This window comes from Hoplias malabaricus, chromosome 2 (assembly GCF_029633855.1).
Source record: "Hoplias malabaricus isolate fHopMal1 chromosome 2, fHopMal1.hap1, whole genome shotgun sequence".
Lineage (NCBI taxonomy): Eukaryota > Metazoa > Chordata > Actinopteri > Characiformes > Erythrinidae > Hoplias > Hoplias malabaricus.
The window spans coordinates 76,350,174-76,411,121 of record NC_089801.1 but is presented as its reverse complement, the minus strand read 5'-3'; the positions used below and the strand labels follow the sequence as shown (position 1 = coordinate 76,411,121).

Here is a 60,948-nt window from a genome sequence, read left to right as displayed (position 1 = left end):
TTTGCCACTCAATGCTGTCACGTAAAGCCTGCTTCAGCAAACACCTGTCTTTGTGCAAGGAGAAGCACCCCGCAGTAACCAACATACTAACTCTAACAGCTTCTTCCATTCCAAGTCCAACCACTTCCACTGACACAACTCAAATAACTGCCACCTCCATCCCAGGTCCAACAACTTCCACCAGCCCAGTTCAAACAATTAACCCCTCCAGTGCAACACCAGCAGCTTTCACCAGCCTAACTCCAACAAGAACCATCATCGTCACTCAAACAACCATCACCCCATCCTGGCTCCAAAAACGTCCACCAAGCCAGGTCCAACGACCACCACCATTGGAACGCAAGCCATCATCACGGCCATTCTGGCTCCAACACCTTCCTCAGATCCAGCTCCAACAATGACCACCACCATTGTCCCAGCACTGAGAGCTCTCAATGTGACGACAACAACAACAACAACAACAGGACAAGTGAAAAGGGTCAGTGAAAAGCTATCCCAAAAAAAGATCTACAGCCCAATTCCCAGAGTTGGTACATCATATGGAAATAATTTAATCCCTGTTTTAATTGTTTTAATATTAGCAACACATTCCAAATAAATTTGGGAGGGTAAAAGACAAAACATATAGAAATTAGGTTCATTGCCAATAGGTCAGTGACAAGATTGGGTTTAAAACAGTGTCTCAGAGAGACTTTCAGAAGTAAAGATGGGGAGGGGTTCACCACCCTGTGAAAGACTTCATTGGCAAACAGTGAAATAATTAAAGAATAATATTTCATCGTGTATGGCACAGAATATCATAAAAATGTCAGAGAATCTGGCAAACCGTCTATAAACAAGAGACAAAGACCAAAACCAGTATTACCTTGCTGTGGTCCTCGGGTCCTCAGATGGCACTGAAATAAAAACAGACAGGTTTCTGTACTGGAAATTACTGCATGGGCTCGGAAACACTTCCCCAAACCTCTGTCTGTGAACACAGTTTGTCGCTGCATGCACAAATGCAAAATAAGAAATATGTAAGCAGGTTACAGAAACACTGCCACTTTCTGTGAGAGCACAGTTGATTCTGAACCACACATAAAATTGTTTTGTTTTTGTTTTTTTCCACAAAGGCCTTATTAATTTCAGCAAGTCTAAGCCAGTCCAGCTTCTGAATGGATTAAATAACATGGCACCATGGTCAAATAGTCCCGGAGCTAAACTAGTCCAGACCTGTCACCCACTGAAAAACTGGTGTATTATGAAGCAAAAAAAAAACAAAAACACTGAGACCCCAAGCTGTTAAGCAGCTGAAATTATAAAACAAGCGAGAATCAGAAAATGGTTCACTTTCTAAACTGCAGCGGATGCTCTCTGTTCCCAAACGTTTACAGGATGTTGTTAAGAGGAGAGATGTAACATTGGTAAACAGTGCCTCAGCTTTTTTGGATCGTGTTGTTAGATTCAAATAAAAAAGTGGCCATATATTTTTTTTTCAAAATAAACAAACATTTGCTGTAATATTTTAAGTTAAATACAGAGTTTAAATGATTTACACACGGTTAGTTTTTATCTACACTTTTCACAATGCCCCAACATTCTGTAAACAGTGCTGGATATAGATACAATAACATGCCGTTAAACATGATGTTTGGGGATGAAATAAGCCTTTAAACCTATTATTATTTTGACAGAAAGTAGTTTTGGTCATCCCCGTCGCTAGGGGGAGAGTGTCACGAACATGGTGGGTTCTAGAAATGCTGTCTCGAGCTGGTGGTTCAGGTCCAGATAGTGGCGCTAATGCTCCATTTTGTGAATCGAATCCCGCTTTATTTTCAGGGAAGGAAGAGCGGAGAAAACAAAAGCGAATGCCGTTGAGGGAAAAAAAAATGAGTTTTGACCGCAGTTTTTCGTTGTGTTGTAGTTCTTTGCGACTCACAGAACAAAAGGCGTTTGTTCACCAGCGAGAGATAAACGAAATATGATCGTTTCTGGCGTATGTGTAAAAATAAGCCGGTAGTAAGAACCGGGTTGAGAAGTGATAGTTAGCATTAGCTTTTGAGCTTCCTGGATTTGCGGTTTTGCCCGAAAATGGACGTAAGTATAAACAACAAAGCCAAGCGTCGCGTTTTTTTTCTCATTTTGACCTCCTAAATGTCCCTGCGTTCATTCTGGAACTAAAATGAACAAACTCGGATGGAATTGAATTTTGTACATAACGTTAGTCGCGTCCAAACGGCCAAGAACCCGTTAATGATATAAATATTATGGAAAATAATAAAGGCTACAAAATAAATATAACGTTAACGCAAAGTCAAACCCGTCTGTTGAGCCTAATGTAGTCAAAGTAGCTTTAAAACAAGTTATATTCCCACTAAAGGACGCCCAAAATCACGAAAACATCGACGAATCTAACTGAAGTTTAACCGTAAACAAGCCACACGAGCTTAAGGTCATTAATTTCAGCTGTGGATTAATTGTTATTAAGAGTAATGGAGGATAACCCAGTGTCTTTGAAATGAGATTGAATGCTGTTATGTTTGACTAGAAACTTTGAATTTGTTGCCTTTTCCTCCCCATTATAAAATAATTAAAATGTTTAGGGTTAATAGTTCAGCCAGGTATTAACACTCCCCTAAAATGCATATAATTAACAGACCCAGTAAACATTTAGCCGTTGATTCAACGTTTAAATAACGTAATGACTGCCGTCTAATCAACGTTGTCTTAAGGTTGAAAATGAAAGTTGAAAAGACGTCTGTCAGACGTATTTTGGACGTCCATTGACGTTATTAATTGGTCCTGAAATAAATGACTTGTATAAAACGCGTTTTGGACGTCCACTGACGTTATCGATTGGTCATCACTTAACTAACTTATTAAGATGGATTTTGGACGTCCATTGACGTTTAAAATGTGTCCTTGACGGACAGACTACTTTTAGACCTATTTTGAACGTCCAGGGACCGACCTTGTTTACTGGGGAAGTGGTAAAATACACCTTTTATAACTTAGTGTGTGTGTGTGAGAGCTCAGAAGGATGCTTTCTACTGCATTTGTTGGCATGTTTTTGTTTTACAGAAGACCAAGCTGTTAGAAGATCTCGCAAGAGAGAATAGTTCTTTAAGATGCTCTGTGACACTCGTGGATTGCCAGAGCCTGCTGGAAGAGAAGGGACTTAAAAAAGATGATGGCTATTATGTCTACGTATGGACAGGTAAACAGTGCAGGGATAAATAAAACAATTTTTGTTTTGTTTTTTACCAATTTGCTCAAGCATTTTTCATCATTGTATTCTGTCGTGTAAAATAAGCTCTGTCATGGGATTTTTGTTGTTGCATGTAGTCTAAATCACAGCTAAAAAGAATCTTAGTACAGTGGAACCTCTACCTACGAGCTTGATCCGTTCCGTGATCCGGTTCGTAAGTGGAAAAGTTCATTTCTCAAGTCAGTTTTCCCCATTTAAAATAATGGAAAAGCAATTAATGCGTTCCAGCCCCCACCCCGAAAGTCACCCTTTTTGCACTGATATATGTTTACAACACTCTCAAATTATTAAAAAAATACATGTAGCGTTACTAAAAATAAGAGAAATACAGTGGTAACAGAAATAAAAAAGAAATAAAGTTATAAGTGGTTACACATCGCTACCTTGAAGACGTGACGACTGGCTGGAGGAGTAACACAGGCACTGGCTGTATGACGGGAGGTGGGAGGTGGGGGGTGGGTGGAATAACGGAGAGTAGGTGGTGAATGTGGGGAGACGAAGCGTAGATACGGCTTAACTTAGCACGAATTTTGATGTCTGCTATTTACACTAATGCTAAATTGCTAAAGCTACAATGTGCTAATCTTAAAAGCTCACTCAAGTCTGGACACGTTAAGAGACTCGCCTATTGGGGCCAGTGGCCATTTCCAGCCGCCGGCTCGGGTTCATTCGGGAGTCATGGTTCTTTGGTGGAGGCAAAAAATATTCAAATGCCCGGTTCGCATCTTGGAAAGTTCCGTTAGTAGAGGTTCCACTGTATTTTACTTATATGCAGATACATGACACCTACATGAATACCTTATCCAAATGGTTTCTTATTAAAACAGGAGATGAAGATCAGTGTTTGGATCAGGGCAAGATAAGGGTCAAGTTCTGCCCCAGTTGTGGGAAGAGATTCAGTCAGCTTGATGCCCTGAGACGTCATCAAAGAATGCACATTGAACAGACGTCTTACAGCTGTTCTCAGGATGAGCGCAGGATGCAGTCGGTCAAAGCATCGGGCCAGGCTTTGGGTCAAAAATCACTGTTACCATCACGCCTCAAACCTAACAGCTGCTTCGTGTGTGGATTTAAAAGCACAAATCCTAAAACGTTGGAACAGCACAGAAGGAAAGTTCATCAAGTAGCTACAGTTTACAGCTGTGTGAAATGCAAGAAGAATTTTGAGAGTTTGGAGCTTCTGAATGAGCATGATGAGATTCAGCACAAGCTTAATCTCCACACCTGCATGCAGTGCGATGAAAGTTACAGTGACCTGGAGGACCTTCATGAACATCATGCAATGGGCTGTACCCCTAAACACAAAATAGGTCGAAAACCATACAGCTGTCATATATGTGGGCTGGGTTTCTCCAGCTTGGCTATACTGGAGAGTCATACAAAGACACACGACAAAAGGAATTTTCAGTGCCCCACGTGTGGAGACAGGTTTGTGACCGAAGGGAACCTTTCTGCTCATCTTCGGGTGCATATGTCTGAACTATACTTCCACAGCGATAAGATCTTTGCAACGACTTCAGGGAGCGTTTCTCAGAGTACGTTTCCTTGTACAATGTGTCATATGAGATTTAGTAACTTAGTTGATCTCAGAGACCATCAGCGTGACCATACTTCTCGGAGATACGTTAAAGCAAAGGACTGAGTGATGCGTAGATAGGAGCTAACACTGGAAAGTGGGACCTCAGAATAGAACAATGCTTTCGGAATATGCCATATGTAAAAAGTAATCTCATTTATTGCAGGTAATGTTTAGGAAAGGAAAATGTCTGATTTATTTGATTACATGCTGAAGTCCACAGGTTGTAATGGTGTGGGAATTTTTCTTTTCTTTATTATTTTAAAAGTCAGTGGTTGGCTCACGTCAGCCCTCAATAAAAAACCCTAAGTTGATTAAGCTTGTCTAGTAGTGTTATTTTAAAAGTAGGTTATGAGTTTACCTCAGAGCCAGACGACATTTCATTTAAAATGCTAGGTGGGTGTGGTAGATAACGTATTCACTTTTTCATTCCTGTTTAGTGATTTTTTTTTTTTTTTTTGCCAACAAAATCAATAGTTAAATTTTCCAAATGCACAAAATTAGTCTTTTTAAATTAAAGATTAAGATTTGCTAAGTGCTAATTGCTAAGATTATTAGCGCGCCCTAACGTCGGCCACCTCCCCTGCTTGTGACAGTCAAACGAGACCGTTACTACCACATTCAGTGGTTTTGAGAGGTTCACAATGATTACGTTTGTCCCGTGTTGGTATCCGTACTCTACATGTAAGGATTACAGTGGCGGTAGATTTTCCCCTCAGAGAAAAGGAAGCTAACCGCTAAGCTAACTTTTACACTGAGGGAAATCTGTCGCAAAATGGAAATGTGTTGTGTTCCCCATGCAGGGGAACACAAAGAATTACAACACTATTAGAGATACTTAAATATTGTTTAGATATTTCTTGCAATTTGGTTAAATACATGGATACATAAATAGCATTTTTTTTAATTCACAACACTTACATGGTGATGTTTGTGTTGGATCAGACACAGCAGTTGATGCTGGAGGTATTAAACCCGTCAGTGTCACTGGACTGAGTAGTCCACCACCCAAAAACATCCAGCCAAGAATATCCTGGATCCACTTACAAAGGACTAGAGGACGAATATCACAAACTGCGGCAACAGATGAGTTACATTCTATGATTTACATTTACAAGCTAGACTAAGAGTGGAGAGTGTTTAAGAACAGAAGCAGCACTGCTGTGTCTGATCCACACACATCCACCACCAGTCGGCGTCACTGCATCACTAAGATCTACCACCTGAATCATACCTGCCCTGTGGGGTTCCGGATCATTGAAGGGCAGGGAGAAAAATGTGCAGAGAAACGGGTGGACTATAGTCTGTAAACTACAAAGTGCTACTGTATGGTCAAGAGAGCTGATTAAAATAGACAGGAAATGGAGATACATGTGTGTTCCTAATCCAGTGATGGCTCGGTATAATAAAAATGGTGAAAATTTATTTAGAATCAACTACAAGTCCATGAGATCTCATTTAAATTAGCTTAGTACATGAGATCCTTAGTCCTTTCAGTTGAACATTACAACATTGATTTATATACCACATCAATATAAGAAAATATAATTTACCACTTTACAGGTGCACTGTGTTCACAGTTTAGGATACAAGTGCTGCATAATTGTGCAAACGAAAAATAAATCCAAACCATCACAACTGATATTTGCATATTTTATTTATAAACATCTCGGTTCAGCTCAGTCACATTTTAGGACATACAAAACTACATGCAGTAATATTACTCCCAAGTTTGTGCTTAATGCATCACCCCCTTAAGAATCCCTGAGACAATAATTATAAATAATAATAATCATTTTTTCATTGGAGAGGAAAAAAAAAAAAAATCTAGACTTCTTACATAATCTTTCAGATCACAATAAAATAAGCCTCCCCCTTTTGGGCTGCTTGTACGTCTATTGTTAGAATCTTTGTCATATAATAAAAATAATTGTCAACTGATGAAAAACATTACCACTTTGCAGAGGGTATCGCAGTTGGACAGTCCACATTTTGGGTTTGTGACAGGCTTGAGATTAAGCTAACGTTGTCTGGCTAAACAGAGGGCTCCTGCTTTTTCAAAGACCATCGACCAGATAACTCTTCATATGAAGTCTTTGGAATCCTGTTTTAAGTATAATCTCATATTAAGTGTTTATAGGACACTATTTTATTTATGATCCTACAAGGGAAACCTGTCAAGTTCTTAAATGCAGATTTTAAAAAGGACAACAAACTTAAAGAGAAACTTTTTAGAGATCTCAGGCAAACGAAAACAGTTGAATGAAGCCTCAGTCTTAGATTTTACAATTTATAAAAAAAAAAAAAAGTAAATAAAAAAACCCTTCCACTTAAAGGTTATTATTAATAGTATTATTAAAGGCACCACTACCACATTCTTGAAGTCCTGATGGTTACATGGCTCATCCCGGTTAGTAGTAATGCACTCAAGTCATGTTTGAGTTGAATAATGTGTTTTCGTTTTTTTAAATGTACTCAAGGTGAAACTCATTTTGCTTTTAATGTGGACTCATTCAGTGCTTAGTCATTAATACCTTGGTGGTCTTACAGCTGTAAAGTCCAGTTCTGTAATGAGAATACTGTTTATAAAACGTACTTGTCAACTCTTGTACGACTTCAGTGCAGTTTTCTCTGGGAATTAGCACCTTCTGCATGGAGTTGGCTTTCATCTGCAGTAAACAAAAAAGAAAATGAATTAAGAAGGTCAACAAGTAGAAGTGCAAACCACTCTCACAGACAAACCTGCATATTATTATACAGTAATTTTACAGTTAAAATGATTTTAATATTCTGATATTTTAACATATAGAGATCATAAAAACAAATTACACTAGACATGAATAGTCACAAAACACAAGTGAAATTTCTCCAACAGTTCAAAAGGTCACCTAAAGGACAGGGCCTAGTAGACAAAGCATGGAGAGAAGACGGAGAAGAGGAGACACGACCAGAGAGAGGATAAAGAACACTAGAACACAGTGCAGAGTAAATACCTGAGAAAGAGAGGGAAAAAAATGAGAAACAAACAGCAACATCAGTGATGGGAACTAAACGAGTCCTGAAAATTCACATAATTTCATTCAATGCCAAGTCATAGCTCTTTCCAGAATCACCACAGATACTTAAAATATTTCTTCCTTGAACCGACATATTCCCAGAACAAAAATGGGACTTTTCAAACGCAATAAAACAATATAATTTACTCAGTTAAAAGTTCAGTGGAATTAACAAAATCACAGATCAAATATTTTCAATGTTTTCATTGGTCACATTGGTTTTATTTTGTATGTATCAACAAGCTTAGAATTTGCTGCATGAAACAACCCAAAATATGGGCTGGGCTAATAAAAGAATAAAAAAAAAAAAAAAAAAGTATAAAATATTCAGACAACATTTGAAATATTTCATTATAAGCAAGTGATTATAAAATAGTATATAAAAAAAGGACATCCACAAAAGTGGTGTTTGGTTTTGCAAACTTTGTGAGAATTATCCAAAAAAAAAGACATGATTTTGATCTTTACCTACTAACATACATTATAGTGTGAAAAGATTCAGGAAGTCCAGAAATATCCCAACCAGTGTAGGGCAAGGATGGTTAACCACTATCGAATGTGCATGACCTTCAAGCCCTCAGATGACACTGCATAAGACCCTTGTGCTACTGTTAGAAATATAGCTACATGGGCTTTGGAAATTTAACACACACTATATATAAAATATAAAAATATAGATACTGAACATTCTGAAATGGTACTGCACTTGTTTCCCTAAGTATCAATGCCATTTATATTAAACGTACTTTCGTTTGATCTGCCCAGGCTCCCATAAAGCACAGAGCAGTTTGTAATGTTCATTTGCAGCTAAAGAGAAAGCAGTTAGGGCTAGCAGCCCGTTTTAATAAGCAAGGAAAACAAGTGCGCTGTGTGGAAATACTTCAGATTCAAAGCAGATGGAAAGCCAAAAGGACATGACCAAGCTGGTGTGCAAGCGGTGCTTCAGAACCAGTCCAATGAAGGCCGCAAACACAACAAATCTGGCCAAACCCTTGAAGGACCGGCACGGAGATTTGTACAAATAAGTCAAAGAGGTTGGTGATCGTTTCCATTTTTAAGTATCACTAAAACAAAGTGTCTGATCATCTATGATCATAATGTTTATCATCATATCCTTGGTATAAGAGCCAACAATAGCCAAGAACTTGCAGTTACGTTAAAGCATCCAATAAATGTCTCAGCAGTTGCGTGTCGACAGCTGAATGCTCCCAGTGTTCATTAAAATAAAGAACATATTTGCAGTCATTTGCTGCCAGTTTTGCTTAAGTGAACACTAGACTAAACTTTATTTTGGATGATATTAATACACAATAATACACTAACTCTTGCTGGGACTGTGTTTTGTAGTATTGATTGCATTGGTGTCAATAGTCATTATTTTGTAAAGAGACTAATGTATTTGTTAATTCATATTTAACCATTAATTAAAGTTATATATCTCTTCAGATTTGTTTAAAATGTATACTTTTATGAACTAATATAAAAAAAAAAAAAAAAGTATAGAAAAATTGTATTGATTTTCAAATATTTTCAAAGTATCGTTATCAAAGTTGTAATTCTTAGTATTGTGACAACTCTCCTTGAGGCTATGTTCCAGATTTAATAGTTTAGAAACAGCAGTAGAGCACTCCACAATGCCGTGTAACGTAAGGTGGTACTGTAAATTAGAATAAAGTTGGAATAAGTGTTTTATTGGTCTGATTTGTGGCACAATACTGGTTATGTATCTAATACATAACATGCTGCTAGATTATTATGTATTCGGTTATGTCTTTTCATAATTTTAGAGTTTAATCCATCTTCCACCGTATTGCTCCACTACATGCACCTGTGTTTAACGTCATGCTCTGTTCTCATTGGCAGTTGACAAGTCTTGTTAAGACTTGAGTTGAAGAGTTTACACTACAAAATGTCCAATGTAATGTTGCAAAACTAAATTAACAATCAAAAAGGTTTGATATGCTAGGATTGAAACTCGATTTGGAGGCAAAACATCTGAGTCGGAGCCCTTCACACACTACATCGCTTTCCCTCCAACTGACAATTGCAACTGCCACAGAGTCTGCAGACTAAAGTCAACTAGCTAAGACTCGGCCAGACTGGAAATCAGGGTTAAAAATTGGGCTTCAAGTCATATGTCGTGTAACCTCAGCATCTCTGTGGCAGAGCTCATCTCAGATGTTCTGAAAGACAGTGAAAGTGAGCTGTGGTCGGAGAAATCCATGTTTTAGCTTGATTTCTTTATAAAAAAAGGACATCAACCCACCCACGAGTATTTTTTTTTAGCGGTAGTTGGCTCTGTCGGATGTTCTTTTCCAACCCAATCATATCACTGACCTGTGCCAATAATTTTTTTTAAGCATTACACAAAGTCTTGATGCACCGTTCCAAATTGCTGGCATCAGCTTCAAAATGGACATATATTATTTTAACATTAGAAGGGTTGTCTTGGTACGGTTTTCAAGACTTCTAGTCTTTGGTAAGAACCTACAAATCAATATCTATGGTTGGTTTTAGGTGTCTGTAATTCCTCACTCACCATGTGTGAGACCATATTGGAAACTTCCAGGTCCAGAACTGGTTAGTATCGCGTCTTTGCACATTTGAGCATGTCCAGATTTTTTGCTGGCGAAAGCTAGTCCAGGGAAGGGTAAAGCATGCAGAGGGACCAAGTTTTTTAAAGCCCCTGACTGAGGTACACTGGGGTAAGATGAGGCCTGGAGGGAGAGTGACGGTGTAGGTAGGGCCGGGTCGCCACAAGAGCTTTCCACAGCTGCCTGTGTAGACAATATCAGAAACAAACAATATCAATAATGTATTATTTCAGTGCAACAATGTAGTTCTAATCATGCTCATATTCATTGTACCATTTTAGCTGTTACTTATGGATTTCAAACCCAGTGCTAAGTACTTTAAATGAGGGGACTGGGCCCCAATTACAACACTGTTTTATCAGTTGTTTCTACAGACACGTGATTATTCCTATATTAATGACTGGTACCCAGTAATGCCCAATAATGTGCTATTTACTTTGATACTCACAACTGCCACTGAAACGGGAGCTGTGCAAAATGAGGTGGTGGTGAGCAGTCTGGCTACCCCCTGCACAGCTGCAGAGTCTCCTTCAGCTGCAGCAGGTGGAGCAACCAGCATTAGCTTCTGAGGTTTCTTCTCTCCTGTCGGAAGTCGTTTCAAAGTCACTGCCACACCAGAACTGGACAAGAGCAGAGATGAATCTGTGGGCTGTGGACCACCTGAGGTTCCCATGTGGACACTGGAGACACTGGAAAAAGGCTTTCCGGCTGCTTCAAGTTTTCTGTCAGTAGTCACAGCCTCAGTGGGCACTTTGTGTGCGCCTAGCGATGGTCTTCCCACTTCTTCTCTGATCTGCTGAAGCTCAGGTAGTGTAGGAGTATACTTTACAGTTGTTTGCGAGTCTAACTGAGGCTTGCTCACAGTGTTCTGGGGGGCTTGCTGGGTGCTCAAAGGTAGACTGAGCCGTTTGCGTTGAGCTACAGCGCCTACTGGTAGACCCTTAGATACCGGGACTGGCAGGACCTCCCCAGTATTCTCGGAGAGTAAACTGATCTGGAAAAGAAATTGTGGAGGAAACCACTTGTAAAATTATTAATTATTTTAAATTATAAAGTTATTATTATAATTCAAATGATTAAACTGCCTGACCCTAAATATAACATTCTAATTTAATTACAGAGAGAGAGAGAGAGAAAGATTGTAGCATGGTGCCCATTTTCAGTTTCATACAGGTCACTTTATAACACTGTGTTAAATAAATAAAAATAAATAAAATGTAAAATAATATTAACAATAAAAATAAAATACCTTTTTAGATTTTGGAATGGCCATTGATTTCTTTCTTGCCCTGTACAAAATATATATATATATATATATATATATATATATATATATATATATAATTATTTATTACTCATTAAGCATATAACCAGAACATTCAGATTTTGCTAAATTCATATTCATACTTACACTACACCAGTTATGTGGCCATGCACTCTCCGGCTCTCTATCAGTAGGATCCTGTGGTGATAGCAGGGCCAGAACAATATTTAAACAGCTTCTATTTCTGACATATTTGACTAACAGCACTGGTGCCAAAAGGTTATTAAATTGATGCCATAGAAGAACCACCATTTGATCTTAAAGGAACACTAGGTAGTATTTTTACTGTAAAATTACAGCTTCAAAATTATGGGGATACTTCACTGACCTGTAATAAGGAGAACAGAGCCTTTTTCATTACCACTCTGGGCTCAGCACTGCAGAAACTAAACTGTGTAACTTTAAAGCGGAAAGGAAATGTCTCAAACCATCTTTACTTTTTAAATAAATATGTAGTTACTAACTGAAGTACACTGAATTGAATAAAGTCAGGTTGATGGGTAGGAAACCACCTCCCATGATTTCAGGACAGTGATGTTAAAATGAATTAAACTGCAAAAAAAAAATCTTACCTATTGTTCCTTTAAAATAACCAATTCAGTAAATGAGAAAGATATGAGAGAAATATAGCTAAAATAAACAGGAAAACCTTTAGTGACTGCTTTATTTTAAAGAGGGAACCAAGCAATTTCATTAAAATGTATTTACAACAAATTTCCACATATGGTTCTTCGTTGCAAGGTCACACTTATAGTGGGGGGGGGGGTAGGCTATATAAATATGCAACTGTGACACTTATCGCCACACAAAGTCACAGGATGTGTTATGCTAGCGTCTCTACAAAGTATCCACAAAGAAAGAGAAACCAAGCTTTACCTGGACTGCATCCATCCTTTAGGCCACATTGGCTTTACAATATCCTCCAGAAAATTTCTCAGGTACTCTTCCAAGCTTGGACTGCTAGGAGCTTCAAGCTCATAACAGCTCATCTTTAGCTTCACAAGCTCAGATAGCAACTCCCTAAACACACAAACACATGCAAACCAGTTACATTTGAATGGGTCATGTATTTGTTTACATGTCCCATTGGTTGTTACATTAAAACTGATATTACAGAACTGGCGTCCATATTTCTGTAGCAAGAAAAATTAGTCAAGTAAGTAGATAGTAAGCATTCATGGTTAATTATGCTATATATAATAACATACCACTATAGGTACTAGAGTGTATTATGCGAATAAGGCATGTTTACAACCGATATATGAACGGCAAAGTTTCTTTAAATGCATGTTGTCATGTGTGACATAACAGGAAACCTGATCTCCTCAGTCCACTTGAATCTCTTGCGAGGTCCAAAGACCCGTTTTCCGATTTTGTCCTCCTCCTCTTCATCAGATCCATCGACTGCCCTCTGTTCTTTCTCAGCCTCCAGTCTGAAAACATAAGTCATCAAAAGCATTAACCAAAATTCATGAATTGTAATATTTACACATACACTTTTCAAAAGTACAAAAATATTTAGTCAATTTGGTCAATTACATAGTTCATTTTCACTTGAATTTTTTTTTGATATGGTTGTACCAATGGTTGATATCTATTGCTCTGGGACATGTGAAGACATACACCACTTGTTTTTGACCTACAACTAACATCACTGATCCATTGATCCTTCTACGAGAAGAATCCCAACTGCTAACATTACCCATATTGACTTTGACCTCAACATTTTCCTGAGGGTTGGTGAGGTAGGCATCACTCTTATCTACAGTTATGAGAATGTGCGACATTCAAATGATAGAAACAATACATAAATTAACAGTTGTGGAATTTGAAATGAATAAGGATGACTAAAACTGCCATGCTTCTTAGCTAAAATTTGGACAAAAACTAATATTAGTAGACTGTAAAATACCAGCCACAAAGATTCAAACAAACAGCATACTTGGCAGCTCTGGCTTCAGAGTGAGCTTGGCAGTTATCGTTGAAGCGGTCAATCTGCTCTGGCATGGTTTTCTTCACCGCCTCTTCCAGTCTCATCAGCAGATCCCTCAGCTCATCACCCTGACCATACAAAGACCATATATGAATCAGCTTGTCTAGGAACAGTGATATCATCATGTACATGAGTATAGATGCTTTTTATTTATTAAATAAATAAATAAAAAAATAAATTTAGAAACTATTAAATAAAAACAAGATCAGTAGAGATGCAAATAAAATTTTTTTAAATCAGACTTGGACAGTTGTTGGTATTTTTTATGAACACACTGACCAGATGAAGAAGGTGCAGTTTCTTGGCTCGTTTAAGCAGAGTGCCTTTTTTGCAGGAAAGCTGAGATGCCAGGTAGGAAAACACTCTGGAATGAAGCTTGTCGGACAACTCTTTAGACTTAACTGCCACACTACACAACGACAAAGGACAGAGTCAGCGCAAAGATTTGGAAAGTTAAATACCATCATTGTCCAAAGAAAAACATGCATCTCCAAAACAATGCTTATATAGGAGTAGGGAAAAGCCTTCCAACTGTCAATGGAAGTCAAATTTTGTTCAAGTAATTTTTGGAGCATTTCCATTGGCCTGTTCAAGAAATTTTGCTGTGTTCAAATGATGTAGTAAACTAAAAATCGGCAAAGATGGAGATAAACGTTTTTACTTTGGACAGCAACAATGTGGTAGACTAAACTTTGTGTTTTACTAGAAAATTCTCTAGGAAATATCCAATTTAAAATTTGACTTACTGTAGCAAAACACCATTAATTTCTGGTGCAAAAAGCTCCATCTTGTTCTCCCCTTCCATGTCCTTGATTGCCTAAGACAGCGAGAGTATTACTACCTCAACCATCTGTTAGTGGAAATCTACCAAACCCAGTAGGTGAAATGCACCATATATATATAGAAATTTCTACAGGTATTTATCTGCATAAATTAACTGGTAAGTAATAAACAAATTATTTAGAATGCAAAATGTTTCATTCTAGAAAATATACTGTTCATAACTGGGGTAACAGGAACCAGACTGCCAAAATATTACAAGGATTGTAAGGCATAATTAGTTAATAATTAGTTATAATGTCAAAACAAACCACATTATTTCAGATTTACCAGTACTTTAAAAATCAAGATCAAGAACTATTTTGTTCAGTGTAAGGGTGGGTGATATGACAAAAATATCACCACATCACGATTTTCAATTTTTCATTTTGGCTTTAAATATCTTTTTGTAATGTACTAAAACACTGCAGCCAAACTAATCTCCCGTTTAAAACATGGCACTAAAAGAGGGGGGGGGGGTAAATAAATTCAGATCACATTGGACAAAATGCCTTGCTTAACATATTTTAACCGCCATGTTGCACTTTAGGTTGCAAACAAACACCACTCAGCAAAGTGCACCAAAAGTAAATAAATGTAACAGCAATTAACATATTATTAAACACAGATCTGAAGGTCCACTTCAAAGTCTGTATATACACAGCGTACAAAGACGGTAGTCGCCACACCTTTGACTTGGCTCGCTAAAGAGCCGACTCCTTCACGACCAACCCATACTACTGCAGAAAGAATGAGCATTTTAGCACGATACAACAATCTCGCTGTGATGATGAATCGTAGACACATTCTAATTGTTCACAATCTTATATCGTCATATCGCACACCCTTAGTTCAGTGTAAATGTACTTTTAAAAAGTATCAGTGGACTTTATATTAAAAATTGTTAATAATAATAATTAGCAACTTCAATGGAAATCTGAGGAATTCTGTTACATATTAAAGAGTGGAAGTACACTTTTCCAGGTTTTTGAAAGTGTATATCAGAGTTCGCTTATTACCTTTGATAGGGAGGGGAAAGGAAAAAAATAGAAATCAAAACCCCACAATACCTGAGAAAGTTCTTGGATGTATAACTCCAACATTGGAGGTAATCCATCAGGAAGAGGAGGAGGAGGCCTGGCTGGCTGGTACACAGTTGTGGCTTCTTGGTTTTCCTCCAGGTCTCGGGTACCGCTGTCCTGGTCCTCAGTCAAGAGTCCTTCGAGGTCAAAGTCCTGATCCACCGCCTTGACAGCCTGGAGAAGCTCGTCTGCACTAGCCGAGCCAATGAGAGTTAGGAGTGGATCGGCCGAGACAGACTCTTCTTGAGTTTCTGCCCGGCTGGTGGAGCCATTTTCAGCTGGAGATATCACCTCCTTCCCTTTGCCATTGAACATCTGCAGCTGCTGGATCTTCTCCTTATGAAACCTCTTAAGCATGCCATCGATACTCTGTGGTTTGCCATTCTTCTTTTTCTTTTTCTTCTCTCCTGGTTGCATTGAAGTTAGTGCACTGTTGGGGGGGAAAGATAGGGCAAAGATGGGATTTCATTCAAAAATAATGTCTGAACGGCCTTTAAATGAACCCAAACATTAGCTACAATTCCACTGATATTTTCACATAGCTTGCAAGTGTTAAAATAAAAATACGAGTGCAACTTTTCCAGCCCAGCAACTGGAGGTTCCATCTGACTCATGTCTTGTAATTAAAAAGACTAAACATTCATTCATTCATCAGTAACTGCTCATCATGTTCAGGGTCACGGTGAGTCCAAAGGGGAACACACCCCTACCTATGGGCACTTTTGCACAGTCAATCCACCTACCAATGTGTGTTTTTGGACTGGGGCAGGAAAAATGAGCAGAGTGAAAATAGGGCTAATAAATTATGCAGAGCATAACGCAAGTTACAGGTCTTCCAAGGACCCAGGGAACTGTGTTAACTTGCAGAAAAGGGCTACAACATGCCATCTATAAATACTAACTAAATTACAAGTGTCTATGATTTTTCTGAAATTATTATTATTATTATTTTAATAAACACAAGATACCTGATTTTGGCATTTCCTCCCTCTGTTAACAAGTCCTCTTGTCTTCTCTTCTTGTTGCTGTTGTTCATCCTCTCATCCATTCCATCTTTGAGTTTTCTTTTCTGTTAGATGTGAAGGGGGGGGTGGAAGAAGAAAAAGTGTAAATATACCCCAAGAGCAAATGTAATAACCCAATTTATAATGACTCCATGTACAATTAAAAAGAGTGAAAATTATTTTATAAATGTGCAAAATACTGTACGTAACTCTACAATATAAACAATCATAACATTTCCTTTATACAAAGCCTATTTCCAGAAAACATTGACCACTCAAACCTGTAATTATCTCTGAACCGTTTGGGCAAAAATTACATTTATGAAACAGAAAAAATGAGTATCATCACTTCCATTATTGCTGCACGCGCACACACGACTTGAGGCGCTCAGTCGGTGGTCACATCTAATTCTCCTCTTTAAAGTGGTCTATAAATAAATAAGGTTGAGTTATAATGCACCATACATTTTTCAATAGGAGGCAGATCTGGAGTGAAGGCAGGCCAGTCAATTGCCCCCAACCTGGGAGAGTGAATGCTTGGAGAAGAATACGTACTGCCCAGTTCTGCTATGCCAACTAACAGATGATACATTGGTTAGCATTATCCTTGTAATGAGAGGCGCCTTATTAAAACCCCAAAAGCAAGGCCAGTTCTGCCCTCTGGGACATCACTGGGGATCGAACCAGTGATTTTCCACTAATAGGGCCATACAGCTAGACATTAACATTGAACAGAATACAAAAATCCGAAGGACAAAATCCTCTAATGTGTTTTTCATTGCCTTGAAAACGATGATGTTTGTAGATGCCATTTCAGTTACTGTAGTGGACAATGAACGTCTACACACCTTGGGCTTTAAATTCACTTCAAATTCATCCGTCTCATTTTCTTCCCCTTCCTCTGAAGCTTGGCGGAACTGTAGAGTCCCAGAGTTTACGTAAAATCCTCCATGTTTGGTGGTAAGACAGGCTGGAACCAGCTCATCATACTGTGTCAATAAAAGTGTGAAAGTAACAGATTGAAAGATATTCCATTGGAGTTATGACAACCAATTCACAATTTAATAAAATAATAATAAAAAAAGGAAGCTTTTCTTATCCAACACACACTGTGGATGGCTTTTTCTAACCTTGGTTTCAGTTAGCTAGTGTTTAAAACAAACACATTTTAATTTAGGTTTGTCAACTTCTGGACAAACCTATTGCTGCAACCTACTTTCTGAATAATGCATTAGAGAAATACTTTAGTAAAATGCCATTTAAAGGAACTTGCCATGATCACTTTCTGAACAAACATTCAACATTTTAAAAAATGTATATAGATGTTTCTGTACCAAAACTACTGTATTTATTTTAAACGTGGCCTCCCACCTGTGGGGGAGGTGTTGCACTTTGGTTAAAATGCCAGTTCCAACAGCAATGTTGGGAATAACACCATGTATTCCTGCGATTTCGACACCAAATGAAACCCCAGTAAGGTATAAACCTATATAAACATATAAAAGCTCATCTCCGTTTGTCAAAATCAAAAGCCAAACTTACAGAAAGCCCAAATGTTATTATCTCAGAAAATTAGATTACATTAAGACTTTTTTTTTTTTTTTTTAAATACATAAACGTTGGCCTACTGAACAGGATGTACAGTATATGCACTCAATACTTGGTCAGGGCTCCTTTTGCATGAATAACTGCAGCAGTGTTGTGTGGCATGGAGGCGATCAGCCTGTGGCACTGCTGAGGTGTTATGGAAGCCCAGGTTGCTTTGATAGCAGCCTTCAGCTCTGCATTGTTGGGTCTGGTGTCTCTCATCTTTCAGAACAGAAGCAATTACTCAAAATACAATATAGATATAGTATTAGAACTCCAATAACTGTAAATAAGTATATGACATAGTACATTAAGCATTTAAATATATTGATACTAATTATGGAAAGCTGTTTGTGACAACGTCAGTTGTATTAGCGCTAAATAAATATGATTTGATATTCGAAGAGTGGCAAAAATAACATATGGACAGTACACTCCGTATAAAGTGTAACTTAAATTTAAATTACACACGTGTAGTCATTTAGTACAAATTAGCAGTTCCAAAAACAATAAGCAAAAGAGCAATAATTCCTCCTGTTTCACTTGGATCCAATACAGGCTTCTTAGATTTTTGATGTCATTAGAACACTGCTGTTTCAAAGTGGGAAGTCTCAGGGATTGAATTAACTGCTTAATTCGCAAACGATACATGGATTTAAATAATTCAACAAGGTATAAATCTTACATTTCCCTGTAGGGGTCTTTAACATCACTATTCTGTTTACTCATGTTTTTACTGGGAAGAACAGTTGAAACTCACAGCCTCGGAGTTGTCGATAAAGGAGTCCGTTTCATCGTACCCATAACCCATGTCCACCAAATCTTGCAGTCGGTCTTTTCGCCTTTTAGGAGGTCCTCCCTTGGGGAAAAAAAAATAATAAATACATAAAATAATATAAAAACAGTGGACAATTACTCCCCTTTACTACAGTGTGGAAAAATATAATTTCTCAAACTACTTAGGGTACTTGCCTATGTCTAAAAGTATGTACACACTAATTACAGAACTCGGATGCCTTAAGGTAAACCCATGTCTTACACAGGCATTCATACAGACAGTTTATACACATTCTCCATTGAAAAGAATTGATCAGCAGAATGGGGCGGGGCGATGGCACTAGAGCAGATGTACACCAGCCTAAGGTCACTATGCCCAAAGAACAAGTTTCAGCTAGTGATGTAAAATGCCCCACAGCAGATACACATATCAACAAGTTTGGAAGGAGTAGTAGTGGCATTTGTAATGAAAAAGTAATCAAACAACATCAAAACCAGACCTCTTGAGGTTTAATTGGCAGAATGCCATCAAATCCTTGCAGCAGTGTTCCAATATCACGAATAATGAAGGTCAAAAGCTTCACTGTTAATACAGCAAAGAGTTGACAGACGTCAACGTAATACCTTTCATTTTAGAAATAAATATTGTGTGAGTGGGTGTCTACAACCTGTTAGCCATAGAGTGTAATTAAAAACCTTAACGCTATGCTCCAATTGGAGATGGCCTCGTGATCTCCATAAGCTTACATAAATGCACCGCTCAGTAACCCTCGCTGATTATTTCTACTTTGAACATTAAAAAGGTACAACCTCATTCTCGTTTTAAACATATAAAATGGTTTAAATGAAAGACCCCCTCTAATGAAAATCAAAGCCGAGTGGACCTTGTAGATTTCCAGTGAATTGTGGAAGCTGAAAGTGTCACCCATCAACTGTATGGTGGTTGACATTTTCCTTACGTGGGAAGACAGCTCCACAACACAGCAGGACTATGTATGTGAAAAAGCACAGGCCTAGGAGTGTACAGCACTGAAGGTGTAAGTAGTGGAGGACACAATGTGGGAGAATGGACTTTGCTGGAACTTAATTTAGATTTTAACTGTCAGAACTTGCATCCTTCTGAGGGCGTTGTTTGAGGGGGGGGTTGCCTTGGACAGAAATCTTTGGTAGGGTGGAGTTCTTTATGTATTACAAAATAGTGAGTGCTACTAAACCGAAAAACCGTGTTGTTTCACTTGCCCTAAATTAACACGGTGCTCTCCCTGTGTCCGCATGGGTTTCCTCCCACAGTCCAAAAAACACACGTTGGTAGGTGGATTGGAGACTCAAAAGTGTCCATAGGTGTGAGTGTGTGAGTGAATGTGTGTCACCCTGTGAAGGACTGGCACCCCCTCCAGGTTGTGGAAACACGAGTTTCCATTTGGGAAGGAGTTGTAGGCCCTGTTTTTAAGTCCCCTGAAGACAACTTAACTTACATATTTCTCTTCAAACTTCCTTGCAAGGGCCTTCAGCTCATCCCTCTCCTTGTCCTCAATAACCTCTTTCAAAGTCCTGAGGTCACTTTCAGCTTTGTCCTTAAAACCAAGGGAAAAAGAGAGAGTATTTTAACTTTAACTGTGTCAGCCATTTCATGAACATTATACAGTCATGCACCATAACATTCAACATAACATTATGACAACCTACTTGTTTTAACACTCTGTCCATTCTCTCCACTCTGCAGACAATACAGTATGAACACTGCATAAATTGTTAGCCTCCTACCACCCTGTTCTTCAATGGTCAGGACCACCAGATAGCAGCTACTATTTGGGTGGTGGATCATGCCCAGTGCTGCAGTGACACCGATGTGGTGGTGTTACCGTTTTAAAAACACTAGCAGTCCTGCAGTGTCTGATCCCCTCCTATTAGTTCAACACACACTCAATGTCACTGCTGTACTGAGAATAGTCCACCAACCAAAAGTGCCCAGCCAACAGTGTCCTGTGTCCACTGATTCAGAACTAGAGAAAGACCAACACAAACTGTGCAACAACAGATGAGCTACTGTCTCCAACTTTACATCCAGGTGAACCGGTGAGGTAGGTGTGACTAAAAGAGTGGACGACGAGTTGGCAGAGCATTTAAAAACTCCAGTAGCGCTGCTGTGTCTGATCCACCACCCAAAACACTGAACAACAGGGAACAATAGACTTACAAATGGCCCTTGTATGGGCAGTGGAGCTGAGAGAATGGACCGTGAGCGTAGCAACAAAGAGATCGTCATAATGTTATGCATGATCATCAGTTTGAGAGCCCCTAGTCATAGTTCTATTGATTTTCTAAGCGCTCCTTTATAGGTCTTATGTGCTGAATTTAATATAATCCGTCTTTGAGCAAATGTTATAGTACTATCTGCAATTTAGGGTTATCATCTCCTAATATTTTGCAGTTAGCAAATAAACCAAGTTTTTGTTGATTATGTGTGTATATATAAAATTTATCCAGAGTTCTTTTGCATTTAACTGCAAATGACATAACCACAGGTAATAATTAACACCCCAAAAAATGGAATAATTTCACTATGATTGTGGCATCATACCTTCTGCTCATGACTGTAGACATTCACTCTCCTATTATGACATCTCTATTTGCGGAACCACTTTATTTCTCAATGAGTCTGTCTCTCCTGATTTTTCACATCTTAAATGATAATTCTATCTTCTTAGATTTGACTTTAGTTTTTTTATTCAAAGAAATGAATAATTAGTAATTTATGACTATATAAATTAACTCTCAGCATTATGAATTAAGAGCTTGTACTAAATAAGGCAACTTCTGAATTAGAAAACTCATAAATATCACTTTCCAAATTACTTATTAGCTCATATGAAAAATATTTTCTGAACCATGATTTTATAACAATATCTTAGCGTTGATTTAAGATCTCCCAATAAATAAATTCTCAGAGTTATAACTCAAAAAAATAATGACTTTCTAAAACAACAGTAAAGTACTTTACAATCATAACGTAAGTTCTAACAACCAGAAACGTCATAATAGAATGACAACTCATAATTACAAGACCAGAATTAATTGTTGTAATTAACATAGTACGTCATAACATCTCTATTATTAAATTGTACTCATTTTCTTGTTATTGTTATTACTACTATCATTTTGTAAAGTCTTGTTTCTTTCTTTACCTTGGCTTTGATGAGTTCAGGGTAATAGAACTCAGGACAGCGTCTTTCATCCGGCTCGAAGAGTTGTAACTCGATTCTGACTGAAGCTGAGGCTGTGGTGGTCTCTAATTCAGCTGAGGGACAAGAGGGAGCCAAGTCCAGTTCTGTGGTCAAGTTCTGGACAGTGGGGTGTCCATTAGAGACCGGAGGGAGTGTCACTTCGCTAGCGAGACTAGTAAGTTGGATTCGTCTTGGCGCGGCCATTGCACACGATCCTAGCTTCCAGGCGCACCTGCGCCCACTTAAATTACTGGAAAACCAATAGAAAGCGGGCAAAGCTTACTTTATCCGCCAGGTGGAGGAGGTTATCTGCGGGCATCGTTTATACAGTTTCCCCCTCCAAGAGAACATAGCCTACTACTGTTACATGCATTTCTGTTGGTGGTACATTATTCTACACTTCCAAATGGTTCCTCTATTGTTCTGAAGGAGAACCGTCGGGATGGGTCTTGGCCTGAATAAATGATGGCAGGAACGAGCGCGAATATGTTTCCCTACTCTTACAAGTCAATAAACATGTTTTATGGCACAACAGAGGCCAATTTCAGGATTTAGAAGTCAGCACAAAGAGACAGATAAATAAATTAAAATGGCCTCATATTTCCTTCACAACTGCCTTTGTTATCATCAAGAACGAGCTCACAGAATCGAAGCGTACTGAAATGTAACTTCTATGACGCTACAGTTTGTAACGTACATTATGCAAATTCGCGCTCGTTCGTGTACTTTTCAAACGCGAATATTCACCTTCGGCCATTTTAAGATCAAATCTGTGAATATGAATGCCTTAGAAGTGATGGTGTTTTTTTTTTTGTTTTTTTCTTCGAATGTATCCCGACGCTACTTCGTAAAATCGTCCGTTTGCCGAGCAAAAGGCCTATCGTTATATCCGCGAATAATAACGGTATCGGAAATTCCACATTCGCGTTTTACGGCCTTGTTTGTGCGCTGGAAGCACAGCGCATCAACCCGACGGTTCTGAGAAAAAGCCGAAGACGCCCGGACGTCAGCGAGGACAAATCAGCCGGTTGTTCAACACCATGATAAACGCCCGTCCAGTCCAACGCAGAATTAACGCCTCGTTTCTACAGTAGCGGCCGCATCGTTAGTGTGTGTGTGTGTGTGTGTGCAGAGATCAGCTGAGAGCAGGCATCAGAATTCCACAACAGCGGCTCAGCATCATTCCCCATATCCCCAGACCTTCATTGGAGGGGGCTTCGCCAGCCCAACAACACCGTCATCAGCCTGCGCCCCCTACATTTGATTATTTATTTTATGATAACATTTATAAATCAAGCAGACTGTGACGGAGAAGTGAGGGGATATTCGGGCTGTGGGGGCTAAAAATACAGGGAAGAATTTAATGTTTTAAAAAAATAGCAGATATGAACTCAGTAATATGGAACATTAAGCTTAAAACAACAATAATAAAATGAAGAGTAACAAAATGCACCATTTCTTACAAAGGAAGAGAGTCTTGTGTATGTTCCAGAGTGGTCCAAAAAAAACAAGTTCGATTTTCCATAAATATAAATGCATTACATGTGCCCTCTATAAATAAATAAATAAATAAATAATAAAAGCTAGATTTATTAATAGATTTACTGTTTTGGGTTGTAACAGATCATTATAATACTTTAAAAGATGTTCATATTTTTTTTCTTTATTGTGTGAATCCATTTAAAATTTCATGCTTGAAAAAGCCTTTTTACAACCCTGAGAAATATTTGGACGTTTAACAGGAGTTTGCGTTCAAATGGGACCTAAAGAATAATTTATTTTTAATTGATCACCGATACGCCAATCGAATTAACTGAAAACAAAACATTTTGATTAAATCGTGTGAATGCACTTAATGCGTTTAAATTTTGGAATGGATGCTACTTAAATGTGCCATGGTCAATTTCACTGGTACAATGACTGTCTGCTTTGATGTATTTTCAGCCGCCAGAGGTCGCAAATCCGTGCAAATCATCAAGACCCTTGAAGTGTGATGCCATTGTTAAAACAGCGTTTTAATCTTCATATTTCTTATTAGAAAATTATTAGATAATATTGTCTACAATATCACATCTAAACAACACAGTAGGAAATGATTTACAAAGAGCAAGTACAGAAAACACGGTGGCGCAGCAGGTTAGTGTCGCAGTCACACAGCTCCAGGGGCCTGGAGGTTGTGGGTTCGAGTCCCGCTCCGGGTGACTGTCTGTGAGGAGTGTGGTGTGTTCTCCCTGTGTCTGCGTGGGTTTCCTCCGAGTGACTATCGGTGAGGTGTTGGTGTGTTCTCCCTGTGTCTGCGTGGGTTTCCTCCGGGTGCTCCGGTTTCCTCCCACAGTCCAAAAACACATGTTGGTAGGTGGATGTGTGAGTGTGTGTGTCTGTGTTGCCCTGTGAAGGACTGGCGCCCCCTCCAGGGTGTATTCCCGCCTTGTGCCCAGTGATTCCAGGTAGGCTCTGGACCCACCACGACCCTGAACTGGATAAGGGTTACAGATAATGAATGAATGAATTAAATAATTTTTAACTAGTGTGGATTAACTGCAGTCTGTCCATATTTTTATAGTTGAACCCACTGCTCGGGTGCTGAAGGTTGCCCTGACTCAGTGGTTCTCAAACTTTTTCTATCATTCCCCACCTTAGATGAAGAGGAATTTCTACACCCCACTTGTCCAATATCAGCCCCAAAAAATGGTAATAAAATACACATGCAACTTCACAATTCTCTAATTTATTCAAGTAACATCAACTTCTATCTCAAAATCAGTAGCTTAACATTATAACACCAGATACAACATTAACATTAATGTTCAAACAATCAACAATACAGAAAAATGGCCTGATTAAACTATGCTTCAGTTTCTCACTTTTCAATCTGTGCAAAAAAAAATGATCAAAGGCAGGTGCAGGGCGTAGGAGTGAGTTTGATATTGGTGAGGGACATATCTGCTGAGTCAAAGCCCACCCCATAACCAACATATTAGCTATAAGCTGATTCCTATGTAGATAATACAGTGAAATACTGCTTTTAAAATGATGTGGAACAGCATTTAATTAACATTAACGTTAGAGACGCTGTGTCCCAAACACCACACTATGGGACTTTACATACTACACTAAGTGTGGTAGCTACATGTGTATTTTCACACTATTCAGAGCAGCAGTGTGCAGTTTGTGCAGACGAACGTTAACTTGCTGCATGTTTAGAGCGCTTTCTCACGACCTGAACAAAGCTCATATCAACGTTCACTAACTCTCAGACCCTCCTCTGTTTCCCTAAATGTTATATACAAGCCTCTTTTATAACTGTAATTATCCGTCATTATCATCTGTTGTGCTTTTTATCAAGCTCAGAGCCGATAAACACTAACTTTATAAACCAGACTCTGACGGTGAAGCTGATGATTGGAGCAGCTTTATATTTGAACAGGCGCCTTAATGAAGGCCGAAAGAAGGCCCTTCTCAGACTCGCTGCCAAAAACCGTTAATCTCTGTGGCGCATTTTCAAAATAAAAGTTTGCCAATAACAGCATATTTTGGTTCCAGGCAAGCTACATTGTACTGGTCTCCTATTTAATGTTCTTTTATTATGTTTAAGGGCTATTAATGAATCCATTGTGAGAGGGTGCTTTTTACTGAGTAAGCTTTATAGGCAAAACAGAACGGCATTAATAAAGACAGACTCATTATTAAAGAAATGCTCATTTCTCCAGATATTCTGAGTCCCACCTGCAATACCTACATGTCCCACAAGGGGTGGGGGGCGCCCTACACTCTGAGAATAGCTGCCTTGACTAATGCACTATTAGTTCCGGACTTTGGATGCTAGGCAGGTAAATAGAGACAGGTACTCCCATAAAATTGAAAAGTGCATCTTTAAATCACTGTCAGGAAAGAGATGGAGATTTTGTTTCCGAGATGGGTGTTACATGTACGTTTTATTAGATAAAATATTGAAAATTAAAATCCAAACAGAGGACGTGCCCTTCTAATTAATTGCCAGTCCATCAGGGAGTATCACACACAAAACCCAGAAAAAACAATGAGGTATACTTGGAAAATGTACAGTAAAATGCCTCAAACAAAAACAAACAGAGGGGAAAAAACAGACGTAAGCATATAGTATAACGAAGAGGCAGGGCCAATTTACGAAGACACATCAGTAGAATAGAAGTAAAAACATCATTTCTACACCACCCTACTGTATTACCTTCTTAGGCCACCAATAATTTATCAACCTGTAGACTGCAATTAATATTCAACATATACAATATGTCTAAAAGTTTATAGACACCCCTTAAACTGAATGAATTCAATTGAATTAGGAGCAGTCATTAAAGACACACGTTCAAATATGCACACACCTTTTATATAATCTCCACAGAAAAACATGAATTCCAATAGGATCCTCTGGGAGCAGCTGCACATAGGCTTGGAATGATCATGCTTATTCCACCCAGCTTTGGACTGTGGAGCTATGGGACTATGTTCTCTGGAGTAATGGAGTGCCCTCCGATGGCTATGAGATGCAAGGAGTTTTGTTTGTGATCTAGAAACCATCCTTACCTGACCTCACTAATGGTCTCATGCCAGAGTGTCATCAAATCCTCACAGAAACGTTCCAATATCTATTGTAAAAAGGAATATAAGCTTTTACAAAGTGCATTACATTAACATAATAAGTGTTAATATGCAATCCATCATTTTGTAAGCATTTCTCAATATTGCTGGAGGTTACTGGAGGCTTCATAAAGTTTACTGACAGGCTGTTTGTAGCATATGACACTGTCCATGGTCCTGAAATGTCATTATCTTCCTTTTTCAAAGATTACCGGCAGAATGTAAGTCTGATTCTAACATTTCAGGGCCCATATAATGGAAAATCAGTTGTAAAGCATTTGTAGAATCAACACTTTATTGGGCTTTAATATCTAAGTCAAATTCAAGTATACACATAGTGTCACATGCAAAGTTTGGGACCATTCTAGTTAAACAGCTTGCTTTGTTGATTTTCTTGGTGAAAACATGTTAACAAATTCTCCATGTAGAACTGTATTACAATATTTAATGGTTAAATACTCCAAATACTGTGACATCCACTCTCTGGACCATTTTATATTCAATAACGTGATGTGGGAATTGTATTAAAGCAAAGGTATGTCACAGAATACATATTGCTTTGCTGAGGGTAATTCTAATATAAATAATACAATTAATAAAAGTTACAATAAATGCAATTTTATGCACACTTTTAAATAAATAAATAATACTCATTTACTCTTGCTTCAGAATGCCCAAAGGTTTTCAGAGTCAGCTTTTCTTTTGGCCATAGGTACAGACGGGTAGTTGTACTGTATTATATTGATAGGATTTGAGGGTTTGTAGTAGAAGGTATTTTAACTGATAATATACTTTATTAATATTATTGTTTTTGGGGGAAATCTAGGCCCAATTCCAATGTACACTTTGATACTCTAGAGGGCAGCAGAGTATAGATAACGGGGAGAAAATGAACTGCGAATAATATAGCTTGTTCCAACGATGTTTGTAAATATATCTGTTGAAATATATATAAAAGTACCAGAATTTGTAGAATTGACAACATCAGCAGCTTCTCTCAATCTGTAGCAGATTTTCTTCTTTCTTGTCTATTTCCTTTTTTCAAGTGTGAACTTACTGACACAATATAACGTTCACACAGTGAAAACAGACATATACAGCAACACACAAACACACACAAAGCCCCCATATCTGCACTCAAGTGAAAAGTGGTTGACATATACTGCAATTGGCAGGCATTGGTTTTGGCAACCCTTTTTGGTCACAATATTATATCATGAATAAAATAGATATATACTATAAAAGTAAAGTATTTACATTACAGTAAAAGAAGCATGGTTTTGCCATACAATTATTACATAAGTGTGATATATGTGAGAAAGGAGACTGAGATACACATAGTTTGTGAATAAGCACACATTATACATATAGTGCAGAAAGGGCTTGGGGTGTGACGAGATTACAGGGGTGATACTCTCCAGCACTGGAATACAGGCTAATGGTGACCTCACCAACACACATCACATCACACACCAACGCCAAGCATGCGCACAAACAAATACACACAATCATCCCTCAAATGCAATTCAGAATCAAAAAGCCTCAAACAAAAAACCTTGAAAAACACAGAAAATGCAGAGCCGCAGGGCATGCTGGGAACTCCCTCATGAGTCCTTGGAAACTTGTACATAATGGTTTGCATATTCAACAGTGACAACCCCCCCCCCCCAGAGTTCATATGTATAAATGGCTTTCTTTTCCTTTCTAACATAGATTAAATATTTTATATTATTACATAATCTCCTTTTAAATATATTCTGAAAATGATTACGTTTTATTCGTGTTTATTTTGTTTACACATGAAATAAAATAGAAAATAAATTTAAAGTAGTATTTTATCTTTGCAAAGCACTGAATTAAGTCAGGAAGTGAGGCATTTGAGGCCAATTGTGCAATGCCAGGCTGTTAGGGATTACGGAGAAGATACATAAACTCATTCATAAAAATGTAACCATAGCAAATTTGTGAAGGATCATTGCCTGGAAGAATCAGCGCTGCTTTTCTGGGATTGGCAGTTGGGAATTCCGGTTACAATATGAGAACAGTTGAGTATAATACGTTTTATGGCTGCAGGTGGAGGGTGTCTAACTTTATCTCGGTTCTGTTCTAATGAGGTACATATGGAAAGTGCTTAGAGACATTAAAGTCAAAGCCTGCTTGTTAATCTGCCAGATGGCAGCACCTGATTCCCCATCACTAGCCTGTCTCCTTCTATTTTGACTTCTAGATGAGATATGTGAACACACACACACACACACACACCATTTTGAAGTCTAAGCAATTTTTCTACAGCATTTTTACTGTAAATTTCACTGTAAATAATTTCCAGATACATTTTCAATGGTTCCTTATATATGACTATATTTTTATTTATTTATTATTTTTTATTTTTTTTATTTAACGTTACACTTATATAGCGCCTTTCTAGAAACCCAAGGATGCTTTACAATCAACACCTAACATTTAATCCACACACCATCTATCTAGAACTCATTTATTCATTCATTCATTGTCTGTAACCGCTTGTCAAGATCAGGGTCGCGGTTGGTCTGGATCCTGTACAGACCCTGGAGGGGGCACCAGTCCGTCAGAGGGTGACACACACTCACACACTCACACCTACGGACACTTTTGAGTCATGAATCCACCTACCAATGTGTGTTTTTGGACTGTGGGAGGAAACCGGAGCACACAGAGGAAACCCACAGGGAGAACACACCAAGCTCCTCACAGACAGTCACCCAGAGCGGGACTAGAACCCCCACGAGCCACCCTCACAGAACCATTACAAACCCTAAAATATTATATATCTCCAAACGGGTCATTATTTGATGCAATAACTGTTGCAAGCTTGCTATATACTTGATTATATACAAGGTTCTTTGAAGCTTTGAAACACTCTACACATTTACACCCCAAAGAGTTCTACAACTTATAAAAATAAGGGAGCCCTCTTAATGTCACAAAGAACCTTCAAACATTGTTAAGATTCCAGTCCAATTGCAAGGCCCTATCTAAAACCTTCCGAACATTAAGGGGAGGTTCTTTAAATCTTTAAAAGTTTCTTCACACTAGTATGTCCGATTTTAAACCAGCCTCGGGAAAGTACACACTTAAAAATGATGGTTCTTCAGGGGTTCTTTAGTAAACAAAATTGGTTTATATGGGTCCCTGAAAACTTGAAGAAAACTTTTTGTGTGATTAAAGTGTTCTTTGTTCATTGAAAGTGTTCATTAGATTGATAGAACCATCTATAACACATTTAGCACCTTTTAGAAAATGGTTCTATGTGGCAGCAAAAAATGGTTCCTCTACTGTAACAAGCTTGATAATGGTAATGTAGAAGAACTATTTGGAAGAGAATATAGAAAAACTATATTTTCTATGAACATGAAGAAGGCTTTCACAATGCAAAGGCTTTAAGTGTTCGTGGTTCTATATAGCATGTACTTTTTTATATAGCATGTACACTCTTATGAAAAAAATAAAGGTGCTTTTAACAATGCCATAGAAGAACCGATGTTTGTTAAAGAAATGTTTGAGTGTAAAGACTTCACTTGACATAAAGGTTCTTTACCAATTTGAAAGCGGTTCTTCTATGACATCACTCAAAGAACTCTTTGTTGTACCTCTATTTTAAGAGTAAACATGAATATATAGTTTGAGAACTTCTAGTTTATGTGAAGGATCCTTCAAAGACATCTCTTAAAAGAACCTAATGGTTCCTTAGAAAACAAAAACTTGTACCTTGTACCTTGGATTTTGGTTTGATCTGGCACCTTCGTGTGATATCATTGAATTATATTTGCCTCACCTTTCCACTGTGAAACTTGAAATCTGGGTCAAGTGAGTGCTGCTGAAATAAGGCAAAGCGAATCTAGGAAATCTGCCTTATTTAAGAGACGTTTTTATTTTAACAATCTGGACACATTAGGATTCACTTCACTGCTCTGGGTTTTATGAGCTGGAGTTGAATTGAGTTTGACAATTACAAAGGAGCCATAATTAAAGTCTGTCGCTATTCATTCCATGCTATTCAGCGCAACGTGATTCTGAGTTGCAGTCTCTCTCTCTCTCTCTCTCTCTCTCTCTCTCTCTCTCTCTCTCTCTCTCTCTCTCTCTCTCCTTCTTCCCTCACTCTTCCTCTCTTACTTCTTCCTCATTCTCTGTCTCTAAATCTCACTCTTTTTTATTTTCCCTCCTTTCACCACCTCTCACTGTCCCTCATTCCTCCCTTCTGTTTTTTCTGTCTGTTTTCTTCTGGTTTTCTCTCACTCTCTGCCTTTCTTACTTCTCTCCCTTTTCACCCTCACATTTGTTTCCCCCTCTTTCACACTCTCTCTCTCTTGCTTTTTCTCCTCTCTTCTTCAGTGTCCTTCCATCACTCTCTCCCTCCTTTCTTTTCCCCCCATTCTCTTCCACTTTCTCATCCTTCCTCCTGTCTCTCTCCTTGTCTGTTCCTTTCTTAATCTGTCCTTCCATCTCTCTCTCTCTCTCATTCCTTTTTCCGATTTTCTCTCATCCTTCCTCCTCCCTCTCCTTCACTCCATCTGGTCCTGTCTCTTTTTTTCTCTCCCTCACTTTATCACTCTTTTTTTCACCCTCCGTTCTTCTTTTGTGGGTCCATCGTCCATCTCTCTCTCTCATCCCCCTTTTCTTTCACTTTCTCATTCTCTCATTACTCTCTCTCTCTCTCTCTCTCCCACAGTGTCCCTCTTTCTTTCTCACTTTATTACCCCTCACTTTTTCCCCACTATTCTTCTTTTTTGCCGGTATTTCCGTCCCCATCTCTCTCTCTCTCTCTCTATGTGGTTTCTGCTCCATAGAGCGGGTCCCCCCACATGGGTGGGGGCAGCCATGTTTAAAAGACTTGTGCTGTGTGTCGGTATAATGCTTATATCATTACACAAAAGAGAATCTTTATGTGAGGATCAGTCTCTTCTTGGTGCAAATCAAGTTCAATTAACTGTTACCAAAATTTCTAGTACTTTTTTGAAGTGGGGAGATTGGCCTTTGTGTGTGTGTGTGTTTGTGTGTGTGTGTGTGTGTGTGTGTGTTAGAGACACAGAAGAAGGAAGGGAGAGAGAGAGAGAGAGAGAGAGAGACGCGTGCATAAGAGAACAGAGCGAGGATCAGATAGCAGCCCTTTTGTTTAAGCAGCCCCCCGTTCCAATGCGCTAATGGAGCGGAAGAGATTGAACCCCCTCGGCTCGGGGAAAGGCCGACAGAAGCGACGGATGTTAAAAACACGAAGGGGGAAAAAATGGTGTCAATAAACGTGTGAAGGACAATGAAGTAAAACACACACTCCGCCTGGAAGGAACACAAAAGAGGGCCAGATGGGAGAGAGCATGGAGGGGAGGTCTGCAAAAAAAAAAAAAAAAAGTGACAGGACCCCTCAGTGTTTCATTAGAGCAGACTGAGAGTCAGAATGTGGCCCCACAGAGGCCCACAAGGGACCCCCAGGGACCTCAGCCCCCAAAGTGAATAATTCAGTCCTTTATTAACTTCAGCAAACATGAGTGCTTTTTAATTAAAGCAGTCAGATCTGGGCCAGACGACTAAATTCGCTAATTAAAGGCTTGTTTAAGAGCACAACTGAGCCTAATGGATGCATACACTCACACACACTCACACACACACACACACACACACACTTATAATACAAATGTTTTTATTTCGCAAAAGCACTTTACAAGTGCAGGTTTCAAATAGCAAGAGTTGTAAAGTAAATCGCACATTACACTGTAATTCATAAATAAACAAAATTTATGCTCCATAGAGTGGGTCCCCAACATGGGGCAGCCATGTTTAAAATAGATTCCGAGTACAGAACCTCTGATGCATCCAAAGCAACAGGTGTTGTTTCATAGCATGAAAAAGAACGGCTGATTGCACATTTAAACCAGTCAGAAACAACCCAAGATCCTTGTGTCATGTCATTATTTCCTAGATATAAAAACAGCGGGAATTTTCCAAAGCAGAATGTCTCCAGTACCCCACTGCTGTGTCTGATCCACTCATAACAGATGGACACGCACTAACCCACCACCAAAACACCAGTGTCACTGCAGCGCTGAGAATGATCCACTACCCAAATAAACCTGCTCTGTGCTGGTCCTGTGGGAGTCCTGACCATTTCAGAACAGGGTGAGGGGGGGCTAAAAAAAAGTATGTTTGGGCTGATTGGTGTATATTGCAATAGTGATTGATGAGGTCAGTTAACCTCACACACATTTTATATATGTCAGCAAAGAAACCTGATTAAAATATATCCTTTTGTTTACACAATTAAATTGATGCTTTCTTACATTTCTTTCTTGAAAAGTAACACATTTTCTGGAGAAGTTTTGTAAAATCTAATAAAAGCAAATATCTAAGATTTTTTTAAATTCATATAAACCATTAATTAACTGAGAAAAACACAAAGGAACATTTCCAATGTTTTTATTGATCAACCTGATCATCATTTATTAATAAAAACAAACACTAACATTTGGACAGAGGAGTGTTTATCAACGTTACATCACCTTTCCTTCCACATGGTTTTCTCATTTGGGAATTGAGGATACTATTTGCTGTATTTTTGCAAGTTGAATTTATTCATTCATTCTTTTATCCAATTCAGGCTTGCGGTGGGTCCGGAGCCTACCCGGAATCACTGGGTGCAGGAACACACCCTGGACGGGGCATCAGTTCTTCACAGGGCAACACACACTCACACATTCACTCACACCTATGGACATTTTTGACTCGCCAATCCACCTACCAACATGTGTTTTTAAACTGTGGGAAGAAACCAGATCACCCGGAGGAAACCCACGCAGACACAGGGAGAACACACCCCACTCCTCACAGACAGTCACCCGGAGGAAACCCACACAGACACAGGGAGAACACACCACACTCCTCACAGACAGTCACCCGGAGGAAAACCACGAAGACACAGGGAGAACACACCACACTCCTCACAGACAGTCACCCGGAGGAAACCCACACAGACACAGGGATAACACACCACACTCCTCACAGACAGTCACCCGGAGGAACCCACACAGACACAGGGAGAACACACCACACTCCTCACAGACAGTCACCCGGAGGAAACCCACACAGACACAGGGAGAACACACCACACTCCTCACAGACAGTCACCCGGAGGAAACCTACACAGATACAGGGAGAACACACCAACTCCTCAAAGACAGTCAACCGGAGGAAATCCACGCAGACACAGGGAGAACACACCACACTCCTCACAGACAGTCACCCGGAGGAAACCCACACAGACACAGGGATAACACACCACACTCCTCACAGACAGTCACCCGGAGGAAACCCACACAGACACAGGGAGAACACACCAAACTCCTCACAGACAGTCACCCGGAGGAAACCTACGCAGACACAGGGAGAACACACCACACTCCTCACAGACAGTCACCCGGAGTGGGACTTGAACCCAGGTCTCTGGAGCTGTTCAAGAATCTGAAGTCATCATTGTCTGATTCTTTTCTTCATGATGCTCCATAGGAGACTGATCTGGGCTGTAGGAGTTCCATTAAGGGTGAAACCACACGGTTGTAGCGTATGCAGAATGAGACTTCTTGAGGAAAGACATTGGCCTGATAGTAGCACAATCCCAATATAGTCCCTCAGTCAATGATGCCCTCACACATATGCAAGTCACCCATGCTGTGAACACTGATGCACCCCCAAACCATGACAGATGTTGGCTTTGGCACAGAGAACTCAATGTCCCTTTCCCCACAAAACGAACTGAAATGAACTCATTTTAACTATAGTTTTTTTTTTCCACTGTCTGAGTTGATGCATGGCTTTCTGTTTGCATAGTACAGTTTCAGGTGACAGGTGACAGTGACTACATTAAGTGACAACAGTTTTCTGAATAACAGTGTATTGTATGTTTTACATTTCTCTCAAAGTTTGACACAAAAATGTGCACCATGACACATCACATTCAATACATTTTTCACCCTTAATTTGACCTGTCCTGAAGTTTTTGGAGCATGACGCAGTGATTCAATTCAAAATGTGTTTTTTTTTTAAATGCAATCAAAATGGTCAGTAAATATATAAATAAATGAATAAATAAAATATCACTGTACTTTTGTCTGTTAATAAAGATACGTGAAAATTAATACATTACAGATCTTTGTTTTAACTGTATTTTACACAATTTACCATTTTATTATTTTTTTTTAAATTTATTTATTTGTTTATTTATTGATTGATTGAAGTTTCAAAATATACCATTTAATTTCTAAGATATAAAGAGGCTAAATGGCTGCTCAGGCCCATGTACTCTAAAACTGTGTTGCATTGACCAATCAGAAACAGTCTGTTTTGGTTAACGCAGCATATATAATTAGTTGTTACTGATTAATTGTTCTTTATTATGACGTTGATATTCAAACAATTAAAATGATCCTAAACTGTGATGAAGATATATGTAAAATGTATCAAGCAAATACTTGAATATGTATTGCCAGTTATATATTAATTCATTGTTTTACCTCTTATTTTTACATACACATAAACATTAGAGTGGGTGGGGCTTTGAGCGGAAGTTATCTGACTATCTGTAATACTCTGAGTTATTCAAATAAGTTTCAGTTGGCTTCTTCAAAAGCCATTGGCTACAGGTGTCGCAGCTGAAAGGTTGTTTTTGTGTGGAGAAGGCGGGGCTAGAGAATTAAAGGACGAGTCGCTTTCTGCCAGAGCAATGATCCGACGGCGACGTTTGAGCGCACGCCGCTTTAATTAAAACATCTTCGCAGGTTTAGAACGCGCACGGGCGCGAGCGTCTCTAGGGTTTTGGGTTTCCTTACAGATGGCAGATGGTCGAAAATAATAGTTGACGCCCCCCTCCTTTCCCCACTCCCGTCCATCTACCCCTCGTCGTCCATTGTGCTCATATTAGAGCGACGTGAGCGCGCGAGCCACCTGGGGATTAAAATAGAGGAGCGCGGGCAACAAAGAGATATTAACTATTCACCAGTGTGATTGATATCGGCACGAAATTACGCAACGACACGAGTCACATGGTGGGGGTCAGATTTTTTTTTTATTACTGTTATTTGAATGGGGGACGGTCTCTTCTACAGCTCCGGGCAATTTAGTTTCGTGTTAAATAAAAATGAAAAAGATTTATCTGTTCAAAATTGAAATAAAACAACATTAAAAAAAAAAAAAAGGAGGTGGGGTCACTTTTAAATGTTATTTTCATTTTTTTAATTTTTACTTTGGAGGATTTTTGACTCATTAAGTAAATTAAGTATATGTAGTTATATGAAGCGGCGGCACGGTGGCGCAGCAGGTAGTGTCGCAGTCACACAGCTCCAGGGGCCTGGAGGTTGTGGGTTCGTTTCCCGCTCCGGGTGACTGTCTGTGAGGAGTTGGTGTGTTCTCCCCGTGTCCGCGTGGGTTTCCTCCGGGTGCTCCGGTTTCCTCCCACAGTCCAAAAACACACGTTGCAGGTGGATTGGCGACTCGAAAGTGTCCGTAGGTGTGAGTGTGTGTGTGTCTGTGTTGCCCTGTGAAGGACTGGCGTCCCCTCCAGGGTGTATTCCCGCCTTGCGCCCGATGATTCCAGGTAGGCTCTGGACCCCCCGCGACCCTAAATTGGATAAGCGGTTACAGATAATGGATGGATGGATGGATGGATAGTTATATGAAATACACTACAAAACGTTTGGCAATCTTGCTGAAATGCCATGGTGTTTCTGAGTGAAACTTATTAAACACATCCTCTAAAGTATGGGATGTTCACCGTGTGCATGGAATTTATCGTTATTTTCTAAAAATATCAACAATAATATATACTATCTTTTTTGGACAGGCCAAATTTTTGTCTAACAAACCTGTTACGTTCGGCAAAAATACAGCAAAAAAATTGTATTTTAGAGGATATACTTAAATTCACAAATAAATAAAAATAAAAAATAAAAAAGCAGCAAAACCAGACCAGGGTTGTCCCCAAACATTTGCATACAATTAAAGAATACTTGTGAGATTTAAGAGGACTATATATATATATATATATGTACAGGGGTTAGACAATGAAACTGAAACACCTGTGATTTTAGTGTGGGAGGTTTCATGGCTAAATTGGAGCAGCCTGGTGGCCAATCTTCATTAACTGCACATTGCACCAGTAAGACCATGTGCATCCAATGGTTCAAACATTGTGTCCTGAAGGCGGTGCCGTGTATCAGGACGACAATGCACCAATACACACAGCAAGACTGGTGAAAGACTGGTTTGATGAACATGAAAGTGAAGTTGAACATCTCCCATGGCCTGCACAGTCACCAGATCTAAATATTATTGAGCCACTTTGGGGTGTTTTGGAGGAGCGAGTCAGGAAACGTTTTCCTCCACCAGCATCACGTAGAGACCTGCCCACTATCCTGCAAGAAGAATGGCTTCAAATCCCTCTGACCACTGTGCAGGACTTGTGTATGTCATTCCCAAGACGAACTGACGCTGTATCGGCCGCAAAAGGAGGCCCTACACCGTACTATTAAATTACTGTGGTCTAAAACCAGGTGTTTCACTTTCATTGTCTAACCCCTGTATATATATATATATATATATATAGTCCTCTTAAATCTCACAAGTATTCTATAATTGTATGCAAATGTTTGGGGACATATATATATATATATCATTACCTTCCTTTATTTTACAAAAAGCCAAACTGTAATGTTTCATGGATTAATTTTAAGAGCCTTGTTTATGCAGAACTGACAGAACTGGAAGCTGTTCTTTGCATAATAAGAACATTTCTGCATATTAGGATTACTCTTCCCATTTAACGATGAGTGATAAATAGCCAAAGTGGGTGGCATAGCCTTCATCACCAAATTCAATGAATTATAAAACTGTTGTTTGTTTTCTGTTTCTAAAGCCGTAAAGATTTTGCAGCATGACACAACTGTTCTTTTCATAACCGTAATGATTTCCCATGACCCATAGCCATTGTTATATACCACTTCTGATCATGCCTCATTCAGGCAATCTTTGAGGTCAGATATACATTTTAAAACACTTAAGAAGTGCAACCAAGTTCAGTTCCCAGTGATGCTCCAGGTATATGTGGTAAAATGTCCAAGAAAAACTGGTATATCTCTCTCGAGGCGGATACAGTGACCCTCTGTCTACCCCATTACTATATTCACTAATAGAATTGGCAAACAATGTTCTCATCCAAGCGTGTTCAGCTCCAATAAGCATTAGCAGCTGTTGGCTTCAGATACCTTGGAGGGGTCATGTTTGCCCTTCCACCTTGGTAGCAATGTAGGAACTGCCTGCCTCAAAGACTTTTTGGCTGACATACAAAGTCCTTTGTCTAGTTTGAGAACATATGGCCCAAGTATTTGGGTCTTAATGTAGAAAATTAGTTGGGACATGATGGAAGCTGTAGCTTATGCGACAAAACCCATTTGTGGTGGCTATTATCTTAAAAAGTGAAAGTAAAAATGGACGTGTTTTACCTTGTTAGTTCTGTGGTGTCCTTTGCTTTGGCCTCCTCTGGAAGTCAGAAGGGAAACCCATTTCCTAACGAGGTGTGTGTCCATGTCCTGTTGAGTGTTGAAAGGAGTTAAACTGTTCAGCATTTAAAAAAAAGCATTAACTGGATTAAGGAGACAGATTGTGAAATGTTGTAAAACTGTATGTTTTAATCTGAGCTTTAAAATAGGAGGCTAAAAAAAGAGATGAAAAGAATGTGGCAACGTGTGCCATCGATTGAGGGCCATAACATTAAAGGATCTACCCCTGTAGTGAATATACGGGGGTGCTAAATTACAGCTGCTTCCCAGTTGTCCACTTCAAACTAATACTATATACACTACATACTATCAACTAACATTACATGTGTGAGTTCTGCAGCCTAGTGCACAATACACTGTATAACATACTACATATGTTTTTACTAACAGGACTTGATGAATTGTTGCTATGACAAAGCACGTCTTGCCAGCTGCAGTGCTGTCTGCCATGTTTTTTTTAAAGGCTGCAACTGATTTATGTCCCTCCACACTGCATAATGCACAGTGTAGGTCATAAATAATGTTTCTGCACTAAAATAATGCACTGTATGTTAAGTAATTAAACCTTTAATATTCAATATAAACTTCACGTCCCTCTGTCTAACATTGAGTGCACTGTCTGTGTGTAGTACAGTATTAGTTTTATAAACTGTGAAGTGCACTATGTAAAGAGCAGGGCAATATTTTGAGCCCAAATTTTCAAGATGTGAGAAGCTTTTCTCTTTGTTTCCTGTTGGATTTTGAGAGCGGGACACACACTGTGTAAAACACAAGAGTCCTAATCTGCGGTTAAAATGAGAGAGTCAACGAGAACACCAATATAACGAATAGCTGCTGGAGCTTTAACAGTGTGATTACCATATTTGAGAGTGGTGTCTGGGAAATTAGAGAATACAGAATTTGGGTCAACGAGCAATCTCAGGTTTATCAGTAATCTCAGTTTTAATTAGTCTGAGAAACGGTGTTCATCCGGAGGCTGATATCTTGGATAAAGGATAGCATTTGCATAGCTTTGCTGTAGATGGAGTTTAAATTCAGGAGAGTGCTAACTGCATGAAAGTAAACGAAGTCCGAAAGTGCTACAAAACTAAACAACTCAAGTAACAAACATGATTGTGTAGTAATTCAAACAGACAAGTTAAACTTTAGCAACATACAAACAACAGTTGGTCCCCCCCCCCCCCAAACATACCGTTGCAGAGCTTATGAACATAAACAAGAACAGTTCCCCAGGATCTTTAATGACATAATGATAACTGTAAATTCTGAATAGATCAATTATTGTATAAATGTCATAGAGAGTTTCGGTAAACAATCAACAGCAATGGAAAAATGACTTTAAAGTTAATTATTACGTTTATATTATTAGTTAATTAATTATTAAATACTAATTCAGTTACATGTAAATCTATGCAGTGTCTTGTTGTAGAGATAAGTGTAATCACAACACTTAATTTCAGAGTCCTCAGAAAGGATTTTTAACCCTAGAGACACATAAAATAGCTGACCATTTTTGGGAAAATATAGATAGTAATTGTGATTTTTCTGACCAATATTGCAACTGTGATTTGTCTGGCGCAGCAGGTAGGTGTCGCAGTCACACAGCTCCAGGGACCTGGAGGTTGTGGGTTCGAGTCCAGCTCCGGGTGACTGTCTGTGAGGAGTGTGGTGTGTTCTCCTTGTGTCTGTGTGGGTTTCCTCTGGGTGACTGTCTGTGAGGAGTGTGGTGTGTTCTCCCTGTGTCTGCATGGGTTTCCTCCGGGTGACTGTCTGTGAGGAGTCTGGTGTGTTCTCCCAGTGTCCATATGGGTTTCCAACCACAGTCCAAAAACACACATTGGTAGGTGGATTGGTGACTCAAAGTGTCCATGGGTGTGAGTGTGTGTGTGTGTGTGCCCACCATGACCCTGAATTGAATAAGTGATTACAGAAATTGAATGAATACCTTTTTTTTCTGGTAATATAATATTATTTGCATATAATTGCATTCTTTCAGGTTGCGTTACTGACATTAAAACATTGATCTTGTAATTTTAAAAATGATAAAACTCTTAGACTATTAGCCATAAATGTAAATGTAAATAATATAAAGCAGAAAAAAGCCAAAACAATACACAGAATTACAGATTCTGCTTTGTTACTACAGGCCTCCGAGAAAAAACTGGGAAAACAAATTAATTTAAAAAAATAATAAGTAAAAACTAAAATGTACTTCTGTATATTCATAAATATTCATTTAGTATTATGAGAGTTTTTTTTTATTTTGTTTTTGGATAATGTGTTAGAGTAAGCTTTTGTTGAGCAATCGCTGTGTAATTATCAAAGCCAACAATCCATTAGAAGCATTTCATTTTTAAGAGGGTTTCATGAAAAATGTAGGTGGGTGCTTACACTTTGAGAAGTGGCTATCTCTATTAACTTTAGTGTTGTGTTTTTAAAATGCAACTCTGATTACAAATGTGTATAAAATATATTTTTACATTACATATAACACATCATGAGAAGCTGATAAAATAACACACTCAGATCATTTTATTAAACTACTGTTAAAAACCAAATACAGGGAAATTACCTAATGCTTATCACAGCTACTAACGGGAGTTCTGTACAGGCATTTAGAATAGTTTGATAAAAAACAATCCTGTTTTCTAAACTTGTATATGAAATATACAATAAACTGTAAAAAAAAGAGTAATGCATGATTAGCATGATCAACATTACATTTTAAAAGAGAGAACAAAAATATCACTGTAAATAAACCTGCATTTTAACATTGGATAATTCACATCAAACCTATATCTGATCAGATTTAAAGAAATAAAAGCATAAAACATGGAATGTGCAACATTTATGGTATATTTAATATTTTTTGCTTGATTTCACCCAAAATGTGTTACGCACAGCGTCATGGTGATGCTGCAGGTAGCTCTTGGCTCTCAGGGTCCTGAGTCCAATAACTGCTCTAGATTACTGTCAGTGTGTAGTTTGGTGTTTTCACTGTACCTCTGCGTTTCCTCCAGGTCCGCTGGTTTCCTCCCACAATTGTTAGTAGGTGAACTGGCTGTGTGAACACACCACAGCATTGATTGGAATAAAGTGGTTAAATTGGGTGACCAGATTTGAGATGATGAAAAAGAGGACGGGGTTGGGGGGGGGGGGGTGACTACAGACTGACCAATTAAATGTTTACAGAGAAGGTTATCGACCAATAACGGTAGCTCTGCAGTCAGACCGTCCAATCCGAAGATTGTAGGCTACTTCACCATGCCCCCTTTTCACTCAAGCGAACCAATCGGAGTAGGGGAGGGCGGGACTAGTTTGTGAAATAAACGCTTCTCGAAGTTCTATGTGAGCTCTAGAAAAAACAAAATCCCGGACGTTTGTGAAATTCCGCACGGACATTTTTTTTTAAGTCTAAAATAGAGGACATGTCCGGATAAAAGAAGACGTCTGGTCACCCTAGGTTAAAGAATATTTGTGAATAAATGTTACAGTAAAATATATAGAACTTGTGCATCAACCTTTGCTTATTTTAACAGTGAGTTCTTTATGTTTACTCAGCAAAATAAGTAGTCTGGCCACGGGCAGTATGCAGTTAGGCTATTGTCACTGCAGGTGAACGTCATGAGTTTGCCCATGTCTTTCAGGTATGGAGGGTTCAAAATAGGCCTGGGGCTCTCCCACAAACACCAATGAAACGAGCTTTAGTTGTAATGGAACAGGAGATTGAATATTTAACCTTATCTAATCCGTGGAACTGAACAAAAACACACTGAGGACTAAAACCCAATTAGAACCTCTGCATTTACTCGATGCAGAGCCTCGCGTCGTTATGAGCGTTTATTCTTCTTCGTTGGTGTCTGCGTCACTCTGTAATTACACCACCACACCACTAGGGCTGAATCTGAAACAGACTCAGAGTGACAGATTTCCTCAGGCATGCCGTGGATGTCAGGAAGGAATAAAAATTCTGAAAGAACGCAGGAAAAAAAATATACCTCAACAAAAAGCGACACTACGCGGGAAAAACGCGCCGGCTTTGCATTAGTTCCTTTCCTGGCACATCTTGTAAACTATGCTCTGTCCAAACAACGACCAGTTCCTACACACATTTTATTCATATAAGTTTAGATATATTAAGAACCTTGTTCTAAGGCACTTCAGCAATGCAAGTTAAAGGAGGAGAAAGCGCTGTTCTTACTACCCCCGCCCCTTCCCCACCCCGTTTTCCCTGCTGGTCCATGAGATTGAACTGGTGACCTTTCTTTCTGTCCCAAAACCTGTTTCTGTAACCTTTAGGCCAGGGCTGCCCCTAAGACCCCCTCATGATTACCGACAGAAAATTGTGGAAGGTGAACAAAAAAAAGAGAGAGAGAGAGAACCGAATATGCAAATGACTCCATCACAAAGGGCTCAAGCAAATTAGCGTCACCGCTCCTCCAATGATATCATTCCGATATTTTTTGAAAATGTTAATCTGTGGCACGGATTTCCCGCGGGACGCCAGCAAATTAGTTCCATTTCCAAGGCGCCACGAAGCACAGGGAAAAAACCCGCTTCCGATTCGCTGATTGCAGGATCGAGCGCCGCCAAGCATTGATAATGTTCGGCATATTAAGCACGTTTTTAGCGAAAGGTGATAAGTCACTTTTAATTGAAATGAAATGATGACTCTAATGGAAGTTTTGAGGAGGGGGGGGTGGGGGTGGTGAGGGTTATTATTATTAAAAGGTTTCCCCTCTCATTTATGATTCCACCCCCTCTCTCTCAATTCATCCCCACAGTTCTTCATAAATGCTGCTGGATATCTGAAGGGCATTATAAGTTGCCAGGGCTGAAAAAAGGTAATTTGATGGGGAATTAGTTTTCTTTCTCTGCTCCTTCCTCTGTATCAGAAATGAAGAGAATTAGTTTTAAAAAATAGGAATCTATCATGTTTTTTTCCTGCTTCTGACAGCCGAACAATCACGGATAATTAACACGAACGGAAAGTTTTAATTGCGTGGATTAGCCTGAGTGGGATCAGAGGGAAATTTTTGCCCCTCCTTTGCCCTCCCAGCCCCCCCTAAGAAAAATCAAACTGTGTTTGTAGTTAAGGAGAAAAAATCACCCCCTTCTTTCATGGCTTTGCATTTTCAGTTCGAAATCACCTCCAACAATTAATTTACGTTTCACACTCTAATTATCTGGCAATCGACGAACGTGGCAGCTCAATTTAGATGCTTCCTAATTAACTTGCGTGAAGTTAATTAAGTCATTAAGACCTTCAATAGTCGCGTATCAATTTGTTAATTAAAAGTAAATGTGATTCCTGTGTGTCGTTTGTATTATTGGAGAGTTGCTTCAGCCTGCCGCGCACGTGTATATGTGTGTGTGTGTGTTTACCAAGAACACCTGCAGCGTGTCTCCAATGAAATTTAATAACAGGAAAACTCGCGAGATTTCACTGCCGTTCGCTATTGACCCCATTGGTAAGAGGGGGGGACACCCTAGGGGGCTGCATATATATGACTGCTTTTCGCCATCTGCTTAAACGATTGTTTTAATTGGTCGGAATCCCAATGGCCAGCACTTCAGGCTTGACGTTGAGTTGAGCGAACCATTGCTGGGGAGAGAGAGAGAGAGAGAGAGAGAGAGAGAGAGAGAGAGAGAGAGAGAGAGAGAGAATATATCTGGCATATGTTTCTTTTTCTACTAATATTAAATCATGTATTTTATGTAGACCACTTAAACAGACATTTGGGCATAGCAGCCCAGCAATGTCTAATTTGTGAATTCTACGGTACTGTAACACATGGCAATAAAAATACTACAGGGTGGGCCATTTATATGGATACACCTTAATAAAATGGGAATGGGTGGTGATATTAACTTCCTGTTTCAGGCACATTAGTATATGGGAGGTGGGAAGCTTTTCAAGATGGGTGGTGACCATGGCGGCCATTTTTAAGTCGGCCATTTTGGATCCAACTTTTGTTTTTTCAATGGGAAGAGGTTCATGTGACACAAAACAACAGTGGAGGTTTTAATGTAACTTTATTCTTTCATGAGTTATTTACAAGTTTCTGACCACTTATAAAATGTGTTCAAAGTGCTGCCCATTGTGTTGGACTGTCTTCTCCCACTCTTCACACACTGATAGCAACACCACAGGAGAAATGCTAGCACAGGCTTCCAGTATCCGTAGTTTCAGGTGCTGCATATCTTGTATCTTCACAGCATAGACAATTGTCTTCAGATGACCCCAAAGATAAAAGTCTACATTAAAACCAAGCACAACAAGTTTGATGTGTCACATGACCCTCTTCCCATTGAAAAAACAAAAGTTGGATCCAAAATTGCCAACTTCAAAATGGCCACCATAGTCACCACCCATCTTGAAAAGTTTCCCCCCCTCCCATATACTAATGTGCCACAAACAGGAAGTTAATATCACCAACCATTCCCATTTTATTAAGGTGTATCCATATAAATGGCCCACCCTGTATATTTCTTTTTATTGTTTTAAGTCAGGTAGGGGTAAACATTGTCCTACATATATTCTAGAGCAGCTTTAACTCTTCTGGGCTTTCCACAAGGTTTAGGAGTGTGTTTATGGGAACTTATTAATTATTCCAAAAGCCCATTTGTGAGGTCAGACACAGATGTTGGACGAGAAGTCTGGTTTACAGTCTCCACTCTAATTCATCCCAAAGGTGTTCAATCGGGTTGTAATCAAGACTCTGTGCAGGCCAGTCAAGTTCTCAATTCAGTCAACTCTCTCATCCATGACTTTATGAACCTTGCTTTGTGCACTGGTGCACAGTCATGTTGGAACAGAAAGGGGCCAAGCCCAAACTGCTCCTAAATCTCTTGATTATGATGAAACATTAAGAGTTCCTTTTACTAACCCAGCTCCTGAAAAATAACCCCACACCATAATCTCCCCTTCCACCAAACTTTACAAATGACACAATGCAGTCAGACAAGCACTGTTCTCCTGGCAACCACCAAACCCAGACTTGTGCATTGGATTGCCAGAGAGAAGCATGATTCGTCACTCGTCTCTGCTGCTCTAGAGTCCAGTGGCGGCATGTTTTACACTACTGCATCTGATTGTTTGCACGTATTGATGTAAGGCTTGGATACAGCTGCTCGGCCATGGAAACCCATTCCATGATGCTCTCTATGCACTGTTCTTGAGCTAATCTGAAGGCCACATTACGTTTGGAGGTCTGTAGTGATTGAGCACACAATGTGCCTCAACATTCACTGAGCCTGTCCTTTTACGTGGCCTATCATTTTGTGGCCGAGTTGCTGCTGTTCCCAATCTCTTCCACATTGTTATAATACCACTGACAGTTAACTGTGGAAAATGTAGTAGTGAGGAAATTTCCCGACTGGACTTGCACAGGTTGCACCGGTGGCATCTAATCACGGTACCAAGCTGGAGTTCCTGAGAGCGACCCATTTTTTTACAAATATTTGTAGAAACATTCTGCATGCCTAATTGCTTGACGTAAACATGATCTGAAATGTATATGTTGACTACAGGCTAACTATAGACAATTCTTATGAGACATGACACATCCTCATTCATAAGGCATAGGATAATCTCACAGGCTGAATTAACGCTTATAGTGTTGAATTAACACCTGCAGTGTTCATTTACACCCAACTGGACACAAATGAACAGTGCATGTGTTAATTCAACACTAGGGAATTTTGCTTGGAGCCTTAATGCTCGAGGCTCTTGAAAATGGGATGTTTTGTGATGGCTGATATGTATGTATCTGTTAGCCTTGTAGTTCATAGGTGAAACACATTTTAATTTGTAATAACTGAGTAATATTATTTCTCGCTTAATGGGAGCATTGTTGATCTTTCTCTTTCCTTATGTACACTCTTAAAACAATAAGGTTCTGTATAATAATAATAAGGGTCTTTGGACAATGCCATAGAAGAACCATATTTGCTTTATTATAGAACAGTTTTTAAACATTTTTAAAACCTTTTAAAAGTTCTAAACACTCACATATCTCTCAAACAAAGATGTGGTTATTATGGAATTGTTCAAAACACCTTCTGTAGGACTTTTATTTTTAATAGTGTAGTGTATTACTACAAGAGATTGGTGGTAGTTATATTTATATAAGAAACGGATGGATTTTTTTTTTCAAAATTGTACTACTGTTTATTCTAGTTTACATTCAAAATTTACGAAACTAAACTAGTTTTTGCTAACTTTTCTTACTTTTTAACTCTTCATATTTACAAAGTAATTGAATTGTTGTGTCTGTGTTTACTAATGCCTTTGTAGCTTTAGCATTTCATTTTCTACCAAGGTTGTCCAAAAACAGAATTGCATGCAAATAGCATGCAGATGTGGGCCACTTTTGCAAAAATTTTGCACTACTGTCTGAAATTGCAAAGTGCATTTGAGTCTAAAGTGACCCACATATCAAAAATGTTCACAATAAATGACTAGTTCTAGTTCATAGATATAGCTGTGCTGCCTGGGACAACTTGGATATGAGGCAAAAATTACTTCAAACTTCAATTCATTGTTGAGTCAATAGAGAGTGAGTAAAAAACTAAATTACGGTATTGAGTTTAGTGCTTATTTAGACACATTGTGTATTCTATTGTTACAAGTGTTATTTCCATAACAATTGCACAACACATTTATCAATTAGTTAGGGCTGATAGACAGAACTGAAATGTACAATAATGTTCTCACCGGTTTTGATTCCAATTCTAGAAATGGTGTCAGACATAGGATGTCATCAAGAGGATCTGAACTGACCAGATGAGATCTATGGGTAATGGGTGGTACAGGGCTTAGCAGACAGAAGGCTAACGCGTTGAATATATGTCATAGGTGTGTCATAGGTATTGCATAGCCACATAACCAACACTGGACACTACGCTGTAGCTTGATGCACATCTCCCTAAAAATCCACCGATTTGTCCTGGACATGCAGACAGCAAAAAAATGAAACTGGTCCACAGTTGGACCTAGTCAAGTTCATTCATTATCTGTAACCGCTTATCCAATTCAGGGTCACGGTGGGTCCAGAGCCTACCTGGAATCATTGGGCGCAAGGCGGGAATACATCCTGGAGGGGGCGCCAGTCCTTCACAGGGCAACACACACACTCTCTTTGAGTCACCAATCCACCTGCAACGTGTGTTTTTGGACTGTGGGAGGAAACTGGAGCACCCAGAGGAAACCCACGTGGACACAGGGAGAACATACCACACTCTTCACAGACAGTCACCCGGAGGAAACCCACGCGGACACAGGGAGAACACACCACACTCCTCACAGACAGTCACCCGGAGGAAACCCACGCAGACACAGGGAGTACACACCAACTCCTCACAGACAGTCACCCGGAGCGGGAATCGAACCCACAACCTCCAGGCCCCTGGAGCTGTGTGACTGCGACAATACCACCCCCCTAGTCCGCCACCCTAGTCAAGTTGAGCAATGATAACATAGGATTTCTGGAAAGTAACTGCCTTTCGCCAAATGACAAGGCATCCATTCTACTAGTATCAAATCTGCTTCCCTGGAAAGCATTAGCACCACCTGGAGGAGAAACGGTAACTTGCTAAATATGAATGAGTGAGTTACAAGTAAAGTCCTTGAGGTGCTTTGAATATAATAGAGATAAAGTCTCAGGAAGTGTGTTTTCTTAACGCACCAAAACGTTAAATGTGCCATTGATGGATTGAAGTCTTTTTAATATTTGGAGGAAAGAAATAAGTAAATAAAAAAGGACAAAGCATGCAATTATTGGATTTTGATGTTGAAGGCAGGGTGAAAAAAAAAGAAATACAATAAAAATTATTTCCATAATTCCCACACGCAGAGGGATGAAATATATTTTTTGGATGGGGGGGGGGGTTTAAATGTGGATGAGGGTGGGTTGGAGGGTAGGCTGCGCTACAAAGCAGGCGGCATCAAACGAGCTCTCAGCGCACGATGAGGGGGCTTTCGGTGTCGCGTGCTTTGAAAGCGAGAGAAGGGAGGGGGGGTCTTTTTTGGATTGGAAAATGAAGGCATTGAAATGCGAGAGAGAGAGACCGCGGGGGTCAAGTGACGGACGGATTATACGCTTCTTCATAATAATATTAATTAAACCATTTGCATGCTAATAAGGTAACAATTATCGCGCCTTTCCGCGGGAAAAGCTGAGGGGTTATTACAACACGCCGCTGCGGGTGGCGCTGGGGGTCAGCGCGAGCGGACGGGCGACCGTGGAGCAAATTTCAACTCGAATTAACATTCTGGCAGCTGGAGAAATTGGATAAATAAAGTCGAATTAATTCACGGTAATGGAGGAGGAGGAGGACGAGAGGGAAAGCCTTTACTTTATACACGACCAGGATTGATTATCATTTTGTATTCACGAGCATGGCATCTCTCTCTCTCTCTCTCTCTCTCTCTCTCTCTCTCTCTCTCTCTCTCTCTCTCTCTCTCTCTCTCTCTCTCTCACTCACTCACTCTTAATGTGAAATGAGGCTGTTATGCCCACTGGACACCCCTTATATTTAGGCCAGTAGCCCACTTAGAGAGAGAGAGAAATCAGCAATCAGCCCATTAGACATTCATCATGTATTCTCCAGACACCTAAAATATTCAGACAATATAGCGTTAATACTGTTAATATAATAATAATAATAATAATAATAATAATAGTAATAGTAATAATAATAAGCCCCATTTCTATGACTTCCTAGACTTTAAAAATTTGTGAAAGTAATGGTAGGCAAACACTGCTAAAACTTTAGTTGAGAATAGTATGAAATTAGTTTTCTACCCAAGAAATTAAATAAATAATTTGTGGTGGCAGGGAGAGATGCCACTTGTACTTTCACCAATTACAGCAGCGATCCCCACAAACTACAAACCGTATAAAACCCGTACGCCTCTACAGCCGTGTCAGCGACGTAAACGGTTCTTCAAATGTTCAGAGTTCTATATAGAACCTTTTGCTTTAATAAAGAACCCTTGCAGAACCGTGTGCACTGTGAAATGCTTCTTCAGACAGAGAGAGAATGAGTTTGATATAGTTCTATGCCACTCTATAAAAAATGTATTCTATTTTAAAAGGCTGGATAGCGTAAGATAAAAGCTATATTTGAAGCTACCTATTACCTTTTTGAGAAAGTTGCTATAAAAATATATATTCTTCATGAATTAACATGAAAATTATTCCATATAAAACAGAGAAGTAAAACAAAAAAAAAAAATAATTAAAAAAAAACACTTTATAAAAATATTTGAACAAGCTTAAAGAAAAAAAATGGCCTATGGTAATAGTTATACACCTGGTTGAAATGTTATGCTTTGGGAAATAAATACTTTCTTGAAATGTTTCCAAATTTTCTGCTTTAATTAGACCTTATGAAGCTTCTTACAATTTAGTTTTCCACTTCAACAATATGAGTATTTTGCTAGGTTTTGGATAATCACCTAAACTGTTTCACACCTGCACTTCGTGTCTTTCTACTCACCAGTTAGAAATGACAATTAAAAATAAATAAATAAATAAATAAAAAAAATAAAAAAACGGAAAAATACCTCCAGTTGCAGGCTGTTGTTTCCGAAAGACGTGTAACTGCAAATTGGTTCTGACAGCTACAATAGGGCGTTATGATGGAGGGAGTCTATTATGGAGGAGGATGCCTCGCTGTAATTGAAGAACACTCTAAAGACCCGTGCACCAAAAAAACCCCTCAGAGCTATGTTTTTATTTTCGACAAGTGAATGAAACGCTGGGATTGGTATAAATATAGAAATAGACGTCGTACTTTTTAAAAATGAAATTAGTATCAATGACTCGCCCACCACGACCCGCCCCCACAACCTCAAAGACGTCTGGTGCCATGTTGTGACAGCCCCGCTGTTGTTTACTGTGGTTGGACGTCACGTGTAATTAGCGATCGGTACAACCCCCTCCCCCTTAAACACACACACCCCCCCCCCCTCAAAAATAAAAAAAAAATCACTCTATGACGTCACTGACCATTAAGGGTCCCGATTGGCTCCCAAATTGTCCGACGGCACGGAGGTCGCTGTTGACAAAGCGGAGGGGAGGGGGTAAAGAACAGGGGAGGAAAAAAAAAAGAAAAGAAAAACACGCGCGGGAGAGCCGAGCAGCTCTTCATTCCTCGCTCCGGAGCGCAGAGCATGCGCACGCTCTCCCGGTCACCGCCGCCGCCGCTGTCGCGTGCGCTTTCCACGGAGTGTTCAAGAGGCTTGGGTGGTACGTCTGGAAGCTTCAGCAAGGTGGGACCGTTTAAAAGGTGTGGAGGGTCGCTAGGGTTGGTGGAGGTGGGGGCGCGAGAATGATGGACAGCAGGGCGCTGGAACACGCGCCCCACGCCGCGTTCAGTCTGGGCTTCCCGCCTTACCACCACCACCACCACCATCACCACCTCGGACACAGACACGTGTTCGAGCTGCCCGGGCACGGGCTTCCTGCCACCGCCGCCGTTCCCTTCTCCATAGACGGATTACTGAACAGCTCGTGTACCATAGGCTCCACACCGCTGCTCGCGTCTGCCTGCGGGGTCAGTGGGGACGCACAGCAGTACAAACTCACCGGTGAGTGGAAACAGACCAGCTGACTTAAAGAAAAACTCTTAGATTTGGCATGTAACTTGCAACAAAATGGCACAGTCGCAGGCAAAAGTTTGCAAATGGCATGTTTTGATTTTCTAAATGAAAAGGCAACAACTTGAATATGACAACCACAAGCCTTTCAATGTTGGTTTTAACATGCAGAGAAAATGGCAATCAAATACAAACGGTTCCAAAACCTTGGTAAATACTACATTTTTAGTTGCCTGTTAAATAAATACAAAACATGGGTTTTAAGCACTGTACAAGATACATGTCATTTGAAACGAGTCGCTATATATATATATGGTAAAATTAATTACAATTTGCTGTATGCTGTATCATAGACTATAAAAATAAAATATTAAGACTGGACTGGAGAAAGTTTTATTCGACTGTTCTTCATATACCCTATTTTCTTCTGATGCTTCTCAGTGTATTTTTTCCCAAACCCTATCAAAAGCCTCATTTAATTACAAATATGTTTGAAATTTTTAAGTTTGTTGGAGATGAGTTGTGTTTTAACAATATTTGGTTTGGTACCACCGCCAGATATAGAGCAATACGGGCATCAAAGTTAAGTCTAAGAAACTAGCACACGATTTTAATTAGCAAAATTCAGATTAAAAATAAATGTACCGCAAAAACCGTCAAAACTGTAAATAAACAGAAGGGAGGTATACCTTCTTTAACTGATATTTGAGCATACGTGCTAGAAAAGCATTGAAGAACATATTTTAGTCTTCACTTTCCTAATATATTTTCTGAAATGTATTTAAAAATATTCCAGTAAAAATAAATTAATAAATCTCATTAAACATATATTTTACTCGGGTATTGATATTGCCGCTACATTATTGTTTACAAATGCCTATGAAGCTGCTGGGTTTAAAACTGATGTCCATTCAGTTCCTACGCTAATGAAAACTGAACACAAGAACACAACACTGACCGTTGCTTTCTCCGTGCGCGTGTGATAGACGGCGGTGACGCGGATAAGGAGAGTCCGGGATGTAAGCGCAGAAGAACCCGCACTAACTTCACGGGCTGGCAGCTGGAGGAGCTCGAGAAAGCCTTCAGCGAGAGTCATTACCCGGACGTGTTCATGCGCGAGGCGCTCGCGCTGAGACTAGACCTGGTGGAGTCACGTGTGCAGGTAAAAGACATGTACACTACATTTTCCTGGTAGAAATTTGATGTAACATAATTTAACACCCACTTCCTTCGTCTGTTTGCTATTCGTTATTCGGGTGATTGGATGGTCTGTTTGGGTTAACCGTTTCACGTCCAACGACAACCATTTTGATTGGTCAAAATTGATTGTTTCGTATAGCGGTGTCTTAGACCGATAAAATTGTTGATTTCTGTTCGTTTGGATGTTGACATTTTCATGCATTTATTCACAATTAAATTAGCAGAAAATGCTTGGAAATCCGCACATTAGTCCCATGTGACCAAAAACCACGTAGGCCCTGAGCTTAAGATTTAAAAACATTTTGCTTCGAGGTTCTCCATTGACAGATAAAATAAATAATAATAATAATAATAATTGCTTAAGCCATATCTGCCGTGACATTTTACCCCCCAGACAGACTACATTCGTGCCATTTATTTTTAATCGATTTTAATCGAACTTTTCTGGGAACTTGGCAGGCTCAACGACATATGGACCCCTATGTTTCAGCTTTCTGGACCTTAAAGTGTGACGCTTGATTAACAGCCTATTTATATTGAAATGTATGCTAATCTGTTTCTTAACACTGAATATAGCGCAGGCAACCTTTCATTTTTATAAACCAATAAAATGTCGCCCATTTTAAAACCAATATATGAACACATTTCTATTAATCTGTCTTGATTTTTAATTGAATAAACTTTAGATCCAAGATATAAAAATGTCCACGATTAGATTACAAGTAACATTATACAAACAGCTGTGGTTAGTTTTTTTTTTGTGATCCCGTCAGTTCTTGGACTCGTGCCATCTGTAAATGTCTGCTTATTGTTGCGTTTTGTTTTCACTCTTCTCCCCAAAACTTCAGTCATTGTAGATATAGCCCTTAAGCGTGTGAACCCCTTAAAAAGTATTAGATGTGCGTTTCAGGCTTTTATTTTGAAGGCGATGTCGGATAAGACAAGTGGGCTTTTTTATTATTATTATGATCATCATTATTCTTTGGGACAGTGTCAAAAGCTTAACTCGTGATTATTCGTATTCCTCCAGGAAGATTAGTGCGCTTTTCTAGTCCAGATGTAAACTCCATTATGCGGCGGGTTTGGTGTCACTTTGCGCTTTCAGCCCGCTTATCAGCGCTAAGCAGAAGGTCCTGAGCGCGGGAGGGCGCACGTGTGTGTGTGTGTGGATGGGGGCTTCTACCCAGCTCGGATGCGCAATTGCAATTGCTTTTGCAACTGCAGTAAATAGAGCCCGCAATTAAAGCGAACGTCATTCCCGAATGTCGCACTTATTCAAATTATTTCAGCATTAAAGTGTACTATGAATAGTTTTGTCATATATGCAGTGTACTATATGTTTACACGAATCACAGAGTTAACACTAAATAAATAAACAAACAAACAAATAAATAAATAAATAAATTCTCAGTAGTAATGTCTGGCGGAATTAATGTACTACAATTATCAGTAAGCTAATATCACAGCAAATTTCTCAGCAACAACTTTCTATAAATACGTGCTGTATTTCTTTTGACTCTACGCTGTCTGGGGGCTATTACTTAAACAATATTAAATTCTCAACTCTAAATGCTTCCTTATTATGTTGTTGTCAGCTGTTTTAGGCCATATCTTATGTATCGCCACATCTCATTTGCATATATTTGTTGTCCAAGCACAACGTATGAACCTGCAATTATCCAGTGGCTAAAACTGCTCTTCACATTTGTTAATGTGCGCATCATTTCATAACCTAATATAATTTAACATATTGTAATTGAAATATGTCCCCTATAACTAAACGTACTAAAAGGAATGAGTGCGATGTAGATGTTTATCATTTACACCATTAAAACAAATTCTGGTCTAATTACTATATAAAATGTAATGGTGGATTTAAACCGGTTAAATATTGTTTTTCGTTCTCACTGGCTATAATTTTTAATTACTCTCTTATTTATATACTACTATGACAGTAATCGGGGGTATTTTAGTTAAAGTCATGTGGCCACGAGCATTTTAAAATAGATACGATTTATTTCGTATAAATATAATGTTTTTTAAAAAAAAATATTTAAACCAAACACAGTGGGGTCAAATAATAAAACCGATTGACGTTTTGTACACTGCTGTTATCTGGGGAGATTAATTAATTTCTCCCCACAAAATCTACCCAAGGCTTTTACACGACGAAGCTTTTTTAACCGTTTAAAATGTATTCTACATGTTCATCATTTGTTGCTCTTAGGTTTCAGTTGTGTGCTGTTCTCTGGAGAAGTGTCATATTTGTATGTACCTATTGAATGTACCTGTATGAAACTATAAGAAATAATAATAATAATAATAATAATAATAATAAAGCCAAATTGATGAGTAGAATGACATCAGTGTAACCTAAATATATGAATATGGAATATGACACCATTAAGCTCCTTACACAGAAGAAGTACCCTTGAGAATACAACCCCAGTGACATGAGGGGGTATAACCCCAGTGACAGTTAATTCCTTGTTTTTCTGAGAGTGTTAATAGGACATGGTTAACATTACCCAGTAAGATTAATCAGATTCTCTTTGTTCTTGGTGCTACAGGTGTGGTTCCAGAACAGACGCGCGAAATGGCGCAAGAAGGAGAACACCAAGAAAGGGCCGGGACGACCAGCGCACAACTCGCACCCGACCACGTGCAGCGGCGAGCCCATGGAGCCCGAGGAGATCGCGCGGCGTGAGCTTCAGCGCTTGGAGAAGAAGAAGCGCAAACAGGAGCGCAAACTTATGCGCGCACAGGGCAAACTTTCGGCCGCTGAACTCCTCCACACGCCGGGCTCGGACAGCGACAGTGGCGTGTCTCAAAGCACCGACAGCGAGGCACCGCAACCTCCACCCAGGCAGCCGCAACACGGCTATGACCAACACCAAAGAGTGAGCGCCAACGCCGAGCTGCCCGCTAATCGGACACCCGAGGCGGGGAACTCTCCTCGGAACGACGGCGACCTTACCCGACCTTCGGCCTTCCATAAACTCAGTCCCTTCAGCGTGGAGAGCCTGCTGGCTGACTCCAATCCGAGGCGACGTCAAACCGTAGACTTCCCTCAGCCGCCTCTACAGAAACCTGTGGTGGGCAAGGGTCACTTTCTATTGTATCCTATCACACAGCCTTTGGGCTTCATAGTGCCGCAGAAAGATGGCGAATTTAGCCACAGGTGGCCCACTACAGCCGACTCGAACTCCAACCAAACCGCAGTTGACCTTGCTTCTAAAGATAACAATCACAATAACGACGCAAATAGCGTCGAAGAGAAAGGGCGGGAAAATGGCGCGAGTCAGAACTGCTCTAACAAACATATGAACAAATCCAACTCCACAACAAAAACAACAGAAAGTTGTGAGACAGAACCACAGGAAAACAAAGTTTCAAACGGCGGCGAGTCACGCTCCATTCACCAGGATGGACATGTTTCAAGAACACACACACAAACAACCGCACACACTTTGCCTGACAGCAACACTAACAGCGAAGACGTTGACATGGACTAGAAACAGACATGGCGGACCACATTCCCAAAGCTTATCGCGATTTTTCTACATCTGAGACTGTTTGAACTACTTTTTAAAATCACCTTTCTCTCACAAAAAGGATATTCTTCCTTCAGGTGGATTATGATTTTTTGTTTGTTTGCTTTTCATTTTTTCTTTATTTTGACTCAATTAAAACAGGCCTAGTTATGTCAACAACTCCAGGACTTTTCCTAAAGGGGGAAACAAGGGACATTTTCGAACAACGTGAAATCCTCAGAAAACCTTGTATAAACGATTAAGTATCAAAGATATTTATATATGTAACGTTTTCATAAATATTAATAATAATAAAAATATTGTAAAAGAAGAGACCACAGTCCCAAGCCTAGCTGCTCTCTTGTTTCGATGATAGGTTTGAAAGGCTGGAGCAACATTCACCCTTTCAGGACGAAAAAAAAAACAGCCAAAACAAAAACGAATGGAGGTCTCCCGCCGCAGGCGATAGGACCCGGTCAGCTCGTGCAGAGTTTTTCATATGAAAGTAATTATTTTCCCCGGTGGCGGCTGGGACGGTTCAGTTTTTTTCTTTTCTATTTTTTTTTTTTTTAGCCTGAAGGGTTATTATACATTACCGATTCCAGCGATATGAAATCACATAAACTTCCAACAATAATAGAATTAGCATGAAAGGCTGGCGAGTCAGATTGAAATGGGAAAATAATAGCCTCAGCAGCTGTGTGTGTGTGTGTGTGATTCGTGGGGCGGAATTTTCATGAGGCGGTCCTGTCAGGGGCGCGTGTAGGCGGCAATATTAAGATAGATGCTCGATGATATCCCTCATTGTTCTCGCGCGCGCATTGATGTTCCCGCCTTATCGGCCTATTGATCATGTGTCACCGTGTAATGGGACAGTCTCTCTCTCTCTCGCGCGCGCGCGCTCACTCTCTCTGTCTCTTACACACACACACACACACACACACAAACAACATTTGTATTCCTGTGTTTCTGGAGTATTTCCATTGCTATCTCTATGACCGGACTTAAGTATTGTAACACACCGGAAAGGGGACTTTCACCAATATTTCCAGATATTTCCATGATCAAACCTTTAAAACATCTAGAGTGGTCAGATCTGTTACACAGTGATTGTAAAGAAACTCTCTCTGATTTATTGACAGCGGTGGCGATGGGAACCTGACGTCACAATGTCTTCAGCTCAGATATGAAGACATTTTATTTACTCTCCACCGCCACCAGTGAATACACGCGTTCTAATGTTGGAAACAATGAAAAAAGTAGGCAGCTTTTGGGGACCTTTTTATCCCACCGTATCCTGCATGTACATATGTCTTTAATGGATTATATAAAAAAAAAAAAAACGTTTCAGGCCAAAACATGATGATGATGGATTGATATGATTTTCTCTGAGCTATTGTAAAACAATATCTCAGGCATCAGGAGGAGTAATCATAGACATTCTAATGCAATAACCTTCTGTGTGGGAGCTTTTAGTGGTATTACACAATTCAGTTGTCTGGTTCCTATCACCACCACTGAGCAAGGAGCATTTCACATCAGACCACTCTGACTTACTTACCAAGTGACTTTGGACCATTTAATTCTGCAGTGAAATTCCCTTTGAAACTGAGGCATCAAAGGGAAAATAGTTTGGTCTTTTAAATAGCTTATTCTTCAGTAATAATAATAATAATAATAATAAGATTAAGAGGTCCAGCTTAATGTGCTCATAATAGTGAACATTCATGTTTCTTAGCATCTTGGGAGCATTCAGTCCCCACAATAGGCTAAATACATTGTTATACACAGAAACATACAGAGAGAGAGAGAGAGAGAGAGAGAGAGAAAGAGAGAGAGTCAAATTTGCTCTAATAGTGGCTCCGAGTATCCAGAAGGAAATACTCCCATGGGGCAGATGGGCACATCTGCACCAGGAAAGTATTAACTGGAAGTGGATGGAAAAATATGATTGTGATGGAAGAGAGATGTCTGTTTCTAGAGAGATTCCAGCCAGTCCCATGTAGCAAAAACCCTACAGATGCATCAAGCGCATTGGACGTGTCAGTGTTTCATTTGAGGCACCAGATTTCTTGGAATTTTTCAACAACAACAAAAAAATTTAGGGTCCTCTGCTCACTTTGCAAGACTTAAAATCTAACCAGAGGGGCTGATATGATGATATCAGACCTGCTCCCCCCACTTCTACCAAAATACTCCACTACAACCCCCCCCTTCACCCAAACACACACACAATTTTCCCCTCCCCCATCCCCTCTGGTCATCGTAGCCCCCTTTATTTGCAAATAAATTGAAAATAAACGGAGGGTCTCAAGCTTTACCTCATGAATCCCAGATAGCGAGCCCGCTTAAATAATATTTACATAATTTCCTCATCCGGGCTAGTGCTGTTTGCACAGCATGAGTGCAGGATTACGGGGGTAAAATAATTAGAGAGTGAGAGAGCGGCAGTATAGGAGAGACAAAATCATGAGGTCCAATGCCTACACCAGGCATAACTCATTGGTCTGTATTAAGATGATATTCCATTATAGTAAGACAGTGTTCCTATGGGGTTTTGTAGATTTGTGATTTCATGTCATTTGCTGATGGAGAATATTCCAGACTTCCATTTCTGATGGCTTTCTTAAATCTTAAAGGTGCTGTATACAACTCTACAGAAGGACTGTTGATATTTCAGCAGCAAAACAAACACACCCCTCCCTTCCGGGCTTTTTCAGAAGCTCTACCCCCAAGTCCATGTATGCAGCACGTGCCAAATACACAGTCTCCCCTGCCACTGCCTTTCGCTCGTCCTGTGCAGGAGCACAAACACTCCCTGTTGCTGATTAGCTGGGATAGTGTGGTTTTCTGTGAGAGCCACTTTGTTTGTTTCCCCATTCACACAGCCAGGGCTGAGTACAAACACAGGACTTTGTTTCCTCACAGTTCAGTAGCTCATTAGTCTGTTTGCACGCCGGAAATATTCACTCATTTTTACGTAAAACGTCTTGGACCGATATCGTATAGAGCACTTTAAAGTGAGAAAGGCTGTAGGAGAAAAGACGCAAAACGATCACCAAGTTCAAGGCTAAGACTGAAGCTGTGTCCGAAATGGCTCCCTATTCACTATTCCCTATGTTACTCACTATACAGTGCACTATTACAGGAAACTGAAAATGTAGGTTTGTACCAAACAGTGCAGTGGATTATGGGTATCTAATATCCACTAGTGTACATGGATTGTACATTACGTTTTGTGTTGTGGGATTGTTTGAGGGCACTGAAAATTGTCAACTGTATTTTCAAACACTGCTACTCAATGGTGGATTCCCAAAATATTGTATTATATATTGGATAGGGCATGGCCTGAAACTATAAGATTAGCAATATTATAATTTACACTTTTGCTAGGCCTAGTTGCAAGCCTTAAAATACCTGTGGTAGGAACTACCACTTCCTACCAACAACCCAAAATGTTTGTTATCTTCTGTTATTGATCATTTAAGAATCCTACACCTAACCACTATGACTGCTGTGGCTGTTAATCATCCAATCAACAAGCAGATATCTCTAACAACAAAGGTTATGGAGTTCCGCACTGGTCTCTCTGGTGGCTTAGGCAATACCAAGCCCTACTGGCACCGTTAATTCATGTTCAAACCTTCCAGTTCCATGTGAGATTTATGTGATACATTAATAACAAACACAATTACATTTTCCCACCCCACTCACCTGCCCTGTCGATCCATGTCCCTGAAACACACCTTAGCCATTCCACATTTTCAGTGCATTTCACCATCCTGTGTGTGCTGTCCTTGTCCACAACCAATGACTTGCCCTTTTAACTACCTCTGATAACTCTTTTGTAGCTACCCTTAATTACTGGCTCCTAACGCTAAACTGCACAAGAAAGGATGTGGCAGCCTTCACTACAAATCCCCTAACACCTATTTCTACCAGTCTGACATGTGCCTGCCACCTGCATTCTCTCTCCTCAGCCACCAAATCTGTGTGCTTCAGGTTGTTCCTTTATCTACTGCAACCTCGAGTGGAACTGATAGCTCTATAAAATAAACTTTACATTTACTTTCAGAGTACATCACTATGTCTGGCTTCAGCAAAGTTAATGCAATATACTTTGGGAACTGTAGTTACTTATTTACATCTAGTAGAACTTCACAAGGAGAATTAGTGAATGTGGTGGTAGTGATTGAATAATCAACAATATATAAAAAGGGGGAGAAACAGAGACACAAAATCAAGTCTGAGGTGAAGAAACAGGGCTTATAAATATAAGGACAGCATGGAATACCTGGAGAGTCTGTCACATAACAACTGACACCTCAGAAGTGCAGGGTTGGGGCAGGGAGCAGGTTTTAGTCTTCCTTTCCAACACTAAAACTAAAAAGAATTAGTGTCAAGTGAACAATTGGGACGCAGCTGTTGAATGGTTTGTATATATCTCCACTTCACTTTATTCTACAGAAATCAACACTGTCCATGTGTAAGCACAGGAAAGTTTACGTGTTTCCTGTCACCACAACAGTTAGTCCTAAGCTATAGCCAGCACGATAGCTTAAGCATTAGTTCACACTCAAGTAGAAAAACAACTGTGTTCGAGTCTGTAAATGTGCAGATATAAACATCTAAATTGTAAAGACATAGTGTATAAACAGAACAGAGTAGTTTATCATTTCATAATATCCAGTACACTAACTGGAAGGCAACATATATAACACTGTTGTCTGCCTGGAGAGAGTCTCAACACTCAGAAGGCCACCACCTTTTTGCATCGGGGGAGTGGTTGGGGTGCTCTGAGAGTGGAACAGATTCTTGAAAGATAATGTTTTATCACAATTCTCTGCCTACATTTTTCTTCTGGTTTGCCCTTACGTTTAATAAAGTGGTTCTCCCTGTGTATAAACGTGAGTGTTGTTTAGGAACTGCAGCAAAGCCGAGGCTGAATCTCAAATGTCTCTACACCCTATGTAGGGCACAGTGTCAGTCATAAAATAATTCCTGCACTCACATAGTGTGTTGTAGTCAGTTTCTGCTCTTTAAAGACCCCTTATTTGCACCTTTCTCTCTGCAGAATGTGCCCCAAATTCAATTGTTGTCATTTGTTTTGGTCTAACACATTGTTTTTT

At 39.5% G+C, this 60,948-nt stretch overlaps 3 protein-coding genes across 4 annotated transcripts; 2 read left to right on the top strand and 1 right to left on the bottom strand.

Moving 5' to 3' along the window:
* Positions 1–1,759: 1,759 nt before the first annotated feature.
* On the top strand, positions 1,760–5,126 carry LOC136686338 (zinc finger protein 596-like). The gene is made up of 3 exons (XM_066660049.1): positions 1,760–2,079; positions 3,064–3,199; positions 4,078–5,126. The coding sequence occupies exons 1-3, from the start codon at positions 2,074–2,076 to the stop codon at positions 4,890–4,892; spliced, it is 957 nt and encodes a 318-aa protein (XP_066516146.1). The 5' UTR covers positions 1,760–2,073; the 3' UTR covers positions 4,893–5,126.
* A 1,355-nt stretch (positions 5,127–6,481) lies between these two features.
* ubn1 (ubinuclein 1) lies at positions 6,482–23,478 on the bottom strand. 2 transcript variants are annotated; one of them, XM_066661629.1, is made up of 17 exons: positions 22,248–23,478; positions 20,538–20,636; positions 19,046–19,144; positions 17,547–17,687; positions 16,663–16,763; positions 15,683–16,124; positions 14,540–14,610; positions 14,073–14,202; positions 13,743–13,861; positions 13,117–13,233; positions 12,677–12,820; positions 11,888–11,938; positions 11,726–11,765; positions 10,925–11,470; positions 10,422–10,659; positions 7,715–7,819; positions 6,482–7,495 (listed from the first exon to the last, which is right to left on the bottom strand). In XM_066661629.1, the coding sequence occupies exons 1-17, from the start codon at positions 22,488–22,490 to the stop codon at positions 7,443–7,445; spliced, it is 2,739 nt and encodes a 912-aa protein (XP_066517726.1). In that variant the 5' UTR covers positions 22,491–23,478; the 3' UTR covers positions 6,482–7,442. The 2 variants fall into 2 exon arrangements, with proteins under 2 accessions (XP_066517726.1, XP_066517727.1); XM_066661630.1 differs by lacking the exon at positions 7,715–7,819.
* A 27,340-nt stretch (positions 23,479–50,818) lies between these two features.
* Positions 50,819–56,024, top strand: uncx4.1 (Unc4.1 homeobox (C. elegans)). Its single transcript, XM_066662111.1, has 3 exons — positions 50,819–51,077; positions 52,073–52,248; positions 54,857–56,024. Exons 1-3 carry the CDS (start codon positions 50,819–50,821, stop codon positions 55,799–55,801), a joined length of 1,380 nt encoding a protein of 459 aa, XP_066518208.1. The 3' UTR covers positions 55,802–56,024.
* Positions 56,025–60,948: the final 4,924 nt, after the last annotated feature.

What these genes read in the sequence shown, in the direction of transcription:
- LOC136686338 (XM_066660049.1), top strand. An exon ending in TTATGTCTACGTATGGACAG is followed by an intron (nt 3,200 to 4,077) that starts GTAAACAGTGCA and finishes TTATTAAAACAG; the next exon opens with GAGATGAAGATCAGTGTTTG.
- uncx4.1 (XM_066662111.1), top strand. Translation starts at nt 50,819, where the DNA reads ATGATGGACAGCAGGGCGCTGGAACACGCGCCCCACGCCGCGTTCAGT. An exon ending in ACAGCAGTACAAACTCACCG is followed by an intron (nt 51,078 to 52,072) that starts GTGAGTGGAAAC and finishes CGCGTGTGATAG; the next exon opens with ACGGCGGTGACGCGGATAAG. An exon ending in TGGTGGAGTCACGTGTGCAG is followed by an intron (nt 52,249 to 54,856) that starts GTAAAAGACATG and finishes TTGGTGCTACAG; the next exon opens with GTGTGGTTCCAGAACAGACG.
- ubn1 (XM_066661629.1), bottom strand. Translation starts at nt 22,490, where the DNA reads ATGGCCGCGCCAAGACGAATCCAACTTACTAGTCTCGCTAGCGAAGTG. An exon ending in CTGAACTCATCAAAGCCAAG is followed by an intron (nt 20,637 to 22,247) that starts GTAAAGAAAGAA and finishes CTTGGTTTTAAG; the next exon opens with GACAAAGCTGAAAGTGACCT. An exon ending in GGCCACATAACTGGTGTAGT is followed by an intron (nt 11,766 to 11,887) that starts GTAAGTATGAAT and finishes TATTTTGTACAG; the next exon opens with GGCAAGAAAGAAATCAATGG.